This window comes from Leguminivora glycinivorella, chromosome 18 (genome assembly GCF_023078275.1).
Source record: "Leguminivora glycinivorella isolate SPB_JAAS2020 chromosome 18, LegGlyc_1.1, whole genome shotgun sequence".
NCBI lineage: Eukaryota > Metazoa > Arthropoda > Insecta > Lepidoptera > Tortricidae > Leguminivora > Leguminivora glycinivorella.
The window spans coordinates 6,365,927-6,426,992 of NC_062988.1; the positions used below are offsets into that span (position 1 = coordinate 6,365,927).

The 61,066-nt window shown below is 38.0% G+C and overlaps 2 protein-coding genes across 4 annotated transcripts; one reads left to right on the top strand and one right to left on the bottom strand.

The window, feature by feature from the left end:
* Positions 1-35,980: 35,980 nt before the first annotated feature.
* LOC125235711 (protein tumorous imaginal discs, mitochondrial-like) lies at positions 35,981-48,988 on the bottom strand. Of its 3 annotated transcripts, none has more exons than XM_048142276.1 (10): positions 48,799-48,988; positions 48,435-48,649; positions 47,798-48,031; positions 47,235-47,403; positions 45,423-45,517; positions 44,547-44,705; positions 44,064-44,135; positions 43,334-43,441; positions 42,566-42,671; positions 35,981-37,240 (listed from the first exon to the last, which is right to left on the bottom strand). In XM_048142276.1, the coding sequence occupies exons 1-10, from the start codon at positions 48,971-48,973 to the stop codon at positions 37,086-37,088; spliced, it is 1,488 nt and encodes a 495-aa protein (XP_047998233.1). In that variant the 5' UTR covers positions 48,974-48,988; the 3' UTR covers positions 35,981-37,085. The 3 variants fall into 3 exon arrangements, with proteins under 3 accessions (XP_047998233.1, XP_047998235.1, XP_047998232.1); XM_048142278.1 differs by lacking the exon at positions 35,981-37,240 and adding an exon at positions 38,481-38,509; XM_048142275.1 differs by lacking the exon at positions 35,981-37,240 and adding an exon at positions 41,582-42,133.
* A 308-nt stretch (positions 48,989-49,296) lies between these two features.
* Positions 49,297-58,774, top strand: LOC125236109 (protein king tubby). Its single transcript, XM_048142805.1, has 8 exons — positions 49,297-49,475; positions 49,585-49,708; positions 49,844-49,933; positions 52,396-52,455; positions 55,605-55,777; positions 56,078-56,261; positions 56,810-57,009; positions 57,482-58,774. Exons 1-8 carry the CDS (start codon positions 49,434-49,436, stop codon positions 57,884-57,886), a joined length of 1,278 nt encoding a protein of 425 aa, XP_047998762.1. The 5' UTR covers positions 49,297-49,433; the 3' UTR covers positions 57,887-58,774.
* The last annotated feature ends 2,292 nt before the right edge of the window (positions 58,775-61,066 follow it).

The following is a 61,066-nucleotide window of genomic DNA, read 5'->3' on the forward strand; positions in this document are numbered from 1 at the left end:
CTTACAATTATCAGGATACAGTTGCTTTTTAAATTAACTTGTTGTCTTAGCACGTGCCTAAACAGAAGCTCTTGCTCAACACAAAAGGAACAATGCCTTTGTTTAGAAACGTTCGTTTCAAAAAATTCATACTATACCTACTATGGCAACTCTATCACAGCGCAGAATATGCAGAAGCCACATGGTGGTCTGCGACAGAAACTCAATAGACATTTTTAGAGTTTTTAAAATAAGTAGGTACCTAAGTAGGTACGTGAAGTAACATGGTAAATTAAAAAAATATCATTAGATACTTATTGCGAAGGTGTAAACAATTTCCTTCGTTTTGCCACATATCAATAATTACCTATCTATATTAAATTCATTAATCCGTATACATTACATTTTTACAGTACGGTAATACTCACCCCGTTATTCATAAACGTACACTAAGTTATCAAGCCGATAAAGTTCGGTTGTCCCTTTCCGACGTATTGGTGTGATAGAAAGGGACAAACGGCTGGATAACTTTAGTGTACGTTTATGAATAAAGGTGTTAAAATTTATAGCTACGAAATTTTACATAAAACACCTACTTTAAAATAAAATAAAAAATGTTGAATTTGGTTAACATTATAAAAGACCTCACGCAAGCTGTGCTAATTAGTTCGCGAATTCGTCGAGAGGTGGCGCTAAACACAATTATGCTCATTAGAGAACCTATACTTCTAGCCTAGCCCAGTCTTTAGACTTATGTGAGTAATGTAAAAGTACCTAATAGTTTTGTAGGTACGGAACCCTCGGTGGGCGAGTCCGACTCGCACTTGGCCGGTTTTTTAAATTAAGGTACAGCGCCCACACCAAACGCCGCAGAAATGCAATTTATCTCTATCGCTCTTGGGCATTAGCGCGACAGAGCCAGACTGCATGAAATGCCAGAAATGCCATTGGGCTACGGGACCAGTACTGTCAATCAGACAGTCACTGCAACAATGATGTCATCAAGAATTCAAGAGGATTCATCCGAAGTGTTTTTTTCGTAACCTACGTGTTCTCTCGTAACCGTAGCTGTGATTATGATGCGAAGCGTAGAAGGCCTACGGAAATCGTAGCAATGTAATCATTTCGTAGCAAAAACTACGATTGGTACCTACCGTAAACTGTGCCTACTTCACTAACTTTATCTTGCTACCTTGTGAGTAATTTATAACAGTTTCATTTTATATAATTCGGCGTTTACAAGATAATACTGCAAAATTATAGGTCATTCTTATTAATATGAATTTTATAAATTAATTAATTTAATAAGTAAGGTTTACTCGGCTAATTCCGAAATTCGGGACGACCGGTCTGGCGCAGTTGGTAGTGACCCTGCCTGCTGCGCCGCGGTCCCGGGTTCGAATCCCGGTAAGGGCATTTATTTGTGTGATGAGCACAGATATTTGTTCCTGAGTCATGGATGTTTTCTATGCATATAAGTATTTATATATTAAATATATCGTTGTCTGAGTACCCACAACACAAGCCTTCTTGAGCTTACCGTGGGCCTCAGTCAATCTGTGTAAGAATGTCCTATAATATTTATTTATTTATTTTATTTATATTTATTCCGAAAATTACTAATATCTACTAATAATATTACTAATCGCGGCTACATTATTTGCTCTGCCAACACATCCTATGACGTTCATGTATCTCCCTCCCCGCGTAAGTTGGCTCGAGACGCTAGCGGCGAAACTACGCGTGTGGCGTATCAGATTAGTGAGCAAGTGAAAAATTCCCGCTTTTTTGACATTCGGAATTAGACGACCATCGCTTACTCTGTAATTTGATGAGGAAATGAATTGACTGCTTTTGTGTTTGAGAGATCTTCGTTTTTTAGCCATTTTAAATCGGCTTAAACTATTCTAGCTTGAATTTTATAACATTTTCAGATTTACCCGAAGTGGGGAATTCCGTGTCACAAAGTGTTCCGGAATTACCCGACCTTGTTTTCTCAAAGAAACAACCAGTGGTTCTCAAACAAACAAAATTAAGTTCTTTTGTTATTCGGATATAACGATTCTAAAATATGTACATTTGCCTTCTAAGCCTTCTAAGCCTACTTCTAAAGCCTACTTCTAAATATGTGGATTTTTATTAAGTAGGTACATTATCATAAGTCGACCCCTAGGAAACTATTGATGGTGGATATAAATGAAATCGATTGGATAAAAAAATAAAGTTTTCATTTTCATACGTACTTATTATATAAGACTGTTTTCCTCGATTCCTGGCATTTCAAGCGGCAACATTTTTTTTTTGTCCTGCAAAGAGGACTGCAAAGAGAGTGTCATTAAAGTTTGAGTACCACAGATTCCTGATCGGGTAAATCCGAAATAAAAGCTTGACAAACACACGTATAAGTACTCCTATACGCCTAATTGAGTAAAAAGAGCAGGGAGGGTCATTTCAATCAAAAAAGTAATATGTTTCTTATGCTACATACACGTAAAACTCGTTTTCAAGTGTATTCGGATTTACCCGAACCAATTCGGAATTGCACGTTTGCAACGAAAAACAAACTATATTTGAAATGCTTGTATTTTAAAAATTTTACATTATTTATGAAAAATTCTGTAATCGATTATTAAGGCTATTCCATCTAGTAAGTGTGTTATTCACTATTTCCGTCTAAAAACTTTACTACATTGACTGGTTCATGGAAACACATACACCTTATCAACTAGTATAAAATTCATTCGGAAATACCCTAGTGTACCTTAACTAGAAGTTGCACAAAACTTAAGGGTGCTTTCAAGAAAAACGTCAAAATAATGTAAAATTGATCGTTTTATTCGGTGAAATACTACACTTTTCGATTTATTTAATTCAAGTTTCAATTAGAGCATCTTATTGTCTTGATTCTTATCAGACTGTATTTTTCAAAACTAACTCAATGAATTAATTATGAATTTTTCTCTGATGCACGTTTAGGAAAACCCGCGTATAGCGCTGAATAAGACGATCTAATTTGTAAAATTTGGACAATTTCGAATACTGAAACTGGTAAATTTATAATACGTATATCCTGTACTACAATCTTCTCAGACTACATTTTTATTTTTTGAAAAAGAGTAATCTTGGCTAAGACGACTTCAATTTTTTTCAAAACTTACCTAAAATTAAGTGACAGTTTCTTTGAAAATCTACATCACATCGAAGTTATTTTCGTATTAAATTAATCTGCTACGTTTACTAAAATTGCTCTAAAGCCTTAGTGATTATAAATTTCTATTATATATTTTTGGCAATTTTTTGAAAACGAGTCTTCATCGTCACAATATTACCATTTCTGGACATTTTCTCATATTTTGTTAGACCAAGTAGAAAAAGCCCTATAATATGTTATATATTTGTGAACAACTCGAAAAGCCCTTAAATTTGGTACCACACACAGTATGATTAAGCGATCGGTTGCGATTTCACTATTTTTCACATGAAAGCCCTCTTAATACAGCACCTACGCGTATATACGGACGATAGAGGTCACTGATAAAATATACGTTGAATATTTATACCCTGCAACACCTACTGTATTAGTGGAGAGAGCTCAAAATTGCAATCTTCCACGGAAAGTCAATTTTTCGTTTATTTTCGTCTTCATTTAATTTTCTTCTTCGATAGAAAAATCAGATAAGGCCAAAATGTAAGACACATTTTGGGGTTGGTTTCATTGTAAAAAAATTTGATAAAACCCCCGGCCGCGACATAGTGGACCGATTTTCATGAAATATGGCTAAGAACACTCCCGTCTAACTCAGCTTTCAAACAAAAAAAAACTAAATCTAAATCGGTTCATCCGTTCGGGAGCTACGATGCCACAGACAGACAGACAGACAGACAGACATAGACGACAAACTATAACACCCCGTCGTTTTTGCGTCGGGGGTTAAAAATTAGCTCCCTGCGACTTATAATATTCACGCAATGCATTGTTTCATGTAAAACAACGTTAAATAGGTGTAATAATTTCATAAGACGTATAAATGCCATACGATAAAATAAAAAATAAAAAAATTTCATAACTCTTTCAGCGAAAAGCTTCTTTTATAACTCCCGCACCCTGCGTGCAATTGCATATTTACTAAGCAAGTGAGATGAAAATAAAATAAAAAACCGGCCAAGTGCGAGTCGGCCTCGCACACCGAGGGTCCCGTACAAACTTTCAATAGTTTAAATAATCTCAAGTTTTTTAGATCACTCTAAAGACTGTATACAGTATGTACTAATGAGTATCATTGTGTTTAGCGCCATCTCTCGCTGAATTCGCTGACTAATTTGCGCGACTCTTAGTGTGTTGATTTTTCGGGGATAATTCTTTATAATGTTAACCGATTTCGGCTGTTTTTATTTTATTTGAAAGAAATATTTTACTTAAAATGTAATATCAATTACAAGAACGATATACATCGGCAAGAGTGTTTAAATTGAAAGTATAAATCTGAAAAGTCTTATTTTAGTGTAAAAAAAAAGTCTCCGAAATACAGTCATTCCTTTAATATTTAGCATAAAACCAATGTTTTGTAAAATTTTCATAATATTTTGTCGGTAAATTTCGGAGATGATGGGAGGGGCCGTATTTTTTTTACATTTTCCTTCAAAATTCTTTTTTTTTATAACAAAAAAATTATAAAAAATAGTTTTGACATGTACAATTTGAGCTCTTTCTAACGATACCCCATTTGACCTAGTAACTTAAAATTTACAGTTTGCCCCCCTTTCATTTTGGCATTTTTTTATAATTAATATTAATAAATTTAAAAAAAATATACGTTCAATTTGTAGAGGTTAACAATCTTCATAACTATTCCAAATTTCAAATCGATAGTATAAGTAGTTCTCGAGATATTTAGTAATATGACAGACAGACAGATGGACAGAAGAGTGGCAGCATAAGGGTTCCTTTTGTACCTTTTCGGTACGGAACCCTAATTTATTTAATTCAGTTCTCGCTGACTTTAAACGCATTTTCCCTTCACACTCGCTTTAAACACGTAGTTTTGAATAGGCCTTGACGTCGAGTACAGTCAGAATTTAAAGTAGTTTTTCACAAACCGACTAAAAAACTGTTTGGAATTTGAAATGAAACCCCTTTTGCCTGTTAATGAAGTTTAAAACAACCCGGTTTTGAATTTGGTTTTTAAATTCAGGTGCAACAGATTTTTGCTTCAAATTAAGTACCTACAGAATTGCGTAAAGGCAGATTTCTAACTAAAAAGAAACAAAAGATGATCAGACTTGTAAAATGTTACTTATTAAATATGATAATGTAAGTGATCCTAATGCTTGTTATTAAAATAATAATTATAATAGGGTATCACTTTTTGTGTTTTTTCGAGTCGCCGACTTAGTTAATACCTAGATGCCTGATTTAATTAATGCTTGCTATTATAATTAGAATTTAATAAAAAAACCAACCGAGAGCGTGTCGGGTAGGGTGGAGCGAAAAAACACTTTTCTGGAATTAGCAAACCTAATAGTTATCATTCAATGCCCCTTAGTCTATGAAACCTATGTGCAAAATTTCTGCTTTTTAAATCAACATCTTCAGCCTCCGCATTAGGTTTGAGATTTTGAAAATCTCATACAAACCTGAAAATTCAACTTCCAGATAAAAATTTTTTTTCGGCAACATTATGTTCAGTATACATTATTGATACATATTATTACAAGAAACTACCAAAAGTTGCGAAAATAGCGTTAAAAATCGCCAATTTTCAGTATTTTAGCGGCTATTTTGGCCAATGTACTGAAACTAGGCAAACTTTGGCGATTTTTGACGCTATTTTCGCAACTTTTGGTAATTTCTTGTAATAATATGTATCAATAATGTATACTGAACATAATACTGTCGAAAAATTTTTTTTATCTGAAAGTTGAATTTTCAGGTTTGTATGAGTTTTTCAAAATTTCAAACCTAATGCGGAGGCTGAAGATGTTGATTTAAAAAGCTGAAAATTTGCACAAAGGCTTCATAGACTAAGGGGCATTGATTGATAACTATTAGATTTGCTAATTCCAGAAAAGTGTTTTTTCGCTCCACCCTAGTGTCGGGCCACGCTCAGTGTTCCGTAGTTTTCCGTATTTTTCTCAAAAACTACTAAACCTATCAAGTTGAAAATAAAAAGAGAAAGATATAAAGTAAATGAATTGACCGTCACGTCATTCCTCAGTATTTCATAGTAATTCGAATCCATATTAGCAAATCGTTTTGACAGTTCTTAAAAAGAAGCTGATTTGACTAGTAGGAAAATAGCCAATTTTACCACCCCTTTTCTTCCCGTGGAAGTCGTAGAAGTCGACTGTGGGATATGGGTGGCGTGAGCTCTCGCTTACGCGACCACGGCTAGCAACCAGTCACTGCAATGTCACAATTTCGTTTTCTTTCAAACCCTTAATAAAATTGCCAATAGTGTTTAAACTTGAGTAGTTTCATAAAAGGGCAGGTAGAGCACAGGCTCACCCACCCTTTTATGGGATACAGGCGTGTTTGTTTTTTTTTTTGTATAAAGTAACAGCGCTCCATACGGTTTTTTTTTACAGGATAGGAGGTAAACGCGCGAACAGGTCGCCTGATAGTAAGCGTTCACTGCCGCCCACTGAGACCCGAAACACTAGAGGTGTTGGAGGTGCGTTGCCGGCCTTTAAGACGGGTTGCATACTACAAAACCGACATATCTACATTTTCCGTGACGTTGTCACTATCGAGCAACGTATTCGAGGCTCTTTAGGCAACTTACCGTAAAATGAGGTTCTTAAGTGCTACTAACCCCGCGTTCGAAGTACGCAAGTACTTCGTAAGTTGGTTAGTAAGTTGCAAGCTTGTGGTGACCGGTTACTAAATGGGTGATTCTCTGTAAGGATGTTCAACAAACAGTCCCCTGGCAATGATTTTTTAAAATATTTATTTATAAAATCAGAAATAGTTTGTATAATTTAATTAAGGCAAATGGGTTTTATTAAATTATACTAACTATTTAGGATTTCATTAATAAATATTTCAAAAAATCATTGCCAGGGGACTGTTTGTTGAACATCCTTACAGAGAATCACCCAAATAACTAAATAAAATTAAAATTTTGAAAAAACCCCCAATCGCGACATACTGGACCGATTTTCATGAAACATGGCTAAGAACACTCCCGACTAACTCAGCTTTCAAACAAAAGAAACTAAATCGAAATCGGTTCATCCGTTCGGGAGTTACGATGCCACAGACAGACACACACATAGACAAACAGACAGACAGACAGATAGACAGACCGACAGGCAGACAAACACGTCAAACTTATAACACCCCTTCGTTTTTGCGTCGGGGGTTAAAAATAGTAGAGATTGACATTTCTTAAAGACGACGTGGTTTAGAAGATACAATATCCAGGGAAAACTAACGTAGGTACATATTTCATTTACTTCATTGTATATTTGTTATCTCACTTTTATTATATACCTATTAGATTTATTTTCTGAATAAAATACTTTCAATTTAATAATAAATATATCCCCGTAAAATCTACACTTGTCATTCACAATTCGTATTCCCAGTAAAAATATATTTCTATAATTACATTTAAGTTGAAGGGATGGAGAGTGACATAGGCTACTTTTTATCTCTTTCTAATGCGAGCGAAGCCGCGGGCAAAAGCTAGTACCTATGTCATATATTTTATTATTTAAATGTACTCACGTTAATATAATTAAATTAATATAAGCCTTTTCCTTCATAAATGAAGCGCACTATGCCTCAATAATTTACTAATGTCAAGAATACTGTACAGTCAAGATATAAATACGGCTTATTTTTTTACTTTTACCTTTATACTTAGAATTTTATTTTTTCCTAAAACTCATCGAGTTGCGTAAATTGATTCGTACCCTGAGGTATGCATTCCAATTGGCATTCAGGTTGATCAGGTTTCATGATCACTGAAGTAAATTTAATTTATTATAGCCACCAAATTTATTCACAATCAGGGTGCCTAGCCAACGTCACATTTGCTTACGGTTCGTAAGGCGACGAGCCGACTCGCGTACACGAACTTATGGCTCGACGACCTTTTTTGGTCGTGTTTCACCGTAAGTAGGTACGTACTTTAAAACCGCCGCGATAAGTGGTTGACGGTCCAACCGGTTTGAAATCTTGTATTACGCGTAAATGTTCGTACGTCTATCACCCACTTTAGGAGCGAGTTTTCTAAGCTTAAGCTTATCGTAGCTATCTCTCCCGATCGCTCTTCTGAGCATTTCTTTTTTTTTGCCACTAAATTTTTTTTATGGTTTTAGGGAATTTTAGGTCAATTATTATACTCAGAATCACGAGTACTTTCAATCTCACTGGGAGACAAAAAGTGTCCCAGAATTTCCATACATTTTTGTTACTTTCCTATTTTGTTACCCCATACAACATGCACGGAAAATGGTAACAAAATAAGAAAAATGTATGGGACAATTTTTTTAACTACTAGGATTGAAAAGGCTAGTAATTCTGAGTAGAAATAGATTTTTTTTTTCAAAAATATCACACTTCATAAAAGTGGCAAAAAAAAAAAGAAATGCTCTTCTGACCCCGTAGCTGAATGGCATTTCTGCGACGCGAAACGCCACCGAGCATTCGGCTACCCACACTGTAGTCTATGTACGATAGTACTCTTCATCATACTGTGCTGTAGTGGCGCGTGGCGCGATAGAGGCGTTTCGACCGCCATGTAGCGTCAACGATTGTCACTTTGGCTAGGCTGACAGACCGCGTTTGTATGGAACGACCTCAGTGCTGATCAAAGTCACTTTCAAAGTCTGGATAAGGGTTAATAAAAAAATGTTAGTTTCTGAGAGCCCTAAAGCAAATGAATATTAAATTTAAGTGTATCAAACTTGTCGTGGCATAATTTAATGATTTTCTTGAAGTTTGTATTTCTATGTAAAGTAATTACGCGTAAAATAAAACTATGAAAACGGATTAAATCGCGTATAATGAATTTTGAATTTTGTGTAGATTAATTGTTTTTTAACATAGTAATGGTAAATTTTTAGAATATTGTATAACTAGCTTTATTTATAGTGTGTGAACCTGCCTTAGAAATCTATATTATTTATGGTCATGGTTCGTTAATATTTCTTGTATGTGGGTAGCTTTTGCACATTGTAATTTTTCCTCAGTCACCCGTTGACCACGAACGTTTGAAGTGTTCGAAACGTCGGGATGAATGGTAAATTCATTATACGCGATTTAATCCGTTTCCATAGTTTTATTTCATGAGTAACTATCGCGGTAACCGAAGACAATATTAATTACGCGTAGTTTTCGTGTATTCGAATTATTTATTTAAGCGTATTACGCAAATAATGTAGACAATAATAATGTTAAAAGTATTAATTATAACTTAAATATTAGTCGACATTTAGGTCACGTAGCCAATCGATCGCAGCATAACGAGCGATTTTAAGTCGGCTACAACAAATTCCGCGTCGATAGGTTTGGGGAGACCCTAAGTGCGTTTTCACATTATCCGACCCGATACCGGATGTAGGAAGGATTTCATAGGAAAAAATCTAAAATGGCGGCGTAAATATATGGGATATCGGTCCGACAGGTCTTCTTTGCAAGCTATCTACGCGATCGGCAGCAATATGTCCGACATGGATGTTTTGTTTCGGCTCCTTATCATACTCGATCTGGTGTCAGTCAGGGCTCCATATTAGGACCATTCCTGTTCGGAATAATGATAGATGACCTGCAGTCTGTTCTTAGATCTTCCCAGTGTCTTCTTTATGCTGACGATCTGAAGTTAGTGTACGGGGTACAGCAGAGAACCGATTGTGAGTCATTACAACATGATGTTAACTTGGTCTACCAATGGAGTGTGGCAAACAAACTTCTCTTCAACTCTGCCAAATGCAGTGTTTGTACTTTCAGCCGTGCCCACGCTCCAATACTTGCACAGTACATGCTAGGTTCTGAGCCCATTAATCGTGTGTCCGTTGTTAAGGATCTTGGCGTCGTCTTCGATACGCGTCTCACATTTCACGAGCACTTAGAGTCACTTGCTGCTGACTGCTATCGAAGACTGGGCTTTGTTATTAGAAACCTGCGTGACTTTAAAGAGCCCTTAGCAATTAAACTTGTTTACAATGCGTTGGTTCGAAGTAAGCTGGAAGCCTCGTCGATTGTGTGGCATCCATATGAGTATAAATATACGTTATTACTCGAGAGGGTCCAAAAGGTATTTCTGAGGTTTTTGTACAAAAAAATGTATGGGTATTACCCATTTCTATACCCCACGAAATGCTTATTGGGCACTCTCGGTTATAACTCATTAGAGGTAAGGCGAAATTACACTCTGTTGACCACTGCGTGTCGCATCCTGCGCGGTGAGTCGGACTGTCCTGAGTTAGTCAGCCGTGTGGTGCAATTATTTGTCCCTGACGTCCCCAGGATAGCCCTCAGGCCCCGGCGACGTGACCTGTTGGCAGTGCCGACGGTGCGCACCGTGTCACGCAGAAATTCGCCACTTCTTCGTGCCCTAACACAACTGAATGCGCTCCTGACATCAGCACCCGAGTGTGATGTGTTTGCGTGGGGATGGGCAGCTGTGTGCAAGGAATGCCTGCGATTTTGTGAAGGGATGGATAATAGGTGCTCCACTGTAGAAATGTAATTTATTTATCAAATGTTAATGTATTTAAATTGTATTGTAATCACATTATTGAATGGAATTGTATTCTATTTAAAAAAATATTTAAATTATTAAAAAAAAAAAAATTGTGAATTGTATTTTATTGAATTGAATTGTATTTTGGTATGTTAGTCATGCTATAATTCTTTAAATTGTAATTTTTCATATTTATCTGATCTTATTTAATTGTATTGAATGTTGTTGTATTTGTAATTTAAATTATGTCATTATTATTGTCTACATGGCGCATTAGTTTGTCACTGTAATGTCATGTATATGTGTTCTATTAAATAAATAAATATCGGATATACTGTGAAATCGCACTAATTCGACTTGTTTTTAGGGATTTATCATCTATGAAAAATCGGTCTGGTGTAGTGCATAGTGAGCCTGCCTACTATATCGACGTACCTACGGTCCTGGGTTCAAATCCCGGTACCTGTATATATATTTGTTACTGAGGCATGAATGTTTTCTACGTATGTATTAATATTTGTATACTCAAAAATATTAAGAATGTTTAAATTTAAATTTAATAGTAGTCTTATTTCTAAATTTATGTAAATATATGTAGCAAGTAGACTAATGTTTTTAGTTATTAGTTAAGTTTAGCAAAAAATGTATTTTGATATCCAGCTTAGTGCTAAAAAAAAAAAAAAAGTAGATGCTGTTAACCTAGGGAAGAGCGGGGCCTCCCAACACAGGCAACTCCTTGCTTACCGGGCGGCTCCATCCCCTAAATTATGACCATGTGTTTAAAGAAATAAAGAATTTTTGTATTTTGTATTTTTTTGTATACTATATGCAGAGAGAATAGAGTCTTAGTTCTTAGTCTTACGAAGTTATATAGCGTCACTACTTTAAAAAAAACTTGTATCTTCGTCTGTCAATGAAAAGAAAATTTTGTAGTAAGTATGTATGGAATGCATATAGACTTTCTGCGTTTTAACTTTGAGGAGCAGCGTGAGATACGAGATTTTTTCAAAGTAGTGACGATAGGTCTTTGCTATATGCTGTAAACTTTTATTTTAGATATATTTACAACGATTATAATAACACCGACTAATACTTATAACGCTAGTCCTACTAAAATCCTACATTTTATAATTTTTTTTTTTATTTATTTATTGTAAACATAATTTACAGCATTACAGTCGAAACCAAAGCACTGTACAATTCAGTTTAGATATTGTTCAAAAGAAATATGATTCTGTATAAATATTTCGACGTGTCACGTGACTTTTTTCCCGGAAACTATCTCTAAAGGAGGTCAAATGATGAGCGGAAGTTTGGATGCGTGTAAGGAGTTCAAGGTCGTGCCAAATCGAAATCAAGGAAAGTTTGATGTAAGTCGGTCCAATATATCAGTTTTTTTTTTCAATTTTTTTTCTGCTCTCACTGATAAGCGACAGAACAGAAGCGACGCCAAGATGTTTCGGCGCCGATTTCCGTCAGGCCCCATAGCCGAATGGCATTTTTGCGATGCGAAACGCCGCAGAAATGTAATCTGGTTCTGTCGCGCCAATACGCAAGAGCGATAGAGATAGATAGCTACGAAAGAGATATTATCGTGAGCGTTTCGTGAGCGTTTGTGCATTTGGCTACGCACACAGTGCGGACTATGTCGGTCTCGCATCTCACTCTCTTATATCGCTTCGTTCGTTTCTTAAATCCGCGCTCAGGTTTTAAATAAATGCCTTTCATTATGAGCTACCTACTATTACGCCGTGGCTTGCGTGGGCGACGGTCGCGCGATGGTCGCGCGACGGCGATGCGATGCATACGAAATAAAACCTTATCGATATGGAAATATGAGACGCGACGGTGACGGTCGCACGACCGTCGCCCACGCAAGACACGGCGTTACCAAACCTCCAACATTTTTGGCTACGGTACCTACGCTAACAGCTATTGTTGAATCATGATACAGTATAATTGCGAATCAATATTTTCACTAATATAGATTTCCAAAGAGTACGCCAAATCTTGGGATTAGTTGTCAAAGCGGACCCCAGGCTCCCATGAGCCGTGGCAAATGCCGGGATAACGCAAGAAGGAAAAATGAGATTTCCTAAGAGGAAAACGACTACGTTTGTCTGGTGAAATTACCACTGAAATTAATTTCGAAGCTGGTTTCGTTGCCCTTGAAGTAAATCAAAGAAAATTTAACTACCTACAATTACTGTGTTTTGTTCCAGATAACCCCGCTCTCCCCTAAATGGCAGACGGCCATAACGTCTCGTGTCCAGGAGGCGCGTGAACAAACCATGTACGCCGCGGGGAGAGGGGCCAAGTTGGACCCCGGCCGCTACTGGAATGTGGCCGGGACCTTCCTCTTCACTGTCTTTGTCATGACTGCTTTAGGTAGGCAATATTTAAATTAAGGAAATATTGAAAAAAATCTGTTTCAGAGGTGGAAACCGAGCTTACTTCGTTTTTGGTCCAGCTATCCACCAAAGGTATGTACCTATTTTGGTCAATAGCTTTAAAACTGTAATCCCAATTTAATCCCCTACGGTACGCCCCTTCAAAACTACTTTTGAAAACAAAAATAAGGTACGAGTAAAATACTAGATTAGTTTCCATTTTTTTTTATAAAACGATCAACGCTTAGAACTGTATTACATATTTATATATGTTACAGTAGTTCAAAAACTTCATACTATAGGTGCTCGTATGTATATCCAGCGTTTATAGGCCCGCCTAGTTATTAGGCACTGAGTACGTTGCCGAATGGCACTAACGCTCACGAAACGAAATGCTCGTAGATATCTATCTCTATCGCTCTTGCGTATTGACGCGACAGACTACCTTTCGCGGCGTTTCGTTTTCGTTTCGCGTCGCAGAAATGCCATTCGGCTACGGCGCCAGAGCTTTTTACTTTTGGAAGAGCATTTATATAAAGTATTTTTCGTTTTCAGGTTTTGGCGCTCCAGTGCCACAGACGATAGGAGGTCGATGCTTTGCTCTCCTTTACGCAGTATTCGCCATCCCTTTCCACGTCTATCTAAGTAAGTGAGAAAGCTGTACAAAATAGAAGTGGGGCCTACAATGAATTCATTGATAGCGAGTCGTCAACTCGTTACGGAAAATATATATTATGATATTTTTACTTCTAGGAGGTAACCGTTTTAAACTTCACTGGTTATTGTTTTAAACTTTAATGCTCTAAGTTCGCCATTTTCAATTTACTGTCAAATTTAATATAGTTGAAATAAATTTAAATCGCTTCCAAACTAATAGGTAGATAACTACCTATACTGGATTTAAGAGGGCTTTCGCGTGAAAAACATTGAAATCGCAACCGAGCCCTTGATCATACCGTGTGTGGTATCAAATTAAAGGGCTTTGTGAGTAGTTTACAAATATATATCACATTATAGGACTTTTTCTACTTGGTCTAACAAAATATGAGAAAATGACCAAAAGTGGTAATAATTGTAACGGTGAAGGCTCGTTTTCAAAAATTGCCAAAAATAAATAATAGCAATTTATAATCACTAAGGTATAACAGCAATTTAAGTAAACGTTGCAGATTCATTATATACAAAAATTATTTCAATGTGATGTAGATTTTCAAAGAAATTGTCACTTAATTTTAGGTAATTTCTGAAAAAAATTGATTTCGTCTTAGCCTCGTTTACTCTTTTTTAAAACCTTATAATAAAAATGTAGTCTGAGAAGTTTGTAGTACAGGGTATACGAATTATAAATTTACCTGTTTTAGTAATCAAAATTGTCCAAATTTTACAAATAAGATCGACTAATTCAGCTCTATACGTGAGTTTTTCTAAACGTGCTTTAGAGAAAAATTCATAATTAATTTAGTGAATTGGTTTTCAAAAATCTAGTCTTATAAAAATCAAGATAATAAGATGCTCTAACTGAAATTTGAATTAAATAAATCTATGGGATAACGGAAAGTGTAGTATTTCACCGACTAAAACTATCAATTTTACATTATTTTGACGTTTTTTTTGAAAGCAGCCTTAACTCATTAACGAAATTTACCTCTAACGTTTTGAATACAACACTGTGTTAAGTAAAAAAAGTTGAATATTCTGAGTCTTTAAATTATATTTATATTTAAACACCTTTTATTAGTAACCTGATAAAAGGCCGACATCTAGAATTCTAGGCACAAAATACGCGGTCCTAATTTTAGTGAAGTGAATTTCTGAAAGCAGAATAATTGAATTATGTCTCAAGAGAACTATTTACCTAAAACCTGCTTTGTTCGCGTTTGTGGAGTTATTAAACGATAGTTTCACTGAAAATTAGCTCGTTTACAGTAGGTAAATGAGAGTTGCACAACTATCACAAGAGGTTTTAGGTACCTAATAATGGCCGGAATGAGACAATTCAAACCTTGATTAAAATATTAGTTTATGTCCGTGACTAAGTTTAAAAACCGGCCAAGAGCGTGTCGGGCCACGCTCAGTGTAGGGTTCCGTAGTTTTCCGTATTCTTCTCAAAAACTACTGAACCTATCAAGTTCAAAATAATTTTCCTAGAAAGTCTTTATAAAGTTCTACCTTTGTGATTTTTTTCATATTTTTTAAACATATGGTTCAAAAGTTAGAGGGGGGGGGGACACTTTTTTTTCCTTTAGGAGCGACTATTTCCGAAAATATTAATATTATCAAAAAACAATTTTAGCAAACCCTTATTCATTTTTTAATACCTATCCAACAATATATCACACGTTGGGGTTGGAATGAAAAAAAATATCAGCCCCCACTTTACATATAGGGGGGGTACCCTAATAAAACATTATTATCCATTTTTTATTTTTGCACTTTGTTGGCGTGATCGATATACATATTGGTACCAAATTTCAGCTTTCTAGTGCTAACGGTTACTGAGATTATCCGCGGACGGACGGACGGACGGACGGACGGACGGACGGACGGACGGACGGACGGACGGACGGACGGACGGACAGACAGACAGACATGGCGAAACTATAAGGGTTCCTAGTTGACTACGGAACCCTAAAAAGCGCCGGTGGGCTAGCGGTAAGAGCGTGCGACTTTCGAGCCGGATCGCGGGTAGGTTCGAACCCCGGCTCGTACCAATGAGTTTTTCGGAACTTATGTGCGAAATGTCATTTGATATTTGCCAGTCGCTTTTCGGTGAAAGAAAACATCGTGAGGAAACCGGACTAATTCCAATAAGGCTTAGTTAGTAGTTCGGGTTCGAGCCGGGTTGGAAGGTCAGATGGCAGTCGCTAACTTAGTGCCTACGTTTGGCTACTGGCCCCATAGCCGAATTTCTTCCAGCACTGAATTTCCCAAAGCTCTTTAAACAGTCTATCAAGGATAATTAATTTGACCTAGTGATTTAATTGAAAATTTGAGGCACAAATCCCAATTTAGACTCCATTGTTTACCAACTCCACTGGGCTCTTGACATCGAAGTGCGTGCAGGACCGGTTCGGGTACACTTCAGCGCAGTAATTTAGTACTTTGTCTCGACAGTACGCTGGTGACTAGTGTAACTTGACACCAGTGGTGGCTGGTGAAAATTTCTGCTAGGCAACACTGAGCAAAATGAAACCTACCTTAACATTAGGTACTTTACTAGTGATCAATAGGCAAGCCTGTGGGGATCGGCTTGTGTGGACCAGCCGCTGCTGCTTGATACTTACTTTCGACGACCGGTTTGGTCTAGTCGGTAGTGACCCTGCCTGCTACGCCGCGGTCCCGGGTTCGAATCCCGGTAACGGCAAGTATTTGTATATTAATATATCCCGGAAAACGCGAATTTTCGCTTAAACGCCAAATATATGGTCGCTAATTTCGTCGTGCGCGCATCTGCGGCGCATAGCTCCATCGTAAGAGGGTTGATCTAATATTCGCAGTTGTCAGGGTTTCGAATCCCAGCCAGACATGAAGATTTTGTATTTTTTTTTTTGTATTATAAGAGTTTTTTTTATCTAAACGTGTGATATAATAATAAAATAGAACCCAGGTCGCCCAGGTACTGTCTTGTAATTAGTCCTACTATTTTACGCAGCTCGCCCACCAAACTTATAGGTACCTATTCTGTCCCTAAATGGCCAATCCACATTAGCTGTTAGTAAAGTGTGATAGTGTGTGACAGAGACATATGAATAGACTTTTAGTAATATGAAACTGTCCCTGTCACACGATGTTATAACAGCCGGCGGGGAACAGAAAGCGGAACACTCTGAAAACATTGTGATTGTGAACAACATCTCTTAGAGCTACATCTTGTAACTTTAATGAGTCGAGAATAAGCCGCTACAGAAATGATTTCCTCTCACAAACTTTGAAGGGCTTTGTGAAGTTTTGTGAGGAAGTTACCGAAGTATAGTGAAGATGGAATATTTAAGTGCGCTTACATGCTCTACTAGATAAAGAATAGAAAATCACTAGAAAAGGATACGTAGCCGGTTGGCACAAACGCTCACGAAACGCTCGTATATATTTTTCGTATTTTCTTATACGCACTTCCAAGGGGTGGAATTCCTTGCCGGCGGCTATATTTCCGAGCTCATATAACCCGGCAACCTCCAAATCAAGAGTGAACAGGCATCTTCTGGGCGAGCTCACTCCATCGTAGGCCACGTCTCTGCCTTTGGCTAGTCTGTGGCCAAGAGTAAGCCCATTTATAATAATAGGGGCAGCTTGTGGCGAGCTGACGGTGAGTGGCGACACCGCGGACCCCTATTCCAGAGGGCACTTCCATCTAGCCCTCGCCTCTGCGCTTGCCTTAACCGGCAGGCCAGAGTGGATTCGCAAGAGCGGGACCTATGCTCCAGGTTGGAAGTGTAAAATGTCATAACGCCGGCGGCCTGCTGAACGGATCACCGGGATCTGGCTACCGCAGTCTCACCTCTCGACAACCTCTTAGCCTCTCTTCAAGTGTTGCTCTGTTGTCGCACCGTGCGTGCGGCCGTTTTGCAGGGCCCACTCAATGAGTTGGCGAGTCACCGCCTGTCTTTTACAATCTTGAGACTAGTTGTCATGGCAGGTGTCTCAGTCTCCCCCCATAGACCATTGTCCAGTCAATCCAACTTGCACAACAATAGCCTATGACCTTAGTTCCCATCGCAACACAAAAGTGCTGCACTGAAATAGTCTTTACACCTGGCGGGGACCATCTCCGGATGTATCATATTGTGCGCTCGGGGATGGTATCCGCCACGTGTATCCCTTGCCTTTAGATTAAAGTGTCTAAAAGGGCCTCTGTGCTGTTGGCTTCGGCCCCACACATGCCTCCCAAAAGTCCGGGACCCCATGGTCCCGAGATATGGTAAGACATACAAATAATAATAATAAAAAGATATATATCTCTGTCGCTCTTGCGTTTTGGCGCGAACGAGCCAGACTACCTTTCGCGGCGTTTCGTTTTCGTTTCGCGTCGCAGAAATGCCATTCGGCTACGGGGCCAGGCCTGCAATCTGAATATCTTCTTCTTCAACCTAGCATTTTCCCGGCCCGCCTCGCGGTCCGCTTTCCTGCTCAGTCTTCTCCACTTTGCCCGGTCTTTGGCATCCTGAGGTGTGAGATTATTCTCTTGTATGTCCGCTGTCACGACATCAAATTTAATTCGTTGGGTTATTCAGACAGATGACCTAACCTAATCACAAAATTAAAATTTTGAAAAAACCCCCGACATAGTGGACCGATTTTCATGAAACATGGCTACGAACACTTCTGACTAAAGCCCCATTTAGATGGTACGAGTTTCTCGCCCGTCTTGGTCGTGAAACTCGTATGACATTATCGTATGCGATAATCGCCTGGCGAGTATCGTACCAAAACGTTTACATTAGTGCGAGAAATAAAAACTCGCATACGAGTATCGTATGCGAGACTCGCCAGGCGAAATAGTTTAGACGGAGAGTAGAATTTTCGGGAGATATTTCCATAACATTTCTCGACTCGTCTAAACCGGTTCTCGTATGACATTTTTTCTCGAACGTGCGATTATCGCACGAATCGGAGCGAACCGATTTTCATACGAGTTTTGCCTGTCAACTTGCGTGCTTAGTTGCTAATTAATTAATTATAAACACATATATTATATGCTTTTTTATAATATTGGGTATAATTTACCTTGGATTTATTTGAATTTAAGTTGAATAGTACCCAATAATATTAAAAACACTATTAATGATTTATGAAGGTCTCAATAATATACAATAGGGAAAATAATGAATTCGACCGTAGCGTTAACTAGCTAATAAAATCTTGGTTGCGATACTTGCGATTAGGTTTAGGATATTATTAAACATAGAATATAAATAACATTTGTTTTAAATCATAGTAGGCATTTTGCCCCATAGATATATGGGGTAAAATGTCAGTAGGTAAACATTAACAAATCTGTTATACATGTGTTTGTAAAACATAAAATTATCTTACAATAAAACTAAACTATTAAATCTAAAATTAAACTTAAAATAAAATTAAAATTAAATTAAACTAAATAAATCTAAAATTAAACTAAAGTAAATCTAAAAACGGCCCCTGTGGCATAGTACCGAAGACGCTGGCAGCATTTCCTCGCTGGATTGTCAAGCTAATACGCTTAGCGAGGAAGCTGCCAGCTCTTCGGTCGCCGGTGGCGTCTCTTAGTCTCTTCGATAAGTCCTTGAAGAGACTCAGAGCGCCAGGGCCCCACGGACCAAGGGTCTCGACGCCGAATGGAATAAAAATATATTCGGCGCCGAGACCGCTGTATTTTCCTACCTTTATTTTCTCGGCCGCCTCTGCTGCTGCCGCTGCCCTCACAGAGGTTCGGTGGAGATGAGACGGGGCCAGTGTGTCAACGCAAGTTGCGTCCCAAACCAGCACCCGTCCCATATTCCACGGAACCAACGACATCCCATCCGGTCTCTTACCGTCCGTCCTAGATATGCCGGTCGGCTCTAAAAGGGCCGGCACATTGACTGACGCAAGAGACCGGCGGATCACGTCGTTGAGGGCAGCATGCCTCGAGAAGCGGCCAGCGCTTCGTTGGCAGGAAAGCCCGTGGTGCCCAAGTCGGTCAACCTCATGGCCACAGGGGCAGCGATGGGGGCGCAGACCGGGACCCCAAGACGAAGAGAAACTGAAATACGAAGAGTATCGGGGGTTAAAAATGTGCCCAAATTTGGTGAAGGGTGTGCATGGAGCCAGAACCCTGCTTCGCTGGTTCCAGCTGCTAGGAGTCTGGCTCGTCCCTCAGTGTCGGATTGGGCTAGGAGGGAACTAACGGTCAATTTACATATAATGTCGTCCCAGCTCCTTTGAGAATTTGGATATTCGGGAAAATTTTGACCGGGGCAAGCAATTGACCAAGCATTTTTGGCGTCAGCCAAGCCCGCAGCCTCACAGTTTGTTCGTAGGATTTTTCCTATGAGACTGGACGAGCTATGAGCTGACGACAAAAAAGCTGGTAATGCCACACTGGAAATTTTGCGGATCCCTAACCCACCGTGCCGGATGGGAAGGGATCCCTGGGTCCAAGACTGCTCGCTGAGTTTTATATTTAGGACGGATTCTAGGTTAATTTTAATTATAATATCTATTTGTGAAAGAAGATTTTGATTTTTCCAAAGGTGCAGCAGCGAAGCACATAAGTTAATTTCGGGACGAATAGGCAAAACCTTATAACAGTCAAAGCGTAGTGAGGGCTAATTTGGAGCAAACGATGAGAGTGTTCTTCGAATTTGGAAACGCAATTTTGAACATAACTAGGAAAATTTTCTTCGAAGATGGGGGATCCTAGGAGGCAAAGGTTACTCTTGTCGAGTAACTTTATATTAGGCGCGAGAGAGTTGAATTTTTGAACAACGTCATCTTTGTTAATACAGGAATTTTGAATGAATAATTCACACTTATCAAAATTTAGTTGTAGGCCAATGGAGTTAAATCTTTGGATGATCACTGTAAGATCGGCTAGTACAGTGTCGGCGTCGCCTCCTAGGGTCCCGTCATCCAAGTACCAAACATTAAATTTAGATTTCAAATTTTGGATGATAGGATTTATTGCCAAACTAAAAATTGCTGGCCCCAGGGGATCTCCTTGTTGGCAGCCTACTTCTGACGATAATTCGTTTTTTCGGTACATTAATTTCGTTGGATCTGCGTAACAGTGGAGAAGATAGTTATAAATTTCGGGAATGTTAGATTTTGCTTCTGCCAACAAGGTATCTCTGTCCAAAGAATTGAATGCGTTTTTGACATCAATTTTGAGCAAAACTTCGCATTGGTCGTCGCTAAGGAATGTGCGGAGGGCGTGCACGGCGGCTTCGCAACCTCCTTTGATTCCAAAGCCTAATTGAGTCGGTTCGAAAGACTTTTGCAATTTTGGAAAGATATGTCTAACGGCAATTTTGGATGCTAAACGGCGAAGTGTTGCACCAACAGCAATTGGCCTCACCCCTCCATCCTTTTTAGTTAAAGCTATTAAATTTGCTCCATATAAAATGGGTACAATTTCCGAGTTAATATTTCCTGTGAACATTTTGTTTATTAATTTCGTGATGTTATTGGTTAATTGTTCGCCGACGTCCCCTAAGGACGGGCATGTCAAATCCTTTAGATGTTGTGGGCTGAGGCCATCGAGTCCTGCCGCAGACCCGGTTTTAAAAGAGCAAATGGCATTGAATACTTCAATGTTTTTCGTCTGCAAGCAGGACTCCGTTGCTGTTGGAGGGTCGAAAAAGTAGGGGTCGCGGGAGCTGGGGGATGTTTAGTTTGTAGGGCCAAAAAGGTATCTGGGTTATCTGGAGACAGCACGTCGCTAGAAAAAAGAAGGCGAGCGGCGCCTTTCAGGTCTCCCTCTGTGATTTTATTTTCAATGGATTTGATTTCGTTGTAGTTTTTAGGAAGATGTCTAGGTGTGGTTGAGGTTGAAGGAAGTAAAAAGTTATTGCAATTATTTTTAATCTTTTGAGTTAGAGATATGTTTTCGTTGTTTATTTTTGCATGTAATATAACGTAAGGAAACAGAAGGAGATTGTGCCAATCCTCAGTAGTGTTAGCATCACAACACTTTTTTATGAGGTGGCTAAGATGGGTTGCTACCGAGATTCGGGCACCGCGCGGGATACGTTTTACTACTGGGACGCACAGTGGATCGAAATGAATAAAAAATGGACATTCGCATTTTTTTCCAAAAATCCTATTTTAAAAAATGCTGTTCGGTTGAAAATGATATGAGAAATAAAAAATGTTATATAAAATTTTTCAAAATGAGGCTTATTTTAAGCAGAAAAAAATAAAATGTGTTTTTTTTGTATGAAACTGAAAAATAGGTATCTTATTGTAAGAAAGCCGTAACCGATCCCGCTTTCAAACCTTTACAATGTCATTGTCCTACTTTAGAACAGTAGAAAATAGTAAAAACCTTATCTGAGTAGGTGCCCGTTTTTTTTTGTAGTCCAATCAAAAGTCAGTAAATACAACATTTTTCTTAGTGCTTTATTTTTTTATTTTCATAAAAAAAACGGTATATTCATGACAATTTAGTATAAAAATAAAATATATATGACATTTTGATACAGAGAAATACAAGTTTGTTGAAAAATTTTATATAACATTTTTTATTTCTCATATCATTTTCAACCGAAGAGCATTTTTTAAAATAGGATTTTTGGAAAAAAATGCGAATGTCCATTTTTTATTCATTTCGATCCACTGTGGGACGATTTGTTTAAGATTATTGAGGCGGATATGGAACGGATGATGATGAATAGGTGGTGTATTGGCTAGGATAAGCGGAGAATTATTCTGGCTGAGAGCATTACGATGGATTTTGGTTTTATGGATATTTAAGCCACGGCTAGTTTCAAAGGTTTTTGAACACAACGGACAAGGATGGATAGTGGAAGACGTGCTATCACCAGATTGGGTCGCGGCCTGCATGAGAATTTAAAAACTAAGTACATTAGAAATACAACTATGTAAAAATATAACTATGACTAAAAATAAATACCTATTAACACTGAAAAAACCACAAAACACAATATTATATATAAAAAACAAACGTCTGTCACTATTTTGGTAGCTGTCACGGCTGGCAGTAGGACTGCGGTGCGCCGTCGCAGGCCGCGGCGGATGCTAGGCCTTTGGCCGCCCGCGGTTCAGTGCTGGTCGGGGCAGTCTACATTTTTAAGGAGACCATAACTATTTTACTTGAAATGCAGAAACATCGGTGATTTGACAGCGGAATATGTCAATCTCAAGAAAACTGAGGAATTGGTAGGTATATCTTGTTTGCGACGGCAGAAAATTCTGCGATCATATATTATCGTAAAAAAGGTGCTGATTTGTTAAAAATTGGTTACTTTTTCGCCATGTTGGTCAAAAATATGTATTTTTATAAATTAAATAAAATCAGCGACATTCGTTGTAAACCTGTCAGTTTTTTTTTTTTTTTTTATTAACTGTATAATATTAATAAGCCGAATTTATTTTTGGTTTTAGCAGTTACTGAGAGGTAGCTATAAATATAAAAACACCATGTTTTACATGATTTCTACTGAATTCATTTCGACTGAGTAGCGTATAAACTCGTATACGATTCTCGCATATGTGTTTTGTTTACACGGAGACATACAAATATCAAAGGCGAGGCGATTATCGCCCCCTCTCGTGCGATATCGTACGCATAGTTTACATGATACGATATTTTTTCTCGTTCTTCGATAATCGTACGTTAGAGGCGAGAAACTCGTACCAGCTAAATGGGGCTTCTCAGCTTTCAAACAAAAAAACTAAATCTAAATGGGTCCTTCCGTTCGAGTACCTACATCAAAATTTAATGGCCCTGGGAGCCAAATTTCAAAATACGCCTCTGTTACGTTGGATAAACTTTATTACATTCCGGCGTCCCTATCGCACTTAAAAATAGTGCGAAAAAGATGGCCTCTTGTTATATTGTTATATCGTTTTCCCCTCACTAGCTCGGAAACACGTGTTTTGTCCTTTAATACCAGCGGCGGGTAAAAACGCATTTTATCCACTAGTGGGTATAGTAATTTGACCTTGAATAAAGTCAAATTAACTGCTTTAAAATTGATAAAAGTAGGTGAATCTAGTAATAAAGATGATTTACCACCTGTGGAAGTACCTACTGGAAGCGTGATAAACGCATTTTTTGCGTTGTAATTTCCTCGCTATAGTGAGGGGAAAAGTTTTGTGTTTCACTCGGGTGCAAAACTATTTTACTTCTCGTGTATTAAAAAACTCACAAGTTCAGGATTCTATTCTCGAACCACTCGCTTCGTTCGTGGTTCAACTATGTTAGAATCCTTTCACTTGCTCGTTTTTCAATTCCACACTCGGCGTTAAAATACAACTTTGCCCCCTTGTATAACAAATAACTATTATCACGCGACCGTGCTTGCCTGCCAGGAAAATGGAATCTTCGTTGAAATAACGCTCAGCGAGCAATATCTTCATTTCCCCTCACTAGCTCGGAAACACGTGTTTTGTCCTTTAATACCAGCGGGTAAAAACGCATTTTATCCACTAGTGGGTAAAGTAATTTGACCTTGAATAAAGTCAAATTAACTGCTTTAAAATTGATAAAAGTAGGTGAATCTAGTAATAAAGATGATTTACCACCTGTGGAACTACTGGAAGTTGTGATAAACGCATTTTTTGCGTTGTAGTTTCCTCGCCATAGTGAGGGGAAAAGCTTTGTGTTACACTCGGGTGCAAATGTATTTTACTTCTCGTGTGTTAAAAAACTCGCAAGTTCAGGATTCTATAGTTGAACCACGAGCGAAGCGAGTGGTTCGAGAATAGAATCACTTGCTCGTTTTTCAACTCCACCCTCGGCGTTTAATACAACTATGCCCCCTTGTATAACAAATAACTATTATTTCAGTGATGCAAGCCAGCACATGTGTGGTGGCCCACGTGAATCGCTACTTGGCGCAGTGTCACAAGAACATCAGGGGGCCCAAACTGACGCCTCGCGATGAGAATGGTCAGTATTGTTATAATATTACTCGTATCTCGTATTCATCATGAGTTATTTGTTTGCCCTTACCCCAATTTTCCCAATTATTTAGAGTCGGCTTCGAAATGTTTGCCTTCCTATCTTAGATTTGAAAACCGTCGTTTCATCGTTTTTCAGTAGAGAATTCTATGTGTACTGAAAAACGTTGTAAGATACACTTGCGAAAAGGAAATTGGTACCTTCCTGTTTTCCGCACTTAAGTATTTCCTATGAGGACAATCTTGAATTTAAGTAAATCTTGTCTCGTAACATTTAAGTTAAAATGTAAGGAGGAAAGCCAAAATGACACCTACTCGAAATTTTAAGTGCGTTTTCAAATTAGGTATCCGATCCGATATCGGATGTCGGAAGGATTTCAAAGGCAAAAATCAAAGATGGCGGCGTAAATGTACGGGATATCGGTCCTACATCCGATATCGGATAGGATAATGTGTAAACGCACTAAGGGTGTCTAAGAAGGTTGCCTAAGAATTGAATAAAGAATCACCTGTGATTACTGGATATCTACGGGCTGGGTGCGTATAGATATAGATAGATAGGTATGTAGTTGCAGGCATCAAAAAGCTATACTTTCCATGAGACAGGATCTATGCTTGTTTGTTATCGACGAGCAAGTCAAAGTTTCTAAAAGTTTCTAAAGGTAAGTATCTAAGTATTTCCTAAGTTGAGAACAAAAGTTAATTAATTAATAATCGTTTCTTTGAAGAAAGTCTCAATCACAAGCTCCCTTATAGACACCAAGTCCTAGAAAATTACAATAGCACTAACAAGTTTTGAACAACTTTAAGTAAACGAGAAAGTCTGCGTTGTTCCAGAGTTCCACCGAGTTTCAAATGTTTCAATGTCTGTCTGGACAAGGGAAAGTTATTTACTCTTGATACATTTATTGAATAAAACAATATTATAGCGAGTGGTATTGATCATCTTAATTATTTGAATATGTTATTTATACTGGCAAGACACATTTTTCAACCAAGTGGTACTAACACATGGTTACTGCATTGTGTGTGCTTAAAATAACATATTTTATACCTTGCACCATAGATTAAATATAACAAGATCATACCATCCCATTACATTAAAATGCGACCGCCTAAGACCGCGCTTACACTCCACCACACATAGATGGCGCCACAAAAAAATGTCTTGTAGCTTTCGATTATACTTGTAGATGACGTTAAAAAGTGTCACTTTTGACATAGATTTACGGCTCGGAATTGACACTTAATGCCAATCTACAAATAATCGGTGGCAACAAGGCATTTTTTGTGGCGCCATCTATGTGTGGTGGAGTGTAAGCGCGTTCGTAGGCGGTCGCATTTTAATGTATAGGATGGTATGATCTTGTTATATTTAATTTATGCTTGCACGAAATAAAGACACATTTAAGTCGGTTCGATTCCCAGACGAATCAAGACATCCATTGATTTTTCTGAATGCAGGATTTCTAACTTTTAAAAATAAGATAGTATTTCAGCAAAATACCCTATCCTATCTACCCTATTTAAGGTACGTTCTCTTCCATGTCCCATATTCTTAAGTCTTGGGACTCTTAGGTATACTCGTTTTGTTTAGAGGCACCCCACTTGTGTCTCGTCTCAACGTCTAGTCTAGAATTGCTGCTGATTGACGCAGCGATGGTGTACCTAACTGTTACTGACTTAAAGTTTTTACAATATCCGATCCGATATCGGATGTAGGAAGGATGTCAAAGATGGCGCATTTAATATATAAGATATCGGTCCTAAATCTGACATCGGGTCGGATAATGTGAAAACGTGACGTTAAGACAAGACAAGTTTAAGTTACACTCGGGCGGCGCGGCGCTGACGTCCGTTCCGCGTCTTACGACGTGCGTCGCCTGAGTGTGGGTTGCCGCTTAGTTGTTATGTTACACAGTTCATCCACTATATTTAAGCAGTGATCGGAACTATGGGAGTACAACTTTAACAAAACCTTAGAGCTGACATCATCATCATCATCCTCCTTGCGTTATCCCGGCATTTGCCACGGCTCATGGGAGCCTGGGTTCCGCTATTGACAACTAATCCCAAGATTTGGCGTAGGCATTAATTTTACGAAAGCGACTGCCATCTGACCTTCTAACCCGAAGGGTAACTAGATCTTATTGGAATTAGTCCGGTGTCCTCACGATCCGAAAAGCGACTGGCAAATAAGTTTAGCATAAGTTCCGAAAAACTCATTGGTGCGAGCCGGGTTTCGAACCCGCGACTAGGGTCTGCAATCCGGATATTCGAATATCCGAATTATTCGAATATCCGCCAATATTTTTATCCGAAAATATTCGAATAATCCAAGTGAAATTATCCGGATAAACGGATAATTTCTATAAACATTATTTTTTATTTATAAGTAATATATTTAATAGATAGACGTCACTGAAACCAATTTCGATCAATTCTTAATACGGACAATGTTATTGCTAACAAGTTAACACCTATTTATCTTCAAAATCAAACTAATATTTACAAAACAAAGAAAGCATTCGTGGACAAGAAGTAAGCAGAATGCCTCACCCCACGCACTCAGTTCTTATCAAATATTCGATTAATTGGATGATTTAAAAAAACAGAAAAACGTTCAAGTATTATTTTTTTATATGAAAACGTTACCCCAACCTACTTTCATTACTGCTAATAGCTAACGTGAAGTTATCTGTAAAACCGTACTTAATAAGGGAGATTTATACCTAGATTTCCTAGTCCCTTGTTTTTTGAAATTGAAATTTAGCGCCTCACTCCGAATTTAGCTGTTATCAGTTCCATGGCAATTTAGTACGCCAGAATTCCCTCCACTTCACTAAGAAATATAAGGCATTTTCCTTTTAAGTCCTTAGTTACATTCATACACAAAAATCGGTCTAATTACTACTTATACTTTGAAATCTTAGTCGATCTACTGATCAACTTGGAAACTAAAACCCATCAAATTGCTGCCGAGCAATTTGAGGCGTTTTGGATTTGAATATTTAAATAAGTTCGCCTTTGTACCTCCTCCTTCTTCATTTTTTTAAATTGTGTCTTGTATATTTTATATTTATATTTTATGTTGGTGGTACAATACTTATTTATCGCCTCTCCCCTTCCATTGGTACTTTGGTACCAGCCACTGTGCAACTAAGGTCTAAAATGATCCACACCTGGATAGGAAGTGTCTTCGACTAATTGGTCTTCTCTTTTTTTGGTTATTCTGTTTTGAACGAGTACCTATGCTCAGTTGCTCATTCCTGTTCTAAGACCCTAACCAGGACGCTTTTGTGAGGCTACGAAAAGAGTTTTAAACTTTTTATATTAAGTATCCGATCCGGTCCAAGATGGCATCTGGTACGGGCGTAGGCATTTATGCAAATGACTAGTGACTACAGTGGTAGTATCAGCATGGGCAATTATGCCACTGTCTTTTAAGCCGAGACATACGCAATAATTACCTGTGTACATAAGAATATAGTTAGATAAACCCAAGGAAAGAATATCTATATACTCAGCGACAGTCAGGCGGCACTCAAAGCCTTCACATCGCCCAGAGGTGACTCTTGACTGGTATTAAACGGCATCCAAGCTCTTAACAAGCTTGGAAGGCAAAACAAGATGCAACTGGTACCGGGGCACGAAGGCTTCATTGGCAATGAAAATGCTGATGAACTTGCCAAGGCCAGGTCTGAAGACAACGTCACAAGGAACCATTAAAACGGCTATGGACCATACAAAGGCTAATCACCAAAAAGAGTGGGATGCCCTGGTAGGTCTGAAGCATTCAAAGCTCTTTATGCGGAGGGTAGAATCTGGATGGAACAAAAAGTTAGGAAAGCTAGGCAAAAGACAACTCCAAATTATAACGGGGGTGTTCACAGGCTATTACGGGATCAAAGGAATGTTGGCCAAGATGGGACACGCTGACTACACAGATTGTCGCATGTGCGGCGAAGAGGAAAAGACCGTCAGACATCTAATGTGTGAATGTCACGCCCTCGCCAGACAAAGAATGAAGAACTTTGGAGCAGGCTACCTAGTACCAAAGGACATCAGAGAGCTACCCATGCGCCTCATCATCCGATACGTGGAGATGGTCGAGAAGCTCCTGAATAGCTGAAGGATCTTAAGATCTAAGGGGGTAATTGCACAAAAGATCCCGATGGGTCGAAGTGTATCCGGAAAGGCCCCGCAGATTTTAGATGAGTATCCGATCCGATCGAGCGAAGGACCGACTCCTATACATTCTCGAAATCATTCAAGGCGCTTTGATTTTTGCCTTTGACATCCTTCCTATATCCGATATCGGAACGGATAATATGACAACGCTGTATCGCCTATAACCATCATCATATCCAATGATGTTGTCTCACGTTCCACTCTACACAAGCCATCCTCTCTACCATCCATTTCCAAGGTAAAGGTGTTGTCAGAAAAACTTCTCGTTATACTTAACACCTAACTAATCACTACTACTAACTGTCTTATATCGACAGCTCACTATCTGATTGCAAGATTCTAGTCATAGAACTAAAGATAGAGAGCTAGGTGTGTTTTCATTTCTACAGTTTGCTGATTTACGAAAAAAATAAATAAAAATGTAGGTAAATTTCGCATTATGGCGCTCATCTATCTCAGCCGTTATCAATTCCACGCTTATACGCACCTGTAACATTAATTTTGTTCCATTTAATAAATTATCCGAAATTATCCGAATTATTCGAATATTCGAATAATAAAAATTGTATTATCCGAATTATTCGAATATTAAAAATCCGTCGGATAATGCAAACTCTACCCGCGACCTCCGGAACGAAAGTCGCACGCACTTACCGCTAGGCTACCAGCGCTTCACCTTAGACCTGACGTAAATTCAAAAAAACAAGATTATTATTTTCAGATCAGTATTAAATTTGATTATATACCTGAATCCAAGATTTACAATACTTTACTACAAGGATATTAATATTTTCAGGGCTGTAAGCACTCTAGAGGTATAATGTCCACTTAGCAAGTTTTGTTAAAGTTTTGCTCCCATAGTTCCAATTACTGCTTATAAGTTAGGTACAGTCAAGTGCAAAAATACGTATCGATTTTATCCGCTCAAAATATGTACCGAGACCTTATTCCGCCGACATAAAGTGCTATGGGACATATTTTTGATAAGTTGTACGCACCCATATTTTTACACTTGACTGTACCTAGTTAAGTATCTGTATTGAAACGGTACGGGTGTTTAATACTTATATTCTGAGGATTTTGTCATGGCTTAAAAGTTCAATGAACGGTTCCCAATTTATACTAAAGTAAACATATTGGACATATTGACGTGTTTTCCTCTCAAGATGGTATCGTAACAAAAGTTACTGAGCTCCACGGCCCGAGATATATCACGTACATTTGTTTATCTATTGATAAAATAATGTTTATTGTTTAACTTCGATAGCCTTTATCATGGATAACGAGACTGTTTATTTTGGTTTGTGACGGATTAGTCAATTAAGCTTACACTATACAGGGTGAAAATTTAAAACGTGAACAGGAGCATGTTTTTCTTTCTCTATCAAAAATTGACGTTTTAATGTCCCGGGTATATATATTTTTTAGCGTCTTTTGAGGTTAATTTTTGATTTCGTTGTTATTTTCCGTATACCTACATCAGAGCACGATTTGAGTTTATGAGCAAATTGTTATACACCCTGTTATTATTGAATTCCGTTAACTTTAAGGGAAGATTCTTTAGTTCAAATTCAATCAATTTCTCTAAGAAACTAGCCTCTTAACTCTCACGGTTAGCGAATTATTAAAAAAAAAATTTAATTACTGAACACGTGTGTGGCATCCCTTACCACTTCCTAATGTTATTTTTTTGACATGTGCCGTCAAACACTTGACTATGACTTCACACTAATTAATCCATTTATTATGTATGGAGACGAAAAAAAATATTTTTTCGAATTTAACAAAAAGCGATATACAGGGTGGTTCCTAATGATGAACCGTACTGCTGCGTGTCTAATTTAACGGAAAACAAAAAAAAACACGGTGTATACAACGTTAACTAGGTTTCAGTAAGAGATGAGACGTATCACTCAAGTGGGCAGCTGCACTTATAATGGAACAAGGCTGCAAGACTAATCGAGTAATGCGGCATGCAGCTGCTGCTGGTAATGCAACTACAACCTTCAACTGAAGCCTGCCCTAGAGGATGGAGGCAATTGTAAGAAATATTCCAATACGAGTAGGTATCATGCGTAACTTTTTTTATGTCCTTCCTTTTACTGCGTACAGTCGGCACCCTAACTTTAGTAGGTGTCCACGTCGTAATCCTAATTGCATAGTAAAAGTCTTATGTTATATAGAACTGACTGTACCTAACCTACCTAAGTACATTATAAGACTACCACGAGCCAGGCACATAATTAAATCACACGTCCGTTACAGTCACATGTGCTCTCAAGATCCAGACACAGGAGATCTGGAACAATGTCATAAATGCACGTTTACACTAGGCTAGGCATCTGACGGAGGACTGAACTTTCTTCCCGAATACCACATTACATTGAAGCCCTTGATTGAAGGGTCGAAACTTTGCTTATTTTGACTGAAGGGATGTTATAACTCTCTTTGGCTCTGGGAGTGCTCGCGCGGTTCTCCGTTAGCGTACATTTTTTGAGACTCCAGCGGGCGTAGCACACTACAATAGTACATTACGATACAAGTCCGAAAAAAAGGAAGTGGCGAAACTCGTGTCGATTTAAAACACTCCCTTAGCTTCGGTCGTGTTTTAATTTATCGCCACTCGTTTCGAATTTCCTTTTCGCACGTGTTTTCCTTTTCGACGTTTTTCAGTACAGATGGCTCTCCGAAGTTTCGACCTGCCATATAATGAACCACTTAGAGCCAACTGTACTGAAAAACGTCGTACGATACATGTGCGAAAAGGAAATTCGTTCGAACTTCCTTTTTTTCGCACTTGTATCGTAATTTACTGTTATCGCATCGGTGCATCCTTATATCGCATTTAAAAATACCTAGTTCATAAAGGACGGTCTGACATATCGTTTATCACGCGACCATAATGCGATAAAATTATAATTTCGACCTCCGAAATCTTTGATCTAAAAGTTTTGAAACGGATAATATTTAGTGTTATTGTCCAGTGTAAACGCGCTCTTATGCACTGCGCCAGACGCAAATAAAGTCACATTACACGGGTATTGTACAATTATGTAAGCCTTTATGACCGAAACAGCAGTAACTTACCATCAGCACTAATCAGTAGCGGCTGTGTACTTTCACTGGTAAGTATTCATAGGCCGGTATTGATTTGGTTTTTGTTACCTACATACTTACCTACGTTTTCTCTTTAAACTTTTAGGTACCTACTTACTTCTATCACAATTTCGTCCACCTATTTCAACAAATGGCTCTTAAACTTAGCAGTTTCATGTGCTCTGCTCAGACAACCCCTTTGTTGAAGGCGTGAGATTATAACGTTGCATGAGACTTAGCACGTTTTTATTCAGTCAGAAATTCGGATTATTCAATTCAGTTTTTTTTTTCAGATGGTAAAACAAATATGCACGTGAAGGCGTATCGAAGACGAAAGAAACTAAGCGTAAGTCTTAACTCTTAACTCATCTACTAAACCTAGAATTGTAATTAGTAATTCAATACTTAATCAGTAATCTATTGCATATTGTTTTCCTACATTTTTATGTAGTTTTGTAGCCAGGGACGGAAATCATATTTAGCTGGTGGGTGTCTGTGATAAATAACTCAACGTTAGCTTTCCATTTTTAACCGCCGCCTCAAATCTCAAAGGAAGGGGTTCTCAATTCGTCTGTTTTTTTTTTTAATGTTTGTTCCTCGATATTTCCGTCGTTACTGGACCGATTTTGAAAAAAATTTTTTTTGATTTATAATATATGCATACAGATTGGTCCCATTTTTCTCAGAACCCAGTTCTGATGATGGGATCCTGGAGAAATCGAGGGAACTCCTCAAATCTGAAAGGCATACATATGGTGATTTTTGTGTTTTTGAAGGAACAGCATGCATTTACGTACGGAACAATGACATTTGGTGCAGTGGAACTGCTGATGATGGTCAGAACGGAACTCCTCAAATCTGAACGGCACGCTTATAGTGACTTTGGTATTTTTGTAAGAACAGCATGCCCTTACGTCCAGAACAGTGACATTTGGTGCAGTGGAACTCCTGATGATGGTCAGAACGGAACTCCTCAAATCTGAACGGCACGCTTATAGTGACTTTGGTATTTTTATAAGAACAGCATGCACTTACGTCCGGAACAGTGGCATTTGGTGCAGTGGAAGTGCTGATGATGGTCAGAACCGAACTCCTCAAATCTGATGGGCACACTTATAGTGACTTTGGTATTTTTATAAGAACAGCATGCATTTAAGTTCAGAACAGTAACATTTATTTAGTTAAATGTTTGTTAAGCATATTGAGTTTTCTAGTCAAATTTTGTCAAGCTTCGATATCTTATAATCGGATTCATGAGGAATTCAAGAAACTCCTCAAACCTTAACCGTATACGTATATTGATTTTTGTTGCCATCAAATAATTACAGCATTAAAAGCAGTTTAAAAAAATACCTACACATTTCTACATAATCCAACATTCGCAAGTAGCTTTCACCAGAACCCCAAAGGCGGCGGTATTTTTTTTTCTTAAAAATTATTTTAAGAGAATTCCGCATATTTTAAGAGAATTCCGCACTTTCAAGACGTATTTACCTACCAGTAGCGGGGCGTGAAAATTTTCGTTGCTAAAGCCGGCATTGCGCGGATCCGGGGTCTGGAGCCCATGGCCCGTGAGCCCCCTGGGGTTGGCCATATAAATAGACCACGTGACCCCCCCTGGGGTCTGAGCCCTTACCACGTGACCCCCCCCTGGGCACGTAGCTGGATCCGCGCTTGAAAGCCGGAGGGGTTTTTGGAATCTGTTTTGTATGGACTACAAGACTGTCATTACATTCAATTAGAAAGCGGGCGAAAACGCATGTAATTTTAGTTACAAATTAGCTCATCAGTCAAAAACTCCAATGTAGGTACATAGTCAAACTCGCATGAGAGTTCTTGCACCCTGTAAAGGTTCACTGAACTTGCTGACATTGTTTCAGCGATTGAATTTCAAAAAATCTTATTATTCCAGCAATTGGTGTCCGTGGTGACGGCAGGCCACTGCGTCCCCATAGCCAGTCTGTTCTACTACATCATTGGAGTGCTCATTTTCGGCCTCGGCCGGTATAAAGAGACTGAAACTGTGGACGTGCTCATGTTTCCCTTGCAGTTTACCACTAACGGCGGACTGTCTTCGGTAAGATCAGTTAAATTACGAACGTAATTTAAATTATACCACCTTATCGTGTCCACAACGCCAGGGACAACTCGCCCGAAAATTATAGAGCACCCGCAGCGAACTTATTGCGCGTTCGCGGCGAAATCGTTGGTGCTCGCACTGTCCGCCTCGCTTTCAACTCGCTCGCAATACGTCCAGACTCCAGAGTAAGGCCTGTTTTAGACGGCGTGCGAACTCGCATGCGATTTTAGTTACACTGCAGGCTGTTGAGGTTACATAGTTTTGCACAGCCATCACATACCGCAATGGAATAAAACTCGTATGCGAGTTCTCGTACCGTCTAAATGGACCCTAAGCGAGTGCGCAAGGAAAAACGTCCCACTTTGTTGATTGCTATAATGCCGCTTTGTCAGTTTATTCATATAAAGATACAAGTAAATCTCGCCTTAATGCTTTAATGGTAATATTATTAGTGCTCTAAATAGGTATTATGGCAGACGCTATCAAAGCTTTTTTTTAGATGGTTGTTAAATGCTCAAAAGATTTAAAGCAATTTTGTCCTCAGGTGGAGTCTCACTTCCGCATACTGTACGGGTTCTACGTGGAAGGAGCTATGGCGCTGTTAACCTGTTCGTTGGCTGCCCTGCGGCGGTATAGCGGGCATTCAGTCAGTACCATGACCGAGAAATACCGCTTGTTTACGAAAGGATGAGGTCAATGAACTTCATGATCTTCAAGACCTATACTTATGACAAAAAGGATAGGAAGGATGGAACTAATCTTTTGAAATTGTGCAGCAACTTATGAGCGCACATAATACTTCAGGGTACGCAGCCAAATGGCACAAACGCTCACGATACGAAACCAGGCACCTACGGCACCAGGCTCCGTAGCCCAATGGCATTTCTACGACGCGTAACGAAAACGAAACGCCGCGAAAGGTGGTCCGGCTCTGTCGCGCCAATATGCAAGACCGATAGAGATAGATATCTACGAGCGTTTCGTTTCGTGAGCGTTTCGTGAGCATTTCTGTATTCGGCTACGCACGCAGGTATTTGGAACCCACTTTGACGGCGTTATAGCCTTTTAAGAAGTCTAATCACCGAAACTTCTATAGACAAAGAAATATTCAGACTCACAAGTTGTAAAAGCAAGTGTTCAGCTATTATGACTAAGCTACCTACTTAGTAGGTATGTATTTTAGATTTTGCGGTAACTAGTTTTCAAACTACTTGTGTTATAGCGCCATTTACATTTTCAAAATAAGAGCAAAACTATGTTGCTCCACTTTGCGAGTCTACGTATTCCTTTATCTAAGCTTAGTATTATATACCTAATAAAGTTAATACTTATTAAATATAAATAAAACACATAATTATCTTGTAATTTTAATTACCAACCTACAAACTAGTCAACTGTTATTTACAGCTTTGATTACTGTTCCATAGCCTTCACTATTAGATATCTGATACTTTAACATATGTTTGGAAAAAGACTGAACTTTCAAACAAAATCTAAGCTGTAAGAAATAAAGGCTAATTTATTTTTCCCCTCACTAGCTCGGAAACACGTGTTTTGTCCTTTAATACCAGCGGGTAAAAACGCATTTTATCCACTAGTGGGTAAAGTAATTTGACCTTGAATAAAGTCAAATTAACTGCTTTAAAATTGATAAAAGTAGGTGAATCTAGTAATAAAGATGATTTACCACCTGTGGAACTACTGGAAGCAGTGATAAACGCATTTTTTGCGTTGTAGTTTCCTCGCTGTAGTGGGGGGAAAAGTTTTGTGTTACACTCGGGTGCAAATGTATTTTACTTCTCGTGTGTTAAAAAACTCGCAAGTTCAGGATTCTATTCTCGAACCACTCGCTTCGCTCGTGGTTCAACTATAGAATCCTTTCACTTGCTCGTTTTTCAATTCCACACTCGGCGTTAAAATACAACTTTGCCCCCTTGTATAAAAAATAACTATTATTGCTATCTAACGTATCACAGAACTGTACACTACAGAAATTGTGTAAGACAAAATCATAAGAAAATATGATGCAAATCTAAATAAACACAATACTAAAAATAAACCAGAATGAACATTCAAATCCGTATGTCAGTCAATTTATAGGAATTTATATCAAATATTGGAATTATTTCTGCTATAAGGAAGTAAACATTTCATTTATAAGCGCTGAGTTCCATAGTGTGCATATCTGGCACAACTGGCTATCAAATCGCAAATACAACGTCGTAACATACAGTACTAGTAGAAAAAAAATATCTGCCAGTTGTGTTAGACCCAAAAGCCAATGAGGAGGCACACTCAAAGGTTATGACAGATGGCGCCACCCTATTAGTCCATTGCACATATAAAGAATTTCATACGTGAGAGCGAGCAGATGATTTTTTTTCTCTCACACATGAATGACAGTGACATGCCTAGGCACTTGCACAGGCGCCGCCTGTCGGGATAAAATGTCAGTGTGCCTCTCTCATTCCTCAAGACACTAGCTGCGATACAAAGTAGGTACAGCCTGGCAAAAAAAAGTAGAAAATAATAGGGGCGCCACCGTCTATGTAAACCGTTTTGCATGTGGCAACTATTTTGACACTTCTGTATCAGAAAAGTGTTGCTATTATAAAAATTATTAGTTCAATTTCTACTCTTTTTTTGCCAAGCTGTATTTGTTACTGACCTAATATAATTATGGAAATGGGAATACAAACCTACATTTTCATATTTCAAATAAGTTTTGATAAGCGGCCCAGATACATTTCTAAATAAAGTCGCCGTCAATAGAAATTGTCAACAATGTAAACAAACCATTTTATAAAATATCGATATTTAGCACAATTTTATTATATTGAAGGTTGGGGATCATAATGTGATATGAATTGATTAAATAACACATGGATTTAGCCAGTATCTGATGAGTTAGAATGGAAATTAAAGACATTTTGACTACAAGGTTTGTTTACATTGTTCACAAATTCTATTGACGGCGACTTTCTTTTGTGCGCGGCTTCTTATACATTTTCATTTACTCGTTCCATTTATCGCAGCTAGATCAAAGTCCAGATAGTACTACGCTTTACTCCTCTTAGATTCTTTGAGCTCTTCCGTCGCTTCGGTGGCGCCCTCTGTCTTCTGAGCCTCTCCCTCGACGGATTTCTTGTCCTTAAGAGCTTCTTTCACGGCGTCTACGAGGGTTTGGTTCTCTGCTACGGACTGTTTCTTGCCTGTGGACATTTGTTAGATCACGTGTCTGTGTTTTCACTTACTTGTTGACTATGACTACGAGTACTTATGTTTATAGCTTTTCATCTGAAATTCCAATAAAAAGATCTTTATTCATTAGTCATAAGGATCTTCTTTGATGGAAAGCCACATTAGAGGTGTTCCATATCTAAGTTCTTTATTCAATGAGCACAAGGAACCTTTTTCTTTGAATAGCAAATTTATTTTAATTTGTACATAACAGTACAGTCGAGTTCATAAATATGTGTACATTTTTTCACCTTATTGCTAAGAGTTAAGGTGAAGAAATGTACAGATATTTATGAACTCGACTGTACCTATTCAATTTTATTCTATAGACTCCTATGAATTTACATACTAACTACTATTTTATAATCAGTGATCGGAACTATGGGAGTAAAACTTTAACAAAACCTTAGAGCTGACATAGATTAAAAAAGAAAACCAAGATTTTTATTTTCAGATCAGGTTAAATTTGATTCTATACCTGAATCGAAGATTTCCAATACATTACTACAAGGATATTATAGTTATTTGTTATACAAGGGGGCAAAGTTGTATTTTAGGTTCGAGAATAGAATCCTGAACTTGCGAGTTTTTTAACACACGAGAAGTAAAATACATTTGCACCCGAGTGTAACACAAAACTTTTCCCCTCACTATAGCGAGGAAACTACAACGCAAAAAATGCGTTTATCACTGCTTCCAGTAGTTCCACAGGTGGTAAATCATCTTTATTACTAGATTCACCTACTTTTATCAATTTTAAAGCAGTTAATTTGACTTTATTCAAGATCAAATTACTTTACCCACTAGTGGATAAAATGCGTTTTTACCCGCTGGTATTAAAGGACAAAACACGTGTTTCCGAGCTATTGAGGGGAAAATATTTTTATGGCTGTAGGCACTCTATAATGTCCACTTAGCAAGTTTTGTTAAAGTTTTACTCCCATAGTTCCGATCACTGTTTATAATACACAATACTTCTTTACTTTTATTCTAGCTCCTCATTTTACAACTAACGAATTACTTCTCGAACATACCTATTCGATATATTTAGGCCCACTTGCCCCAACCACTTAACTCAGGGTTAGTAGGCTGTCAACTGTCAAATTCCATATAAAATGGTGGGTTAACCCTCGGGTCAACCCTCCATTTTCGTTGGTGCAAGTGGCCCTTAATGAATATTTCGAGCTATCTCAACTCACACGAGACTTATACAGGGTTTCCATTTCATTAGATGGTGTTACCTATAAAAAGCAGTTTTGTTATAGTACATTACGATACAAGTCCGTAAAAAAGGAAGTTCGAAACGAGTGGCGATAAATTAAAACACGACCGAAGGGCATTTTTCCTTTTCGCACGGTTCGTTTTTTCAGTACAGATGAGCCTCCGGTTTCGACCTGCCATATAATGAACCACTTCTCGCACTAGTGCGTAAAAAAAACACCATCTGTACTGAAAAATTTATTAATTGCAAGGGCATTTTGCGATTGTTATTTGGGAGGTCAGACCCCGTAACCATTTTTCTGCGATGCGAAACGCCGTAGAAATGTAGTCTGGCTCTATCGCGCCAATCCGCAAGAGCGATAGAGATAGATAGCTACGAAAGAGATGTTATCGTGAGCGTTTGTGCATTCGACTGCGCACACTGATCTTAAATCGTTCAGTCTACTTACATACATCCTTCACTGCTTTAACCTTTTCTCTTTTCTGTAGGTAATAGTCAAAATTTCATTGAGTATTTATAAATAAACCTTGCAGATTTTTTTTTTAACAGTCCGTAAAACATATTAAGTCGTAACGTGTGATCCGTCGTACTGCCTTAATATCAAGTCAATGGCGGCGAAACGGATGAACAAAATTTTGACCCTCGCAGTTTCCTAGCATAATGAACTGTTCAATTTGAACTCCGAACTTTTGCTTTAGCCATCCTCAGTGTTGTTCATCAATAACATAAGTAATTTTCGAGATATTCAGAAATATGGCAGGCAATATGGACGGTCGGAGTTTACTCATCACCCAAAAAAATGACCTAACCGGGATTCGAACCCAGGACCATCAACGGAACAACTTGATGGTAACAAGTGGACTGTAGGGTGAGGTTGCCAACAATGAGCCACCAAAAATTTAAATCTTAATAAGTCAGTCATAATAGGTCCAAATTCAATATTTTTTTATTCAGTGCATTTGTTATTTATCTAGCTCTAAATTTTCATCATTATTTTTTAATAAAACTGAATAGAAGTCGAGATATTTTAGTTTTTTTAAAAGATGAATAATGGCTCATTGTGTACAATCTCTGGTACAGACTGAACCGGTACTATGTATTCAATGAACCGGCCTAGTACACAATGAACCTACCATTATATAATTGCATAGTTTTTGATAAATAATTGCAAAATATACAAACTGATTTAGGTAAATATGGGGCAATTTAATAAATACAACATTTACAATGTCAAAAATGCTTATTTATTTAAACTAAGAGTAGTTTACTAATGTAACCGTCACAATATTCTTCGTTATATGAAAAATAAAGTCTTGCACTTCAAAAAACTTAAATAATATATGTATTATCATATATTTTTGTACTATATAGTAACGTTATATTAGATATATTTATATTAACTCTTAAACATGGCAAAAGTTGTACAAAATAGACCTTCCAAAGGCTAACTAGAGAATTACCTAGAGAACCTCCTGGTTCATTGAGTACTCTAGCCTTGTGGTTCAATGTGTGCTAGATATACATTTTCACTTTTTAAATTCGGTAAAAAATAAACGGCACAAGAAAGCCGCATCAGTGAATGTCAAAAAGATAGAGAAATAGTCACTCCGCACAACTGATTAATTAGATAAATCAAACATAACTACATTCTGAGAAAATAAAAAAACTAAATACTTAATTTTTTTCCGTTTTCTTGTCCAAAATCACAAAATACTTCACTACACGTGCAATTTCAACGCGGACCGGCCGCCGACTGGGGAGCGAGCGGGGGAACCTTAGCGGCGCGTGCCTATGTTCGCAGTGCAGTTTGGCAACGTCGCATTTTTGAATAAAACCGTTGGTTCCTTGTGTACCACTGGTTCTCTGTTGCCCACCTTACCCTACCCGGTTTTTGTAGATGGGATTATAGCATGATGGTAAGGGGTAGCCAAATAGGATGCAAAATGAAACAACAATATTTTCTAGCAATTTCGTGTATTCGAAATAATGTTTTACATTTTTCTAACCATCATACTATATCCCTTTGGTGGATAAACTAAGCATTCAAAAAGCACTTATAAATAGTCAAACTTTCGTAATAAATTAATAAATATGTCGGAATATAACATATTCACTGTGTATTTTATGACATAGAGCATGTTCACTGAATTACTGAAACATACGATTTTTTGCCTATTATTATAATTCGTTTAGTTACTAAGGCACTGGTCCCACCGCGAGCTAGTAAACAATATGAGCTATCGGCTATAAAAACGAACAAAAGATAATCACTCCCGCGTAAATAAAAGAGACACGGCGATGTTTATAGTTACTCGCCCAGCGGTGAGCTATCAATATCGCCGTGTCTCTTTTATTTGGACGGGAGTGCTTATCTTTTGTTCGTTTTTATAGCCGATAGCTATAGCCGGTATAGCTTACTAGCTCGCGGTGAGACCAGTGCCTAAGTGGAGAAATATGTCGTAGGAGTGTAATTTATACAGCTCAACTACATGGCGCCACAGCGGCATTGGTATGATCAATTTATTATCGCGTTCAGTTACATCTAAACACTTTCATGAACAAAAATATCTGAACATTGTTTTATGCTCTTAATATTAGATTCGTTTTCAATTATTAATGTTCTCGAACTATGTACTTCAATGCGACGTCAAATTTATGGTGGCCTACAGAATTATCTAGTCGAGATATCAATACATGTTTCTCCATTTGTGTGTTGTATTGTTAACTTATGAGTTATGACAGTTATCATTATCATCTCAATAAAAAAAAATGTTAAAAATACTGAGATGACAATTACAGTCAACCAATTACCACCCGAGGCCACTCTTCAATCATGTCAAAATGACAAGCAGTAAGAAAATTCTTACAATCTGATTTATAACGTCACCACATCTCGGATACTGTCGATCATGTATATGAAAGAGGCGCGTTCCTAGCACACAGTCTAAGCTCGTGTAGGTGAACGCGTACTATGCTTGTATGAGTGAAATATGACAGGTTGACTGTTCGCGTTTTTGACAGGTGGTAACTGTGAGGCAACCGAGAGGGGGTGGGCGGCGCTTTCAGCGGGGAGCGGGAGTGGCCATACTGTACGATAGTATCATAGTACTCTTTATTATACTGTGACGTTACTATGTATAGTTCTTCAGTGGCCTAGGGTTCCAATTGGTTGAATGTATACATCATTCATGTTTATCATTTTGTGAAAAAAAAAACGGAATAAAAATAAAGAGTCAAGTAATCCGACTTAAACGAATTCTAAACAATATTTACATCAACGTATCGCGACAACAAAACAATTTATCTCTCATTCACGCGTCATACAATTCAGGATTCTTTTCTCTCTCTCTTTTCAAAGCATTCTGATAACCTAAAGGCCCGTTCACACTTCTATCTTCCCTTTCTGTATTCAGATAATCATTCGCTGCATGCTTATGCAAATCTTGCGGGTCGCCCATAATCACCAAACTACACACAATCATAGACATGACGAAACCTATTATGAACAAGGGTTTGTTGACCCTGTAAGTCTCTACTAGATTATCTAGAAATGTTGGTTGGGTTTTTTCCCGTCGCGTATCCTCTGAGTCGCGGTTAGCTTCGTGTATGGTATCCTGTTTTTTGGTGTTAGATTTAGACTTTTCTGGAAAACAAATGGGGTTGATAATTTCGGCTAGCTTGGTGAGTGAATTTTAGAAGCCCCAGACAGATTTAATTAAAATCAATTGAAAAAATCACGGTTTTCTTAACCCCCGACGCAAAAACGACGGGGTGTTATAAGTTTGACGTGTCTGTCTGTCTGTCTGTCTGTGTGTGTGTCTGTCTGTGGCATCGTAGCTCCCGAACGGATGAACCGATTTCGATTTAGTTTTTATTTGAAAGCTGAAACTTAGTCGAGAAATGTTCTTAGCCATGTTTCATGAAAATCGGTCCAAAAGGTCGTTCGGGGAAAATTTTAATTTTGTGGTTATGTTTATCACCACTTTGCATGTCCTAGATCGTGAATTTTTCAATAACTTTTACACCTACAATATAAAGCGGTTCTACCACGAAGCATAATAGTTTTATTTCTTACCATCTCTGTCATACGAGACACCTAGTATTTGGCCAGGCGTGTCCTCTTCTAACTCAGCGTATGCGTAGATGAGCGCCTTCTGCTTCTCGTTCAATGTTGCGGGGACCTGAGGATTATAGAAAAGAACAGATATAGTCCTCGAGTCAGTTTTAGAAGACATAAAACTATGAAGATTTTTCTGAAACATTCGAGTTATCAGTCGATTTGATTAGATGAGGTACCAAAGGTAACACTTTAAGAGAACTTAAAGTTCCGCCAGAACGTCACTTGATGCAATATGGGCGCACAGTGCGTCGTTTACTAATGCGGTCACCGCATGGAAAGTATGAGGTTGCCAGGAACCGTTTTCATGCAGTGAACGACTGTGTAATTGCCGCTTAACGGAAGCAGAACAGAAGCAATATAGGTAATTCACCATACAAATCGTTCTGCAAATGAAATTACATACTAGTTCGTTTTTTTTGCAGGGGAAAAAGTGCATAGACAAACACGACTGTCGTCTGACTTTCAGACATAATGCTTGCCAAGAGTAGAAATGTAACATTTTTTTTTATCATAGCAACACTAACTGTTATCATACAAAAGTGACTCAATAGTTGCCACATGAGAAACGGTTTACATACTTAGACGGATGCGTCCCTATTTCTTTCTACTGCTTTTTTGCCAGGCTATATGATCCGAAAAACTCTACGAGTCGAGGACTGCTCTTACAGCTAGGCTACCAGCACTTTCATGGTATATTGACAATGGGAAACACATAAAACTTACCTTTATTTTGATGTGGACGTAATGGTCGCCGTAGCCATGCTTGCTGACCAGCTTCATGCCTTTCCCCGACAGCCTGATCAACCTGTGTGACGATGTGCCTGGTAAAATCTGCAACAAATATCCATTTTTATCAAACTCATTTATCAGTTTTAACTCCGTATAGACAGCCATTCTAAAAAAAAACGTACCTCAAACCATATAGAAAAAGGTACAGTGGCCTAGTTGGCGTTACACCTTTGGGGGACGCTCGGCTAGATGGCGCTAATATTAAATAATTGACATTTTAACACATATTAAGCTAAGAATATGGGCCAAATTGTCAAAACTGAGGTTTGAAAGTTTTAAGCTTGTGTCGAGAGATGGCAGTGTATGCACTGTGATAACATATTTTACTTTGACAGTAACTCTCTATAATACTTGATCCTCTTTGATTTTTACTGTACCAATTAGATAAAACCAACGCCTTTTTTTATTATTATAAATGGGCTTACTCCTGGCCACAGACTAGCCAAAGGCAAAGACGGCCTACGATGGAGTGAGCTCGCCCAGAAGATAATTATTCGTTATTCGTACTCATTGTTGGGCAAAGGCGTCAGCGAAGGTCTCCGTTTTAATTATTGCTATTTTTTTCGTATATCTGGATATTCTGGATGTTCTGCTCTACAGGTCACCATTCTAAAACGTTTTCGTGAACTTTTAATAATTTAAAAAAAAAATGTTCTGTACAAACCTGGAGTGTATGGTCTTCATACAGGCCCTGTATCCGGACAGTCCCACCAAGTAAAGCTTGAGACACGGAAATCTGTAAACAATATTTAATGATGATTGTTATAAACCTTATTTTCTCACACATTCAACTGTTGTGAAACTAAGAATCAGTCAGTCAGTAGTAAGATGATTAGATGACAATTGTTTCTCGGGGTTTTTATTATAGTATTCAACTGTGAAGCTCTACAACACTTTGGAATTAACTGGGTACCCTCTTGCCCTGTATGAGTCACTGTACATTAGGACTGGTAACGGTATATAAACACTCCGCGGAACCTCGGATATACCTTCCCTACTCGGTGCGCGCACCGTAGGTACACTACAACATGTCTTTCCCTCATATGTCGTCGAGTTGTTTGAATGATTTAATTTAAAGAAACGTGTTATAAAACCATGTTGTTCAGAAATTTTAACCCCCTAGTACCTATGAGCACGGTCCACTTACCGTGCAGTCCGAATGTACATCTGGTCCGTCGCGTCGGAAGTACTTGGAGGCCTCAACCTTGAACGTGACGAATATCTCCGAGTTGCCGACCGCCATGCGCACGGTTTGACCGTCTTCCACGCCCGCGGGCACTGGGACTGTTACTTTCTTGCGTTGTACCTAGAAAAAAAAAAACAAGTGTAGTTAATAGTAGACAGTATCGTGCGATTGGGAGTCTATTATTTTAGTTGCCTGCATCATAAAATTGAAACATTCAAACCAAGGTAAATGGATTTCGGCCTAGCAATGGGTTGGACAAAATTAAATGTTATTAAAAATCCAATGTGTGTGTTGTGTGCGTATTTACTTTTTTTATGGGATAGGAGGCAAACGAGCAGACAGGTCGCCTGATGGTAAGCGATCACTGCCACCCATGGACACCCGAAACACCAGAGGTGTTGGACGTGCGTTGCCGGCGTGTGAAAGATGGGTGTACGCTCTTAGCTTGAAGAACTGATTACTGATTTGAAAGGTCGTATCGGTCCGGAAATACCGGGTCAGGTGGTCGCGCTTATGTAGATAATTATGTGTTTATCATGTGGATAAACCATTGAGTCTGAATCTGTTATAAAGCTAAATCTGAGCCTACCATTTACAATAGGCAAAATTTCGGAAAAATCTTCGTAGGGGGCTCCACTAGGAGAAACAGAACACCTATTACGAAACCGAGATTTCAAGTTTCGAGAGAGAGTCTTTATCATTTTTGCATATTCAAATTGAAAAATATGTATTCAAAAAACTGTTTATAGGACATCACATACACTCGTTCTCTATTAATTACAATAGTTACACAATTTGTGCTAGTACTGCCCTCTGGTGTAAAATTGCCGTACTTACCGATTGGCCTTTCCCTTCACACTCGACGCAGGGGAATTTGATCAACATGCGCGTCCCGTGACAGTGTCGGCAAGTAGACCGCATCACAAAAGGACCTAGAGTCATAAATAAAAGTTAAACACTTCAAATCTACGTGAATTATGCTATCAAGGATCAATGGCAGATTATTAGTCTATTCTTTAAAAAATATGGCTAAGAACTAGAGATGGGCCGAATATGGACTTTGCCGAATACGAATATTCGGCCGAACATTTTCAGAAACCGAACATTCCCGAATATTCGGTTACGCATGTTTTAAAAGGGGACGTTCATTAACACATTTTGACTATAGGTTTCTCTCTTTTTAGACCTTAAAAAGATTTATTATCCAATGAATACGTAAGATTTACATTAGTTATTTACTTTGTTTATTCGGTAAATATTCACTTATTCGGCCGAATACGAACATAAAAACTCCGAGCTACCGAATATTTACCGAATATTCAAAAACACTCCCAAAACTAAAACAACAAAAAAAAAAACGAAATCTAAATCGGTTCATCCATTCGGGAGCTACGATGCCAGACAGACACACACACAGACAGACAGACAGACAGACAGACAAACAGACAGACACGTCAAACTTATAACACCCCGTCGTTTTTGCGTCAGGGGTTAAAAAGAAAAGAAGTAGTAGTAGTAGTAATCACTGTATTGTGTACAACAGTTTACATACAATTTTTAGGAATAGAGATACAAAGGCGAGGGGTAACCCTATAAGGGATCTCTTCCAGCTAACCTTGGAGTAGATGAGAGAATTGTAAGATTAAATTTCAAAGATAATTTGAATTGACAAAAGTTTCATTTCTCTAATATTATCCCAGGACACAAAATAACATACTACTCTACTACTAATTTTCACGCATCATTTGGTGCCGCCTAAATAGAATTCGCACGGGTCATGGCAGATGCAATCACTTGCGATACAAATGGGGATGGAACGAGAGTCCGTTATGTGACTGCGGCCTTGAGGATCAAACTGCCCAGCACATAGTCGAACGATGCCCTAAGAGACGTTTCCAAGGCAGCCCGCGCGGATCTCTATACCAATTTGACACCTGACGCGATCGGTTCGTTGCGTAACCTGGATGTCGACTTATAATATTAATTGTCTGCAAGCATACGCCATACGCTTAAATAAACTATTTTTACGTTCACATTCTTGCTCACTATCACTTCTTCTTCCTCGTTCCCTCAATGCTGAGAATCGCGACCACAAGTAGCGTGTCTCCATTGAACCCGGTCACAAGCCATGTGGACTACACGGTATAGGCTGCCGCCAGTCGACTTCTTCACACAGTCAGACCATCTCTTACGAACCCCACCCCAAGCGCAGTTACTGTTCATTCGCCCCAAGGACAGGACTTCTCCATATTATGCGTTGGTGATCTGATCTCATGTGACCGAAAAATCTAAGGGCTCGCTCCTGGCATGTTTTGGCTCTCCAAAACATGACACAATACTACAGAAAACAATAACTTGATGTGCTAAATTCGATACGAGTCTAGTAGCCTATCATCTAGTGATAGATTTTGGAAGAACTTAATATCACCACACCACAATATAATAAAGAGTACTATCGTCAATATGACAGGTCGACTGGTCGCGTTTTTGACAGGCGGTAACCGTGAGGTAACCGAGAGGGGGTGGGCGGCATTTTCAGCGGGGAGCGGGAGTGGCCATACTGTACGATAGTACTCTTTATTATACTGTGGTGTGGTGATCTTAAGTTCTTCCAAAATCTATCCATAAATTATTGTGGTATGTACATACCTCGCGAGAACGTCTCCATCCCCGTACCATTGCAGTACGTGCACTTGATAGCCTTAGTGCCCGGTTCAGCTCGGGAGCCCTGGCACTTCGGACACGTGTCTACTATGTTCACGTTCACATCCTTGTTCACGCCTCGTGCTGCCTCCGTGAAGCGGAGATTTACTATGACCTGTAAAAAATATCTTATCAGCCAACATTCACGTCAAATTAATTTAATCTTTCTAGGCAGTCACTATATTAAATTTAAATGGCAATCTTAGTGTACTGAACACATTTTTCTAATATTTTTTGGGTAACTTGGTTGTTCAAATGTAAGATAATTACGGTTAAAAATGAAAACTGATTATAAAATTAAAAATATAGGCTAATCCATAGATATAGGAATTAGTCTTACTCAGTAGCTAAGAAAACTTCATATGTAGCAGGAATTGTGGTGTCTATTAATGTCCAATTTCAAATTAACAAAACAATGCTATGCAGTAATCAATGTAACATTCCTTATGTGTTGTGCAATAAGTACATATTTTATGCCCAATCGAGTTATTTATTTAAAATGTACTTACTTCCTGAGCAGCACCAAAGCCAAACTGGCTCTCAGCGAAATCACTAAAAGATTCACTCTTGAAACCAGCGTCTCCAAATATCTTCCGGAACAGCTCTTCGGGGTCTATGGTGGCCTTGTACTGCCACTGGTGGGTAAACCCGTCTGCCCCACCAGGAGAACCGCCCATACCCATCTGCTCAGACGTAGTGCCGAAGGTGTCATATTGCTTACGCTTGTTCTCGTCAGAGAGAATCTGTCACAGAAAAGCTAACATTGAAACTATTGCTTCAGCTAAGATAATTAACATTCAGTTTTATTAAGTTACAACATTAAGGTTTTAAGCAAGCATATTTAAAACTCTTAAGAATTCATGAGAAATTCATTATCAATCCTACAACTACAAACTTATTAAAAAATTCCTTCAAGTATTTTCATAATTTTCATAAACCTTACCTGATGACAAATTACTAGCAAATGGCAATTTTCTAATTGGAAATTACTACTATACTAAAGTAACATATTTAGAAACCAAGAAAGAAATTTGTAAATAATTATTCTCAAGTATTCTTCTATATTATGAAAACAACTTTAAATATACAATCTCAAGCATTATTTGCATTTCCATTTCGTCACTTATCAGTATACTTATCAAATACCTCATAAGCCTCCGAAACTTCCTGAAACTTCCTTGACGCCTCGGGATCAGATTTGTTTGCATCCGGATGATATTTCTTCGCAAGCTGATAGTATGCCTTCTTCACATCTTTAGCGGAGGCATTCTTTGAAACTCCCAGCACCTTGTAGTAATCCACGCGAGCGGCCAGACAGTTGGTGGTGTGAATATATCGATGCCTAGTAGCACCCGTGTTATCTGAAGATGTGAGAGGTTATGTTTCGTTAAGGCGAATAAAAAACTTTCAATGGAAACCATTTGACTTATACATCTGATTGAAGGTCTTTCTACGTAATATTGGTAATAAATAAATGCCAGTGATGTAATAAAAGCGTGTCAAAACTTACAATTGAATTTATTGTGCACTAATGATGCAATAGCAATTGCAGGCCCTCCAAGAAATTTTTCACATTTATTACATTTATGGACGAACCGACACGTAGTTTTGTTAATATTGTTACTAAACACCGTGGTAAGAGTTTTCGGATTTAAAAACCCGATGATACTCCGGGTGGGAGCCATTTTGAAAGAAATAGGTTAAAAATGTCAAACAAATGTCAAAAATTATTGTCATGTTGGTATCCGGTATTCAATGAAATGTTGCAAGCATGTTCCAAGACAATTAAATCTAATTTTCCATTATTTATAACATTTTGAGACTGTTTTAACAAGCTGTTATTAAAAAGAAAATATTTTAATATTTATTGTTCTATTCGACGAACGAAACAGCTAATTAAAAAGGGTTGTTGAAGAATCGATAGGTTTGAACTTCCACTTCTGACATTTTACAGTTGTCATTGCTATTTCAATTTATTGGTAACACAGTATTCCTGGGCAACGGTAGGCAAGGATGATATATAAACAAAAAATGAGCTTTAAAATGCCAATTATCGTAGTATTCAATATATAATTGCTTATTTTTATGTGTAATTAAATCTGTGCGGTGTAGTGAAGTTATAAGTCACAAGACAAGTGCTCAAAAATGGCTTCAGTAAGTGTTCGGGATCAGAAGATCGAACAGCAAGTGAGTATCAATTATTTAAATATTTCCCACTAAATTAATCATAACTCGTGCTACGCATTAAAGAAGGAAAAACGAGTATAAAGGCTGTAACGTTGACTTCTTGTTTTAGCGTCAAATAATGGAGCAAAAGATGAAACAAAAAAGGCAGAATTCTGGTATGGTTCAGGCAAATGATCTAAGGGTCGGTTCAGCAAAGCGACCTATATCTGGAAGCCGTTCCCGCGAACTTCATGGTGAGTAAATAGTGACTCAATTTCAAATGAAAATGTTGTGTTTATGAATGATAGATGTTTTAATTTAACCATGCATGATTGTCATTGATTTTCTCATTTATTTTGTTATGCCATTGTCTTTTTGTTTAATAACAGGCTATGATGGGCCCATGCAATTCCTTATGTCGCCAGTGAATCCAGACCAAGTCATACCCCTCCAAACCAATAGAATATCAACCTACGATGGTAAGTACCAACGCTTGCTGGTTCCATACATGTTTCCATTAATTTAGCATGATTTCTTGTTCTCGTTCATATTGCAGTTGTACATATTTGTTTTTGTAAATATACTTAGTAATGTTAATGCAAAAGTTTTGATAGAATTGCAGAAAACAGTATATTAAAAATTAACCCCCATTAGCGGCCTGTCAATTTTGATCATTGAAATAATGACCTTGACATTTATAACAATAGATTATAATTCCCAGGCATGGATCCGTGTCTAAGCATATGAGGGGTTAAAAGATTTGTTCAATTAAATTATGTTACATCTAATATATATAGTAGTATAATATCTTGAATATAGTCTTTTTTAGCAGGAACATAAAATAAAATAAAAAATGTCTCCATAACCTGTAAATCTACATTAGTATTTATTCAAATAGGCAAATTCATTCAAATATTTGTAACCTGTTTTCAGTTTCTAAACTCTGATCATAAGTTTGATCAATACTTATTGATACACAAATCTGCTTATAAATCTGCCTATATCTGCTTAGAATTTCACCACCCCCTTTCTTCCTGTGGGTGTCGTAGAAGGCGACTGTGGGATATGGGTTAAATTGTGGCGTAGGCGACAGGCTGGCAACCTGTCACTGCAATGTCACAGTTTCGTTTTCTTTCAACCCCTTATTTGCCAAGAGTGGCACTGAAACCTGAGTAGTTTCATGTGCTCTGCCTACCCCTTTATGGGACACAGGCGTGATTGTATGTATGTATGTATGTATGTAAATCTGCTTATCTTATCTGCCCTACAATATCACAACCATATTGAACAAATATCTCACTGAAATCATGTGCTTAAGTACTGTTTGTACCGGTTGTTATAGAAACGGGTGCCATTCATCAATGAACTGAGTCATGGCTAATGAGTCAATCAATCACTTGGATAAACTAGAAAACACTTGACTTGTGACTATTTTGCTATGAATCAACTTGTATGAATATTGGGACCATATATGTATACATATGAAAAAACTTGAAGAGTTAGTTTATAAATAATATATAACTTTGAGTCAGATGTTGAGAAAGTTATACTTTCCCACATACTAACTAACCTTTTATCAACTGTATGTTTATATACAAGAAAAGTTCGCCTTTGTACACCATAACTTTACTGTATTTCTATATCCTAACTTGTCTTATGTACAATAAAGTGTTTACATACATACATATACAATGTTTTATAAATATGCAATCAGGTCATGGTATAGGACTGACTATATACGTCATTGTGCTGTTATTATAATATCATACAAGAATAACACACACGAACAATCTACAATATGACAAGACTGTTATAAGGATTCAATAATTTTGTAACTAGATTTGTGGTTTTAAAGAACAGGACAAATATTGAATTTAATGTACTCATTCCTTGCTGAATTATTCTTATTAATATGTCATGTTGAAACTCGGCCGATAACTGAGTCAAGCATAAACATCTTTTGTCTCTCAGTCGAAGATGAGTAAAGGGGGTTTTTCCTTATCCCTGGCTGATTCAGGAATATATACCTAAGCAGCTACGAGTATCTTTGGGTCTTGTACAGGGTTCGAGGATATATATCAAGATATATATTCGATATATATCCAGCTGAGTTCGACGATATATATCAATGGATATAAATATCCGATATATATCATGTTTTTATAATTTTTGCAATACAAAAATGGGTTAAAAAAATATTGCATCGTTAAAAATATAAGTTTTTATGTGTTTATTACTGTTTTTCTACTAAATATTATGTTTTTTAGTAGATTTTTCCTTATCTAAAGTAGTATTCATAAATAATGCAACAAAATAATAATATGCCTTCCATACAAAATGGATATATATCAAAGTTGATATATATCCGATATATATCATAAATATCCGATATTTTGATATTTATTATAAATATCGGATATTTTCGAACCCTGGTCTTGTACCTTACTACTTTATTTGTGTCGCTTAACTTCAAACTCGGGTAAATCCATCCTGCTTTAAGGTTGATTATGTATAAAAATATATATATAACCTGAAAAAGAATAAACTTTATAGTAGAATGGATTTAACCGAGTTCGAATTTAAGCAACACATTTACAGTAGTACTAATATTTGGGCCTTATAAAAACTATCTGTCAATATCAACTGTTTTATTGTATATTTAAAAGAAGTTAACTAAGTAATCATAGAATTTCAATGATTTCATGTCAACATACAATAAGTCCTCTGAGCATAATAAAAAAATCTTAATATTAGTGGTAAAAGTTACGTACATTTATTCTTAAATAAATACGTGCATCATATTAAGGCCAGGCGTTACGCCGAAAATCTAGCTGTGAACTCAAAGACACATTTGTTTCTTCTTTTGTTTACACACAGTCTATTACCGTCTTTTGTTTGAATGAGTGTTTATACAACTAATGACGTCACAATTCGGTTTTAGAGCTCGGCAACCAAATCGAAGTGCTAACAGTAGGTGACGGTGACCACAGCGGTGAGGAAGGTGCGTTTAAACGGCGCGTGTTAGCACGATCTTACGCGAGCCGAGCCGTCCGTGTAGATGCGGCTCGGCTCAATACGAACGCGAGCCTGTGCGTTTACACGGCGCGAGGTAGCACGATCCTACGCGAGCCGAGCCGTCCGTGTAGATACGAACGAAAGCCTATTATATTGTTGCGATTTTTGTGACCGAGATGTTTTGGGTTCCATATTGATGGTTCCTCTTCATATAATTCAATAAAGCTTTGAATCATATCATTGCTCCACTCCATAATTCGAACACATGAAAACGCCGATAAATAAATTTATAGTTTAAAAAACTCTAGAAAAACACGCTTTTATAAATGCACGTAAAAGCCAAAAATAAATTATGGATCGTTCAAGTTGTCTCTATTTCTGGGATGAAGAGTAAACTATGTGCTTTTAATTATAATATTTGATTGTAAAAGCGTGGGGCGCTGCAGTCGTGCTGCAAGTCCAGTTAGCGCGCCAATCTGTGTAAACTGCTTCTCGTAATATAGTTTAACTTGATTTCTCAGCAAGTTATACAAAAAGATTTTCCTGTTACAGCGCCCCACGCTTTTACAATCAAATATTATAATTAAAAGCACAGAGTTTACTCTTCATCCCAGAAATAGAGACAACTTGAACGATCCATAATTTATTTTTGGCTTTTACGTGCATTTATAAAAGCGTGTTTTTCTAGAGTTTTTTAAACTATAAATTTATTTTATACTTTTTAGTCGTTAATAATGAAATATCTTTAAAATTTAAACATAAATTTATTCCAAGTAGGCGAATTTCGCAAGCCATTTGTGGCTAACACGTATTGCTACTTAATAATAATTAATACCACCTGATGTATAGGTACCAAGCTTATCGCAATAAAGTTTTTCATTGATTCATTTAATTTTAATTTTTATTTCAATTTCTATTTTATTGAGCCCACATTCTCTCCATCTCCGCCAGTGTGTCTGTATTGCATGGTGTTTTACCTGTCAGCTTTAGAACAATCTAGCTCTTCTATCTGGATAGCACTAAGTAATTTTACTCTACTCAGGGCCACATGAGCCTGTCCAACCGCAAAAATAAGGGACCCTAAATACACCACTGCGTAGTGCCTTGCATCTTGTGCACGGTAGATGCCCAACTTGAAATCACTAGGAGTCAATGCCGGCCAGTGCCGGCCTGTGCAATCGATTAGGGTTGTGTGGGTTGGTTGAGCGAATTTGAGTTTCGGCAGGTTTGGGAAGAAATTTTAGCATGTAGGGAAAAAATCGCGAGCGTAGCGAGCGCGAAATTTTTTTCATAGTGCTGCGCTAATTTGAAGATTAATGCAATACGGAACTTAAGGATTTCATCTTACTCTGTAAGAGGATAGAGACAAAGGGTTGAATTTTCTCAGTCGCACTCTAGTATATTTACGTTGGGTTGAACCTGGATATGGAACGTGGACGCGACATTTTGCTAAGCAACTAAAAGACTGATAGTGGCTCTGGGAACTGTAGACCTTCGCGACATGCTTAGCAGTAGCGTGGCGTGAAATTTTTCGTTGATAAAGCCACCCCCCACCCCCCACCTTATTTTCGCTCTTAAGGGTCGCAAGAAAACCCACACCCACCTTTTTTATATACTACGTTAATCTTTCTTTTTTTCGGGGCCGAGCCCCCTTTATTTACTCTTAAGGGTCACAAGAAAACCCTAACCCAACTTATTTTTAATATTACGTTAATCTTTCTTTTATGCGGGGGCTTCGCCCCCCGAGCCCCTCTTACTTTTGCTCTTAAGGGTCACAAGAAAACCCTTAACCAACTTATTTTAAATACTACGTTGATATTTATTTAGGCAATCATGGTCGCGCGATAAATGATAAAACAGCAGGCCGTCCCTATCGATGCCCGATGTTTTATCGTTTATCGCGCGACCATGATTGCCTGGCTGGGCTGCATATTTAAGGGTCACAAAAAAGACCCTAACCTGACTTAGTTTAGATATACTGATTCGGTCTTTCCTTTTTCCGCTCATAAGGGTCGCAAGAAAACCCTAACCTAGCTTAGGCCTCGCTTCGCTTCGGTCAATAATAGGTTTGTTATAACGTTGAAAACGTAACGTTCGAAGTTCATTACGTGGCCTTTCTCACAAGCGCAAACAGAACTATGATACGATATGCCATCATGGAATGCCAGTGCCTGTCTTCGGGCTTCATTATCAGACCTTGAAACCTAATCGTGGTCAAAGTTCATTATAAGACTTTTCTAAGAAACCCAAAAACAGCTATGATAAGAAGTTCCATCATGTAATTCCAGTTCATATCTTCCGGCTCCAACATCAGACCTTGAAACCTAATCGTAGTCAAAGTTCATTACAATACTTTTCTAAGAAACCCAAAAACAGCTTTCATACGATGTTCCATCATGTAGTTCCAGTTCATATCTTCCGGCTCCATCATCAGACTTTGAAACCTAATCGTAGTCAAAGTTCATTACAAGACTTTTCTAAGAAACCCAAAAACAGCTATGATACGATGTTCCATCATGTAGTTCCAGTTCATATCTTCCGGCTCCATCATCAGACTTTGAAACCTAATCTTAGTCAAAGTTCATTACAAGACTTTTCTAAGAAACCCAAAAACAGCTATGATACGATGTTCCATCATGTAGTTCCAGTTCATATCTTCCGGCTCCATCATCAGATCAGTTCAACAGTACCATATTATTGTATTGTCATCAGAACTGCATACAGCTGCCAATTTTCATTACGCTACGATCCTTGGAAGATGGTTAAATTAGCCTCCGTAGATTCCATTACATAGTTAGTTACATACACGACGACCTAATAAAAGCGTGTTAAAAACTTAAAACTCGACTTCCGTCGTCGCGCGCTTTGTACCATCTGTTTAGACGGCGCGTATTAACACGAGCCGAGCCGAAGATGGCGCGCGCGCCTTTGATCCGTGTCGAAAAAACCGACAAGTGATGGATCGCGCGAACTTTGCCGAGCCGAGCCGAGCCGCGCCGAGCGTAGCTGTTTAAACGGCGCGTGGCGCGCCGGATCACGAGCCGAGCCAGGCTCGGCTCGCGTTATCGCGCGCCGTTTAAACGCACCTTTAGGATGTTTGTGCTGACGCTGCGGTGATGCCACTGCAACCACGAGCTAAACGGGAGACATCTCCGAGCCAGGTAAAAGACTTCACGAGGACGTGCAGTGTGCAGGATGGCCGTGTCGGTTGGTATGCCATGTTAGCACGGATGACATTTGTGCTGAGTGCTGACGCAGCTATGGTACCGTTGCAACCTCGGGCTAAACGGGACACATCTCCGAGCCAGGTAAGAACACTACTTATAAGGACTCACGGTGTGCGGGAGAGATGGCCATGACACTGGAAGACAGGTAAAAAACCTAGAGGACTGGATTGCTGTGTCGGTTTGGGCCTTCGTCGAAGGACGTGCGATGTGAGAGCATAATACTATTTTCTTATGACAAAGCTAGTTTACTAGACATGTTTTAAAAAGTTTGGTTTAGCGGGCTTTTAAATATCTAAGTCTGAAATAAACATTTCGGGGGATTTCTAAGTTAGTTATATCCACAGTTCCTACTTTTAATAATCGTACGCTTTTATTCCACAGGCGGTAGAAATAGAGGGTTCCGTAGAGGGTGCCGTAGAGACGTTCGTAGTGACACCAGCGAGACACGGAACCTTGTACAAGTGCCGGATAGCGCGCGACAGGAAAGGCATGGACCGGGGACTTTACCCTACATACTTCCTGCATCTGGAGAAGGATTATGGGAAGAAAGTTTTCCTTTTAGCTGGTAAGACAACAATCGTAGTAAAAAAATATCCCTTTCAATATTCTAAGCGATTGTAAATCTTGGGAAAAAATTTATAGTATTTTTGTCTTATCCCCTACACACTTAACTTCTTCAATCCTAGAATGAAACATAAGTTCCTCATTACCACTTGAAAAAGAAAGATAACTAGTTTTTACTACGTTATAAATGAATTATTTAAATGTTTAGATAAGATTAACAACAAACCATAACCAATATATACCTTGCAACCTATTAGATTTACTCGATCTCGTTTAAACAAGGTTTACGAAAGGTAAAAGGAACAAAACTGTCGATAAATCTTCTTGATCGTTCCCTCACCATGCGCGGATCCAGGGGGTCATGACCCCCCCCCCTTAAGTGGGGCCCCGGGCCTTTACCACGTGACCCCCCCCTCCCCCTTGGGCACGAAGCTGGATCCGCGCTTATCCCTCACTCCCTCAGGAGATCAAGATCCTCATATCTTGACTCCTTATAATCGTGTACACCAGTTATCGTTAACTCTAATAAGAGTTTATTTTCTTCTACAGCCCGCAAAAGAAAAAAATCAGCAACGTCCAACTACCTAATTTCCACGGATCCAACGGAGCTGACCAGAACTGCCGACAGTTTCGCCGGAAAGCTTCGGTCTAATTTACTAGGGACCGCTTTTACTGTGTATGATAATGGAAAAGCGTGGAGGAAACATGATCGAGCCAATACGAGGCATGAGCTAGCTGCTGTTGTCTATGTGAGTGAATACATACATAAGGGGGGACCCATAAAGGGGTAGGCAGAACACATGAAACTACTAAAGCTTCAGTGCCACTCTTGGCAAATAAGGGGTTGAAAGAAAACGAAACTGACATTGCAGTGACAGGTTGCCAGCCTCTCGCCTACGCCACAATTTAACCCATATCCCATAGTCGCCTTCTACGACACCCACGGGAAGAAAGGGGTGTGAGTGAATAAATAACTAATATGTCTATAGTTCTACTGAAGGTACCTACTTTTATCGTGGGACTGGAGGCAGTTTAGCGGAAACTTCTGGACTAATTTACTGCTTTAACAGGTTGTTCGTATAAAGTCCTTAATAATAAATAAAGTCACAAACAAATCTTCTTATGATAAGCAAACGATTGGGTCGTTTTGTCGGAGACAACATTCCATGTATTTTACATTTTTTATGGAAAAAAAATCAAGGAATATTTTAAATTTTCCAGGACACCAACGTACTAGGCTTCAAAGGCCCTCGCAAAATGACCGTGATCCTGCCAGGCATGACGCCCGACCGTCAGCGCGTCACAATCGCCCCTGAAGACGACAGCGAAACCCTGCTAGAGCGCCTCAAACTACAAAACCTAGACGAAATAGTCGTACTACACAACAAGACCCCTGTCTGGAACGACGAGACACAATCCTACGTTCTCAACTTCCACGGAAGGGTAACCCAGGCAAGTGTTAAGAACTTCCAAATTGTACACGATTCTGAACCGGACTATGTTGTTATGCAATTCGGTCGCATATCGGAGGACGTTTTCACTATGGACTTTAGATATCCGCTGTGTGCTCTGCAGGCGTTCGGTATAGCGCTTAGCTCGTTCGACAGCAAGTTGGCTTGCGAGTGAAATTATAATTTTAGAAGTATTTTACAGCGAATAGTATTTGAATCCATTGATTATGTTATCACAATCATGCCGGTTTTTGCCATTAGTAATATAGTATTTATGTTGTACTTATTTTGTGTATAGTATGAATTTGTGTTAGGTCATACACATTTACACGATTTTGGAGAATACTGGCTATGAATAAGAATGACTTTCACAAGTGAAGCTTGGTACAATCACGAAATAGTTCCCACGTTTTGTTTACTAAACGCATTTATCAATTTAAAAAATAGGAACATGGGTAGTATTTGTCCAGATAAACGCACATAATAAATTATAGTGTTACCATATGACTATGACATATGGTAAAAGTACCAGTTTTCGACACTATGACACTTCAATGTCATATTTGTTATGTTATAACAATTCAATCTTAAGTCAATAAATATGACAGAAGAGTATTATCAAAGAGGATCGAGTATTATAGAGAGTTACTGTCAAAGTAAAATATGTAATCACAGTGCATAGACATGCCATCTCTCGACACAAGCTTAAAACTTGGTTTGACAACTTGGCATATATTCTTAGCTTTATATGTGTTAAAATGTCAAATATGAATATTAGTGCCATCTAGCCGAGCGTCCCCCAAAAGGTGTAACGCCATCTAGGCCACCGTACCGTTTCCTATATGGTTCTGAGGTACGTTTTTTTCTTAGACTGTAGCTTTCTATACGGAATTACATATGTCTTTGGTATTATATGTTGTAGTATGTCGAGCATTGGTACGTTTACCTTAGCTTAGGTTGTTGTGTCTCATGTATTGTATCTATAAATTGAAACGAAATCGATACACTGTACCTACAGCACAATAACATTTTGATATACACATGCAAAAATAATACAATTGGGTTATTATAAGAACAAGTCACCATAGTATAAAACTCCCGTGAGACTTATACATATTTAAAAATATTTTAAGCGGGTTACTCACGTATTAAGTCGATATAGCGTTCGACATGTTTCGGTCCAATTTCGAGAACCTTTCTCAAGAGTAGCGACCCCGCCTTTACATGTCGAGAGCGCGACGATGGCTACTCTTGAGAAAGGTTCTCGAAATTGGACCGAAACATGTCGAACGCTATATCGACTTAATACGTGAGTAACCCGCTTAAAATATTTTTAAATAAGTCACATAATATTCATTCTTTCTTATTTATTAAAATATTTTCGTTTATTATTTAAAATATCAAATTGAGGCTAGTTTTTGGTAAGCCATTGTAAGTTATATGCATTTTATTTCAAGTCTGAATCATTATGAATGATATGTAAAATATATTGTATCTCAAATTAGTAATGTAAAATACATTGTATCTCAAATTTACAATAAATGGTGTTACCACAATTTTGAACATAATATACATAATTTATTTTTTATTGTTTTCACGTCACATTATGAAATCATGACAAATTTGTGGTCCTAGTCATTTAAAATAATTTTAATTAGTTAATGTTAGTTAATTACAATTAGTTATTATAATTGTTAATTGCATTTAAACATCACCAAATAAAATATTGATATTGTACAGTTAAAAGTAAAAATGTAACACATACATTTTGGACTACTTCGATTCGATTACAGTAGTTATTAAAGCTGCAAGAAAAGTACATTTTTACAATTAACTGTACTGTTGTGTGATAATGGGTCATATCATATCACGGATAAACGCACAATTTTTTGTGTTATTAGTTTAGTTTTAATTTTTGTAGCTTGTACTTTTCTACACTCTTACAGTATTCTATCAATAATTATGTTGTTTAAATATGAACTGCAATTGGTATTATTTTAGGCTATCTTTATATAATATGTGAAATTCACAAGCAAAAGATGCAATATTTTTTCATACCATAAGGACAAAATTTGCTCGTATCTTATGCTAAATAACTTACTATGGTAAGTGACAATATTGTACCTTATTCTTGCAAACGTCACATATGTCTACTGTCTCAAAGTATTAAAATATAAACTAAAAGTATTAATTTTCTAAAGTATTGGCTTAAGTTACACGGGCAATGCCTTCGTAGTAAAACGAGTAATGGAAACTCAAGCTTTTTAGCTTTTAATATTTCAAAATAAAAGAAAACTGGAACGACTTAATAGAACTTTAAACGAAAAAATTCCACCAATAAGAAATAAGAGGTGTGTGAGTCTGAGTTGGTGGATACTCCTTCTTACATTTTTTATTATAGTAAAAGTATTAAATACTAGCTTTTTCCCGCGGCTTCGCTCGCGTTAGTAAAGAGACAAAATGTAGCCTATGTCACTTTCCATCCCTTCAACTATCTCCACTTAAAAAATCACGTCAATTCGTCGCTCCGTTTGGCCGTGAAAGACGGACAAACAAACAGACACACACACTTTCCCATTTATAATATTAGTATGGATACACATGACTTCATCTAAATACATAGTAGGTTAAAAACTGTTTACATGCAGTCTCACTTCCATTAAATAGTCAGCAACAGAAATAAGTGTACGGACAATAACAACATTATTTAAAAAATACTGAAACCATAGTCAATGACACAATTGATTTTCTTTTTAATTTAATTTCAGCTGTGACTATGCGCTATGACGCTCAACACAACACAATACAGTTGTTTAATTAAATATTAATTAAATTGTGTTAAAAATGGCGTTGTCGTGGAATATTAAGAATGTCCATATATACTTATTCCTCTTGCTGAATGAACACACAATTTGCTTTCTCATATAGATTTGACAATAATCTGTCCACTGCCTTGTCTCAGGTATGACTGTCATTTTTTAAGAAAAAAACTGTCCCATTCTCAGTAAAAAAATTTTTCGCGGTATGCGCACTTACGCTAATTGGGGGGTCCCAAATTCTGAAAATGCCCGTAAGCGCATCAAGTAACTTTTCTCTGAGACACGAATAATAAAATTAATAAACGTGTGCCTATAATAGAATATGTGTGTAGATAGCTAAAAACGGAAAATAAAATGTATTGTAAAATAATTAAATGAATAACGTCAACGCGTCAATATATATGAGCTTTCTTGTAGTTGTAATTGTATGTTAGATATAGTGTTTTAATGTGGTTGTCATGATAAAAAGGTCCTTACCATGTTTGAGTTGATGTCATTAATTTCATGCTGCTTCTTATCGCTGCTGCGTAGCCAAT

What these genes read in the sequence shown, in the direction of transcription:
- LOC125235711 (XM_048142275.1), bottom strand. Translation starts at nt 48,973, where the DNA reads ATGGCTCCCACCCGGAGTATCATCGGGTTTTTAAATCCGAAAACTCTT. An exon ending in AAGTTTCGGAGGCTTATGAG is followed by an intron (nt 48,032 to 48,434) that starts GTATTTGATAAG and finishes TTTCTGTGACAG; the next exon opens with ATTCTCTCTGACGAGAACAA. An exon ending in GCTTTGGTGCTGCTCAGGAA is followed by an intron (nt 47,404 to 47,797) that starts GTAAGTACATTT and finishes TATTTTTTACAG; the next exon opens with GTCATAGTAAATCTCCGCTT.
- LOC125236109 (XM_048142805.1), top strand. Translation starts at nt 49,434, where the DNA reads ATGGCTTCAGTAAGTGTTCGGGATCAGAAGATCGAACAGCAA. An exon ending in ATCAGAAGATCGAACAGCAA is followed by an intron (nt 49,476 to 49,584) that starts GTGAGTATCAAT and finishes TTCTTGTTTTAG; the next exon opens with CGTCAAATAATGGAGCAAAA. An exon ending in AGCTAGCTGCTGTTGTCTAT is followed by an intron (nt 57,010 to 57,481) that starts GTGAGTGAATAC and finishes TAAATTTTCCAG; the next exon opens with GACACCAACGTACTAGGCTT.